The sequence below is a fragment of the Diadema setosum genome, chromosome 2 (genome assembly GCF_964275005.1).
Source record: "Diadema setosum chromosome 2, eeDiaSeto1, whole genome shotgun sequence".
NCBI classification, from domain to species: Eukaryota; Metazoa; Echinodermata; class Echinoidea; order Diadematoida; family Diadematidae; genus Diadema; species Diadema setosum.
This window is the reverse complement of record NC_092686.1, coordinates 6,921,322-6,982,269: the sequence shown is the minus strand read 5'-3', so window position 1 is coordinate 6,982,269 and position 60,948 is coordinate 6,921,322. Positions and strand designations below refer to the sequence as shown.

General features: G+C 39.6%; 2 protein-coding genes across 2 annotated transcripts; one reads left to right on the top strand and one right to left on the bottom strand.

The window, feature by feature from the left end:
- Positions 1–5,824: 5,824 nt before the first annotated feature.
- LOC140239306 (uncharacterized) lies at positions 5,825–13,723 on the top strand. The gene is made up of 4 exons (XM_072319182.1): positions 5,825–6,042; positions 6,709–7,080; positions 9,411–9,609; positions 10,298–13,723. The coding sequence occupies exons 1-4, from the start codon at positions 5,842–5,844 to the stop codon at positions 10,432–10,434; spliced, it is 909 nt and encodes a 302-aa protein (XP_072175283.1). The 5' UTR covers positions 5,825–5,841; the 3' UTR covers positions 10,435–13,723.
- A 6,190-nt stretch (positions 13,724–19,913) lies between these two features.
- Positions 19,914–20,483, bottom strand: LOC140239295 (leucine-rich repeat neuronal protein 3-like). Its single transcript, XM_072319175.1, has one exon. The coding sequence runs from the start codon at positions 20,481–20,483 to the stop codon at positions 19,914–19,916; it is 570 nt and encodes a 189-aa protein (XP_072175276.1).
- Between the last annotated feature and the right edge of the window lie 40,465 nt (positions 20,484–60,948).

Sequence of the window (60,948 nt, the reverse complement as noted above, 5' to 3'; positions counted from 1 at the left end):
CAACATATAGACTCCCATAGAGACTACATTACCTCGGTTGAGGGATGTTCCTAATACGCCCACCTTGTCACACACCCACCCTGGTGTTGTATTGCCCATTCATTCGCAGGTTGAGGGTTGGAGAACAGTGGGACCAACAAAAAGGTGTTCGGTGGTAAATAAACGAGCGGCGTGCAGAACAACCACAACTCAGGTCAAATACAAACTTTCTAAGTTCTAAGACTGGTCATTTGCCCTTGTTCTTGTCCTTGCCGGAGCAAACGCCGCTGCATCTTTGACCAGGAGACACACCAAGTTTCTGAAGACGCCACAACTGAAGGATGAAACTGATTTGAAATCTTGGGAAGACGTCGGATATTGCTTCCGTCAAAACTACCGTCTGCAAAGGATATACCAAGGTACGCGCTTAGCATAATGTTATACATTTTGTCATGTATATTCATCGTTAGAAATCATCGTTGTTCACCTGTGTTTTGGAATAAGTTTGACTTTTAAAAGTATACTCTGTGTAGTATCGATAGATGCTGTCTGTTTGTTGTTGTTTTTTTGTTTCTTAAAATGGGATTGCGTTCGACATCAGTTTACGATTTACTATTATTTCAAACCCAATTCCTAATATATGTAAACTACAATGTAGGTAGTTATAAAAATCAAAGAGTGCATTTATATGATATAATGTAACGCAGTATGACCTACTGCGTAGTTTGGCGTGATTTTTTTTTAAGTTCACAGAATTCAAATGTGATTTGTATTTTTGTTTGTTGTAATCAGAATAGTCTTCTCACCTGGCGACTAATGTTACCTCCAAGTTTGTTTTGTGTCATAGTCAACATAAGCATAATGCAGTCTCGACAGCAAGCCAGGTTGCGCATGGAAAATGTGCTAACAGCAAAGATTATTCAAACTGATAGGGCGAAATTGCTACCTGGCTGGGCAGGATTGCTAGAAGTATGGATATGGTTAAAACGTTCGAGATGAAGTTACATATTATTGATTTGCATAAAGCCTCTCTGATGTCCAAGGGCAGGGAAGAGAGAAATAAATCGGATTGCCCAGAAGATAAAAATAAAGTGAGGGAGGGGGGAGGGGGAGGAGGGGAGAAGAGGAATCTGATATGTCTGACAGTGATTTATATACCCTGAATTCATTACGAATATTTCTATATGTGTATGTTTCGTTTAATGGAACTTGTGGACGTGGTAAGTTATCGATCTGTAATGGATACTAAATATCTTTAATACATTGACAAGATGATTGGCACTGACAACTGCTGCAGTCACACTGTCATTGTCAGTATTCAAATGATTACCTCATGATTGACTGAACGAATCACGATGTTTTCAATAATTCGGTATGTTTTTCATTTCAATTTACCATTTTGAGACTCAGGCGTATGGAGTATTCTGATTCTGTTTGTCCGGAAACATTTGGGTGTTCTCGCATTCTTCACATATGATATCAAGATGTTGATCCATATCGAAGTGTCAACCTAATGTTGAATTGCTTAATTTGTCTACAATTGAAGTATACATGGGCCCTACATGTGGCCTATTTCCGAATTGATTTATATCTCTGCTACCTCGCTCGGCGTATCCAAGGAGCCATGGAAACATCATATCAAAGAAAACTTTTTTTTTTTTTTTTTTGCGTGTTCATGGAAGCAAAACACATAATTCTTTAACACTCCTCAGGCGTGGCGTGTAACTAGCATGCCAAAGTAACACGGACTACACGTCTACTTGCATCGTGTGGAACAAGTAGGGACGACCTGGCACATCCATTTAGAGTCTACAATGTATAGGTCCCGTTTACCTTTGCCTGGCGAAAAAAAGTACAAAACGTACAATGTAATATATTTTGATCATTAATGTTTAAGTATAAGGCGACTCGTTCTAAAGTGCATGGTACTAAACATTGTATGAGAGATTGAATTCATAGCGCGGTGCTGTATTCTTTTGCTTCGGTGAAAGACAGTTTGCGTTGAGTAAAGTGAAATGATATGAAAATGATACATAAAGAAACGGCACAGAAACGTCTACCACATCATTATTATACCCACTCCTCAAACATCAAAACGAATCCCAATAAAGTTCTAGTGGACGTATAAGTGATCCGTTGACTATGAATTAGTGTGCACGAGTATGGTAGTGATGGTGGTGGTAGTGGGGGAGGGGTGATTTGTAGAAGAATTGTCAGTCCATTTCCCAGTTATTCTTCTCAGACAATGCATGAACTATTTGCGTAGCTGTTATCATGTCGTAATTATGTCAGACATGTCAGAGCGAGCAAGTATGTGTGAACGTGAATACAAGTTTGAATTTCTGGAAATGACTCTGCAATGCCCTTGCACTGATTGTTGAATATTTCGGGTCGAAGTCTACGCTTTATTCCCCTATGACTAGCATAGAATATCTGAATGCAGGTCTTGATCTCTGAAAGTCATGCGATAATCGTACGGCTAGAACTGAAATATATACACAACGGTAAACGCAACAATTATCAACATCAGTATTTTGATGCATTATGAATAATGAACATTGTCAGAACTGTTGATTGCCTCCCTGCAAATCTGTGCATGCATGGTCAAAAAGAAGCTGTCGTAGACGATTGCGGCCCAACTGAGGAAATCCGCTTAGCAAAGTGCCTTTCATCCACGAAGGACAAGGGGACAAAATACGTTTGAAGTTCTTTCAGCCGTGAATAGACCTTAATCTCAGCTTCCATTTTAAGTGTTTTGAAGTAATTCTCCACAGACGAGATGATGTATAGGCCTACTCATGCACTCTATTCAGTGACTTATGGAAGCCAAAGCATAATTGTTTTACACCGATATTTTAAATTTGAAATTTGATTAAGGAATGCAAATGTGTCACAGTCCTTAACTATTGCATATCGTATAGCTGTAGGCCTGTAGCGTAATCTGTAACAACTACTACAATGCATGTAATAGTAATTGACCACAATATAGAACCATGGACCAAGCTCCACGACAGCAGTATATTTTCTCTTAGTTTTGACCAACAAAGATTTCGTTGCCGAAATGCAATCAACTAACCGTGTTTACAGAACTCTTGACAGAATGCACACTGCACCAAAGTATACTTATGTTATGCGTTGAGAGGTTTGTTTATATAGTGAAGACAAAGATAGAGGATGAAATCTCAGGATGAACAAGTCGCGTCTTTATTTCATCTGTGTTCGCGCGGAACGAATTTGATGTGATATAACTTTTAACGGAAATTCCAAGCTTGACATTATACTACCGCAGTCATAAACAGTGTATAAAAACGTACAGTTTTGTAATTCTAGAATCATCGGGTTGTTTTTGTTTTTGTTTTTGTTTTTTTTGGTCCTATACGCACATGACCTCAAACTAACTGCTCTCATCCGCACATAATATTTGCGTGTCTTCACCCTTCCCTCCGATGCAGCCATTTGAGGAAGGCTCCAAATCAAGGTTGCCCATCAGGCAATTTAATGAGAATATTGTCGTGCGAGTTTCACCCCAGCCATGGCATCGGTGTCCAGTTTGGCCGCAATAATTAGCTCTTGTAATACTGGAACACTGTAATAATGGCACTGCACTGTGCGTCAGTGTAATATGGTTTCAGCGAATCTGTTTTAGCGACCTCCCATGCATAAAGACGGGTCTCGGTGAGTTCTGTTTGTGTCGGTGGTAGCCATAGCAAAGTGCGATATGTCAATATTTGCGAGCATTTTAGCTTCATAAATATCAAATCGTGGTAGCGTTAACGACGGGGTAGTTGAAGTTGTCATCCATGCAGTATATTCTGGTCTACGTTTACGACTAATGCTATATTGGTCTGCTTATTTCACATCATCTCATTTACTTTGGTGCATTTTTGGTCGTTTTTGTGAGAGAAATGTGGTAAATATGAATATGGCTCAGGATTGCTATATTCAAACTCTGCCAGGTGTGTTCATCCACGGGCAAGGAGTATTATATACTCAAAACGTCTTTTTTACCCAAATGGAAATGTGGGTAACTCGGAACGCTGGGTTAATGATAATGGCATGCCCGAGCCTTGGGTATAAACACCCTGGATAAAGAAGATTATTTTCTATATTATCGGCGTAGTGATTGTCATTGTAATAATATTGTAATGATGTTATGATTTTATTTTCATTCTTACTGTTACTACTATTATCATCATTTTGATCATTGTCAAGATGATGATGATCATCATCCTCGTCGTCATCATCGTCATTGTTTTCATCATCATTACAATTAATTTGCTAAATCCACATGCCTTTGACCGAGAAAAGTTGATTGTGTCGCAGAGTGAAATGAAAGACACGATTCTTTTCAGATATCTTTACAAGTCGGTTTAAGTCTATTACTTTGGAATCAAGAGTGCTATCAAACTAGCGTTGTGGCTCTTTTTCAAACAACAGCTGAAGAATGCTGAAATGAAGCCCTAATATAACTGCTTGGCATCAGAATTTGTTTCTTCACAAACTTTTCGTCCTCACTACTTCTCTTTCTGACTGTATTGATAATGAGTAAATAATTATCTCCTTTTAGAATCACTTGTTACCGTCCGGCCAGTTATTGGATCCACAAGCGACATTTTTCCCAGGCCAAGATAAATCTTGTTTCCCCATGCCAAAATATTGACCGCATTAATGATTAACGAAAATACACCCGTCTTGGGGAACATTCATTATCTGTTTTGTCATGCATTTACTGATAATCAAACACTCTGAGGGATGATACTTATCTATTAGATTGTATTCCAGCGGAGAAAAGATCGATAGACCCGGATGCACTTTATCCAGCTGCGCTTAGTATAGGTGTCGTCAAGCATTGCGTTGCGGAGTGAAATGGATATAGCCATAGTATAGAGCTGGTGCTAAAATGCGACCTACGTGATATTGTACTAACTCTGCCTTCTCTACGTCATAAATGCGGAACTACATGTATACTAAAATCTTTATGTGATATATTATCTGTCAATAGCACATGGGGCAGTTCTCAGGAAATGAATCATATTGTTGAGAGACTAAATAGTAAGGAAGCCAGTGAAGTGTGAATATGAAAAAATATGAAAACATCTGTAGAAAGACATCTAAAGCGACATCTTGTAAGAACCTCAAGATTTTTAATCTTAGCTTCGAAGAAGAAAATGTCACGTATTTGTTTTTGTCTAAAATGACATTGATTTGTCGTGCTGATTAAGTGTCAATTATGGAAATTCGACGTAACGTAAATCGTAATGTATAATATTATAATGATCATCATAATTGTGTTATTGGTAATGATGATTATGATGATAGCAATAATGATGATGACGATAATAAGAACAATATAAATAATCATAATATTGATAATGAAGAAGAAGAAGAAGAAGAAGAAGGAGAAGAAAAATAATCATTATAAAAACTATATCATGGATGCTCTTTACCAGCAGACCCTGCAAGCATTCCCAAGTATTGCTAGGTACTCATTTCACCTGCATGGGTCAAGAGGGACATAATGATACTATATGGAATTTATGTGTGACATCGTATGCATGTGTATTTGCTATAATGTGTGCTGTATGTATACATGAGTAATTAATTCTGTGTATATCTTTGGGTGAGGGTTTTCTGTAAATACAAATTTATTTACTGTATTCTGAAATAGCGTTCATTACATTCTGCTTCGTCATTTCCATCATTAATCGTATAGTTTATTGAATATTCTTTTGTATTGTCTCTTATTTTCAACAATGGCATATTGCAGGAAAAGACGTTAAAGCCCAGTCAATGAAGTATTCAAAACAATTTATTATTTTCGTCGATTTCTCATTCTGACAGAGAGCTAATTCCGAACGCGAGATGGCGTCAAGCCAGAATCCTGACGAAGTGTTGCCGTATGTGGCTCGGGTAAATTCGCAGCTTAGCGACGAGGTCCGAAAGCTTCAAGAAGGAACATGCAAGAAGCTCTACAAACAGACGAGAAGTTTTATCGACGCGCTCATGCGATCGCCCAACGGTCAGAACACAACTTACGGACCCAGCATCTGTACCATATCAGAGGTAAAGTTTCAAAAAGCTCTGAAAAGGTTTACTGAATACGAACACTAGGCAAATATGATTTTTTTTAACACACTAATTAGAGCTCGGTGTCACACAGAAAATGGCTCGGTTTAGTTACTAGCATTTAATGAGTTTTGATCAACATGTAATACAAATCGACAGAAAACTGTTGATGGTCAGTGAATAGATTGTCGTCCCCGAAGTCAAATTAGAGACCTGTAATATTAATGATAATGTTAGGAGCTGAAAAAAAAAAGATAAAACAGATATTCTTAGGACTTTGGTGTTTGCAATGAGATCGAGATACACCTATATGTACACCCGGGATACGACTATTTTTCCTTCCCGCTGTGGAAAGAACAATATGACAACCTTTCATGGCTGTCTTGTGATTCCAAAACATGTTACACGGGCTTCTTGTATATAATTATGCGATCTTAGAGACACAAGGATGATAAAATCATTGAAGTTTGTAACCTTCCAGGCACGCATGCGCCAACGAGAAGAACCTTAGTCGTCTCAGATTCGGTATCTAGTGGCCGGACGTCTTGGTTTTCATAAGATTTATAGTGCAGTTATCTGATACACTTCGCTGAATGATATTCTTGTTTGCGTGACATGAGGAAAAGAAGCCATAATCTAATGCCTTCTCCGTTTTGTTTCTAGGTCCGCGACTGCTTCGAGCACTCGAAGCAGCTCGACGGAGACCGCCCCACCCACTTCACCCACGTGCTGGAGCTCTTTATTACGTCTATCGAGACTCTACAGCGACTGTGCAGCGAGATGCATACCTGCATCGGCGAGACGGTCATGGCCCTGACGCAGCACGAGTGCCAGCGAGCGTCGGCCGAGAAGATCCGAAATGCCCTCGAGTTCTGCCGAGAGCACCTGAATGAGGACACGAACTTCATCGAGCTCTCGGCGAAATCGACAATCGAGAAGTTTCGCGGGCTCAACACGGGGGAGGTGGCCAACTGGGGGGCCGTGCTCAATCTTATACCCGTCATCGTCAACAAGTGTCAGGAAATAGCAGACGCGGTGAGAGAAATTTACTTGGGTTTGTTTTAAAATTATCATGATATCTGTCGCCCATACAGAATCAGGCAGGTATATCGATGTATCTTCTTCAAGCTCTGTCAGTTTTGCTAAGTCTTTTTCTTTGATTTCTATGATTTGCAATGCACGGATTATTTTTTCTCTCTGAAAATTATTGGTTCATCCAAATAAGATTTGGTCTTGCACTGGTTTGCCCCGTGAATTTGGTAATTCGTGCACATGAAGCACGATGTAATGGTATAGGTGGAAATGATACAATGTTTACTGAAGTTTTTGTTTTCATAATCATTAAGATGAAACGATCAATGAACATCAGTTTATTTACTCTGCAAACTGAAGGAAAACTGCTCTACGAATGTCGTCACACCCGGGTCGTCACATTTCTGAGCTGACAGCAAGCCGTTGACAAACGCCCTCTATTGTCTCTTTTCCCTTCCTTTTTCGTGACCGCCGAGTTTAGCGTGCGATTGCGACCCGACGCCTCGGGCAGACGTTGCTATGGCTACCCGTGCCGGCGTCAGTGGAGCGCGCGACCCCAGAGTGAACAATACAAAAGCGTTGCGGACTCGCCCGCTTGTCGTCCCATACACAATGTGTGAAAAGGGTTTGGGTAGAGATTGTGTTGACAAACTCATACTGTTAGTACACAGCAGGCCCGTTGGTTGGCTTTTCTTCTTACAACCTATCATCGGTTGTCATACTGTGGAAAACTGCGTTATCCTTGCCGAAAGCAGAGCCAGTTTTTGGAGTCTGACAGGTAAATTTCTGCCCCTGTGCTCGATGTTTGCGGCGTGCATCTAGCCTTTCCTTACTCAATTTTGTTTGAAGACTTGTTGATTTTGTGTAAGCAGAGTACGATCGACTGCTCACGTAATTTGAATGCACAAAATACTCGTCGTGTCACCTGCTTGAATTAGACTGGTGTTTTGAGCAAACACAATCATTATCATAATTATCACACTGTTGTTATTTGCACGTCACTGCTCTAGCGCCTGCAATACCTGTTCTTGCATGATACGAAAGTTTGGTGCCTTTTCCCAGTTATTTGTACTAATGTTCACATTATGACCATTGATCCTACATGTACTGCGATAGAATGGTTGATAAGCAGACTGTTGAGTTATAAAGGTGGGAATGTTGGAAAAACTCTATTACGTTGTTCTCGTTGGTGATAATGTGTTCGATGACATCAGTAATATATTACTAATAAGTATAATGTTTCGTCAGTCCTGGAACCAGAATTCGTACCTTAGCACAAAATACTTGTCTATTACGCAGGTTCATTCTTTTGCTAATGACAATTACTGTACACCAGTTTGCAAACATAATTATTCAATTTTTATGCATGCATTTGAGGTATGGTTCTCCATGACAACCTAAAGGCATGCCCGACGTTTGCCCGATGTAGCAATGTAAACTGGATTCCAATAATTGAAAAGTGTTTTTGTATTGTTTTGTTTTGTTGTATTATTATCATTTTTAAGCTAGATGTTTACACTTAAATTTACGTCAGAACAGGAAAAGGGCATTAATTCGAATGGGTTACTACCCCAGTCTATTAACGCGGAATGCTTGAGAAAAATTTAATCTTCGACTTAACACAATGAATTATGAAATAAGGTTGACTTTCGTCAAATTGTACGAAAATCTATATGACTGGAGTCATGCTTCATGGTCATCTGTAGGGGGGCATTTCATGAAGGAACTTGTCGGATAAAATGTCCGACAAGTCAATTATATCCGACAAGTTCAGATAAATCAGCCAATCAGACTAAAGAATTTCTCAAAACTTGTCGGATATAATCGACTTGTCAGATATTTTATCCGACAAGTTCCTTCATGAAATGCCCCCTGATCTCGTGTTGAATGATCGCAGTTAGCCTACATGGTATTCCGGTCTCGTGAAAGGAAGCCTCGTGTTATATTTTCGTGTTATTGTCTTTCTCTGGTTTCCTCCTTGTACCAACATACAATGTATCTATGTATATATGTATATATGTATGTATGTAATGTATATGTGTTTTATGTAAATGATATATATATATATATATATATATATATATATATATATATATATATATATATATATATATATATATATTATAGTGAAAACTTTGAGCAAAGAAAATGGGTTTTCATCGGGATGCGAAACCGAGACCTCCGGATTACTATATATACAGTGTATATAATTATATAACTGTCTATATACTTATGTCTGCATGTTTTCGTCTACTTGATGAACTAAAATGTTTGTTTGTTGAGTCAGTCTTCTCTTGTGACGTATTATACAAATTATTGTCTTTCGTGTGCAGACGGCAGATTGGACGTCAGTCACGTTATCACAGAGGAACGTCATTTTCCGCGAATCTAAAAGCAAGGACGCCACCAAGCCAAGAAGCGCCTCCAGACAGAGCGGACGGAATTCAGCCACCGGGATGAACGGGACTCCAACGCAGAGGGCGGGCCAGCAGGCTGGACAGGGTCAGACGCGGAAGCCAAGGAAAACCTACGGTAAGTCCAGTTCTGAGTTCGTCTTAATCCAAGTATGACTCCCTGGTTCGTGCACATCATCACTATTATCATTTATCCTCAACCCCACTCCACGTGAGGTGAGGGCACATAAGTTATTGCTGATCCGATTCCTTGGTGAATCCCAATTTTCAGTGTATTGAATTCCTTTTGTTGAGATAAAACGGTGAATATGTGAATGGTCGAAAGATATCAACGATCATCATGAGTGCGTCATATACGGTTTTAAACAATTAGGCCGCTGACACTACGTTGCGAATATAATCCTATATGAACGTGAAGCTTAATTCGATCTACATTAATCTGGTGTATCAGTGGTTAATATGAATCAGCACTGCTTTTTTTTTTATCTCGGTTGAAATTCATTGAGCACAGAGAGGTCGCAGATTTTGTAGACCTTCAACTCTGAACAGTTAATTTGTGAAAGAGTAAATATGCTGAACGATGATATAATTTATGAAAAAAAAAGTTGAAGAAATGATTCATGTACATGGTATGATCATGAAATTATTGTTACGGTTCACGTTTTTGGACCTAGTGGACTGCCTTTATCAACATAATGATCTCTCGTTTTGTTCTCAAATCAATAGTTTAAAGAGCATAGTAGGCCCAAGGGGCAGTTTACATGTCTTGTCATATATGTCTTGTGTGTGATGTTGTCTCTCTTCAGCTGACAAAGTTGATGAGCGCAACAAGGGACGCATTTCTCTGTTAGAGCGCCCTCCTTGGAAGCCGTCATCCAACCCGCCCCATAATCTCTACCCTCAACTGCACATTCACCTCGGGGATCCAACGCAGCATGTTTAGGAAACGGGGTTGGTGCTTCGAGCGGCGGCAGCAGCGGCTGGCCTATCTCTCGTGTGAGGTGCTCCCCACAGCGGGGGACTCCATAATACACATCGCTCCCACCGCATAGAATTCGGGTCGTCACGGCATAGGAATAACACATCAAACTTTTCATCTAGGGCGTACGGCCCGAAAGCATGTAAATCATTGTACTAATTTCTGGCACACTTTAATTCCGTAGGGTAAAGCGTCCCCAATAATTCATGTTCGAATTCTCTGTTGTGGAGTGTAGGAGATTTTTCAGGTCGCGTTTAACGTTTGTTGATGGAGAATCCGTGCCTTGACGCCTTCCTGCTTTACGGTTTCAGGCACTGTTCCAATAATCAAGTGCTTCTCGTTTGGGGCAAAACTACGCCACTTTCTCTCCGGCAACCTTCGTCAATTGCACACTCATGAAGAGAACTCTGCAAAGCATCGATTTCTCAATCAGCGACAGAGTGATATGCCTGGAATGCTCTCTTGTTAAGTTACTCAGCCTGTCGCCCGGCAGATGTTGACATTCTTGTGAAAACTTTCCGCGCCCCCACTCCGACGATTTGTGTGGGCTTCATAATATAGTTTGTAAAGCTAGATTAAAGAATTGCACCAAAGTTTACAGTCTTTGAATCTCGATTTTCGTTTACACTGGATACAACGTGTATCACAACATCCAACCATGAGACCATCGTCAACATCTGCAGTCGTATATTATGTTGTTATATTATAATTATGTGATGTCATATCTGCTGCTATTTATTGATTCATCATCGGGTGGTTCATAAAATGACATTTTACGTTGGCGTTAGGTAATCAGCCAATAAAGAATGTACTGGATGTTTATATATCGACAAATGAAATGTTTGAAATTGCCACATTTAGCTGAATTCCTTTCGCGTTGTTCATAACAATGTTGTTTCATAATCATCAAATGATATGTCTGTTAGAAATGGTAGACTTCATCAAGCGCATTGAAGGGTAGTTCGATGCTCTGCGTTTTTGGTTGCGATTTAGCTGTGATTAGTGAGAGTTGTCCTTTACAAAGTACGCCTTCTTAGGAGGCTGGACACGCTCTCCTTTAGGATCAATACATTCAGAAAACAAGTGCAGTTGCTGAATGATGAAACCGCACTATGTAGTCTTCTTTTTTAAAGATCTTTGAGCGGAGTTTGAGCAGAAAACCCCCTTCCAAATTTCAAGAGTGACGGAAAACAAGTTGTTTCACTGAGATATCAGTATGAAGCAAGAAAGACATTTTGCTTTTGTTCAGTTTAAAAGAAATACATGTCCTTCCTTTTTTATCTGTACGTTTTAACACGTTTGTCTTTGGAGAGTTTTTGAGGCGTAAGACTTTCACGTCAGCAATGCAACAGCGCCACCTGCGGGTTACTAGTAATTGGTGCTGTCTTTTACAGCCCAGAGAGTCTGTCAAATCCTGAAGGATTTTGCATTTCATCGCTTTATCCCACGGCCCCGCTGTCGGCATTGTTTTTGATCACCTTTTCACAACTGATTCGCCGGGACACAGGTGTCGTGTGTTTGCTTTAATAAAGGGCGAGGCGTAAAGGTGGGATCGATGGAATTGCCATCACATTCAGGTCCAATCAAGGCTATCGGTTATCTCGCTCGGAAAGTGTGCGAGGGAAAATTAATTCTCTGCAGCGCAGGTGGTAATCATTTAATTCCGTGTCTCTCATCTTCACTTGACATGAAAGGTAGAAGACACCTTATGTCTAGCTAATCATATTTGTATTAGTTCAGGCGCTGGATAACTGTATTCTGCCTGGACAATGGATTGGAGAAACAAGACAAAAACGTACATGTATAGTGATGCATATATCGTGTTGACTAATATGGAGTCGACACGGTCTAGAAAATGACATGGTGACATTTAACAGCGTTGTATGCCAGTTTTGAATGACAGGGTGGAGTGTGTTATTCAATGCCTAATCTCATAAGGAATTGATATTAACTCTTAATGTCACGGTGTCATTAAGTTAATTGGAACATGTTTAAGGGAAAATATATTGAATTCGTTCTCATTACGTTGTTATGATGGCTGAGGAGATGCCATTATCAACTGCGTGTTTGCACGACCGAGTTTTTACGACAGAATTGATGTAAGTGTATTAACAACAAACCCGCTTGTGTGACGACAGTTCATGTCGTTCTTTTATTCTTTAACCCAATTTGACTCGCAGGCCGTTGGAGACTAACAAAAAGAACTTGACAAGAATGATTATTCTTGCCTAGCCTACTTTATTCTCTAAGACGGTGATACAGACATAGATTTAAAAGAAAAAATAATTCCTCTTATATTTGCATTTTAATCCCTGCGATCGGAAACACCTAATCGGAAATTCCAGCATATTCCCTAACACAATGAAAAGCGCGTCGAAAAGCTCAGAGGAAATTAATAAATCGATGTACGGCGCAGGTGTAGAGAATTTCCCATCGTGTTGATATCATGAGCCTTTATGGCGTGTTCAGGCTGTGGCGTGAATTTTGTTACCTACCATACCATGGGGCGGAAGTGTAATGGTCTGCACAAGCCACGTAGCTTTGAAAATGTGAAGTTACTTGTATATGCGATGATACACCTAACTCAGAGTAAGGTTGGAAGTATGTACAATCTGTAGCTCGTTAACCCCATGAACGGTACATCACTGACGAAAGTCTCGGAATCACAGAACTTTGTGAACAATGTCCCGGCTTCTGGAATTAAGAAGCGCATGATGTACTCATTCACGAGCGCGTTTACACATTTGACGTGAAAATCGAAATATGGTCCTCTCGGCTGACAAGCTCAAGAATGTTATTGACGTAACGATCTCTCCCTATGACTCATATGTGAAGCATGGCAAGTAGTTTAGCTTGAAACTTAATAGGATAGAGCTTTTTATCACGGAATCATGTACACTGTGTTTTGAAAAATGTTCTTCTCTTGAAGATAGCTGCCGTCTAGAGCCTCGCACGCTTTCTTCTGTCAAAGATTTCCTTCTTTCATTGTCACTTGCAAAATAGAATTGTGACGCTGTTTCAAGAATACTAGCACTTGATATTCTTGTTATCAGTTCAAAGGTTATTGACAACGTGATTGTTCGGAATAATATTCTATATGCTAGTGGAACAGTTTGAATTGTCTGCTTAGAATTTGGTGACATTGTATGCCGCGCTATTCTTTTTTTTATTTTGTTGTACACTGTCATCTTACACTCTTTCGTTATTGATCTTTTATATTGCAATAGTGACTCCTTGGTGCCTTGTGGTATGTCCTATACAGATAATGAAAATATATAAATAAAAAGGAAAAAACATATGAGATTCGAGCATGATGTGATACATGAGTGCTGACGTCTAAATCGAGTATTATGTGTATGTATGGATGTTTGTGTTTACAATTTAATGCGTTTGTTGATATGGTCCCCGCTTTGGTCTCTCTGTTTGTATAGTGGTTTTCCCGCCCATTTTCGTTACCTCTTTATAGTTTATTCTTAATTTTCAAATCATTTTTTTTTCCGGAGAAATTTACAGCGTGCAAATCTTAGGTTTAAGTTTGTCAAATTGCCACTCATAATTTTCGCGTTTTGTAAATCAACTTTAAAAATGAAGCATTCAAAATGTCAAACTCGTCAACTGTCATATATACGTCTCTGCCGCTTGTCTCTACGAATCAGGAACAATGTGGGATCAAATTCGTCTTTTTCTTTTCAAACAAATTCATTATTTTCTCATTTAATTTCGTGAAATGTTATATTATGGGCCTTTATTTTGCGGGAAAACAGATCTTTAACTATTTCTTAGTGTCGGTCAAGTGGCTATAAGTGTAAGTGAGTTCTGTGAAAGGAAATTTGTGTTCTTATGTATATGATTAAACGATGCAAATGTGAGTAAACGAGTCGGGTTGAAGCTATTACAGCATTGTAGGGCATATTTGGGAGACTATTTTCGAATGAAACTTTGACAAAAAGGAATGAATGCCAATAGACCAAATCGATTTTGCTGTATCGTGCTCAGCTACTGTGACCGACGAATTCGACTTGCACTACGAAAACCGGTGACAAAGCACGGAATGGAATGATAATATTTCAAATTGATCGTTAAGGGACGAAAATGAGACCAAGTCTTGGCATATGCCAGAGTGTCCGAGACGAAATTGAAAACGATTCATCAAACACTGCATGAATCAATGACGAAAATGGGAGGGGAAAATTTTATTTTTGAAGGAAGATTCTGACTTCGTTCCCCAAAGCGCGACACAAAACAAAACAAAACACATCAAGCACGCCAACAGTATGAACAAAAGAGAATATACTAGTAAGTCAAACACTTTTCGTATATTTCTCTCGAAAATTAGTGACGCACTTATATGAAAACATGGACACGAGATTGGAATAAAACGAAATTTCATATACGAACGAACAGCTTGATACAAACTCTTTAAATACATGTATATCACGCATTGCTTCCATTACCACGGGTGACACAATGTTTCACAGAGAGATCGCGTGGTGTGAAATTATAATACGATTATACTTCGCCAGTGTGCGTCTGCCAGCCGTAGAATGCAACAGTAATTTTAAGCAAAATTAACAAAGATTATTTAAAAAAATCAGGTTAAAAAGCTAAGAAACTAGACATTTTCAATGCCGATGGATTTATGAAACTGTTACACTTTGTTCATATACGATTATGTGACGATGGTTTTAATGCTTGTTTTCTCTTAAATAAAAAAAAAACAACAACTCTGTTACACGTTTAAACTCCGACATGTCGTGACATATAAGGTCCACGTAATGTATTCATGTTCATGTACATAAAGTTGTATACGCTGAATTGCTCCATTTTTTTTCATGAACGAATTATTTCAAACCTTGACATCAAGACTAGTCTTTGATTACGGTCTCAAGCAAAACATACAATCATGTCTGCTACGAATGTGTAAAAGTATACTGTGAGCGTTCGGCTACGGTGAATTAAACTGAATAGCCAATCACATAATTCACACAGAGTAACGAAACTTCTTCAAATATTTCTGCGAGTCCTAATGTCTTTAAATATTACAATACTTGTTATGAAATTTTAACATTTGCGGATCTCAGGAAAATTCAATTCACATGTGAATGATAATCTGTGGGACGGAAGCGTTCCTTTTCTTCTATTGTAGAAAAGATAACTTCTGTATATACACCGTCAATTCTGATAATGTTACAAGATTATTATGACTGTATTCATTATTTTTCGAAATTCCTGTTCTGGATAACATGATCAGGGAAATTAATTCCTTTACATCTGTATAATAATAGTGTATGAACACATATTGCAATATACACTATACATTTTCGAACGGGACTTAGGACGGACGATCCTGTGTAGCTTGCTTTCAAGCTTCCGTTAATCCTTATACTGCCTGCCATCATGTAAAAATGGAATCATGATTCAAGTGATTCGATTCATTTCAAATCAGCTCAACACAAATCAACATTCGACCAAAAAAAAAAAAAAAAAAATGATCCATGCAACAATGTGCAATGAAGTGCGTGGTATCGCAGGAAATTGGATCTCCAGTTTTTATTTCCGGAGTACATCAAAAGGAGACAAGGGTAATATGAGAAATCGAGATAGGAACTGTGTGAGGGTGCGATTTTTTTTTTTCATGTAAGAGAAATAAGAGATATGAGGAGAGGTTCTTGGTATCGCAAAATTAAAGAAAGAGAGGGAGAGGGAGAAGAGAGAGAGAGAAAGAAAGAAAGAGAGAAAGAATAAGAGAGAGAGGGAGAGGAGAGAGAGATAGATGCTAGGCGGAGAGAAAAGGAGGAGGAAGAGGAGGGTGTAACCACAGGATGAGGGGAAGGAGATATGTTGCTTGGAAGACAGATAAGGAAATGACGATATACCTCTTTCCTACACGTTGTCGTAGATACGGACAAGAAATTAGCATTACTGAAGTTTGTTGGTCTGTGTGTTGCATCGTGTTTTACTTCCGACGAAATAATGCACATTCATGATAATGACAAGCGGGGAAGGCTGAATTTCTTACAACATTAGTACAAAATATCCAAATGAAAAGACCGTGTGTACAGATTGCAGATCGATGCATTATCAAGTCGAGAAATTAGGTTGTGGTGCAAATCGATCTTCGGTGTCACGCTGGCAGTAGGTTGGGATATGACGAATTATGCAATAAAGTAACCTAATCATTATACGGGTACTATTAACCTTTCCGATATAACCTATATCTATGTGAGGAAGTCATCAGTTGTCTGTGCGCTTCACATCATTTTGGTGGCAAGAATTGCTAAACCATACTTCCGGAGTTTTTGGGATGTCTATTTCTTTTAACCGTTCGTCCCACCATTTACATATCCTTCATAAAACATTCAAACATCACATTCATCACTCAGAGTGATCGCACGGTAAAGACAACGTCTTCAACATCTCTACATCTACATAGAGAGCGTTGAATGTTAGAAAAGCCCTTAAAATCTTTGTCATGGTATGCAAAATAAATCTCAACTTCTGAACTAATGTCACAGCTAAGTATACAACCGTTGAGTGAAAAAGCGAGAGAATTCCACTGGTTACACTGTTTTCTGCTCAGAGTATTACATATGCATCACTTCACCATTTCTTCTTATGTGTAACTCATAACTTGGCACAGTGTACGCCGTTCGTTGTAGGGCAAATTCCAATGTGATGCGCCATATCTACACGATCGGTGGTAACATGGAACTTTGTGAACATAAAATTTGCGTTCGTCTCGGATCACTAACGATTATTCCTCTCGCAAAGGAATCATCGGGACTACTCGATTATCAAAGCAAAACCCCATCGAATTTCCATTTTCCTTTTGCCGTCTATATGTGCGTGTGTGTGTGTGTGTATGTTTATCTCTTTTCTCCTCAGGCTTATACCGTTCGTCGACGGGAAGAGAAAACATCTGCCAATGCCTTCATAAGCTTGACAAAAGATCGATAGTCCAAAATAGAGGGAGAAATCAATTTCGAAATAAGCAAACGAAATGAAATTCTGTCGTGCAGTCATAATGTGGTGTGTCCTGAGAAGAGGGCGTGTTGGTGTTGTTGTACCAATTTATTATGATACCTATACGTCCAGAGTGGAACATAAGAGTTATTCCTATCATTTTATCATATCACACGTTCTCTTATTTCCCGCTGGTGATTACACTATCGGGAAACCATGCACACCCTTGTGCAGATGTGGGCTATATGCAGCGTTATCACTGCAGCTGTAAGCATGCCATGTCTCCGTAAGCGCTTACACGTCCCCCATGATTCAACGATCAGTTAATATACCTAATGTGGACGGATATAGTCTCTCTGGCGAGAAATATATCAGTATGCTTCATATTGTATCACATATTTGATATATGTTCCTCATGGTGTATATAACAATCAGTTTATCTTATAAGGTGGATGCGTATGCTTCTCTGGCAAGAAATATATCAATATGTTTATCATCATATCATGAATATATGATTACATTTGAGTCGCATCAGTAGTTTTCACTGACAACATGGGATTTACTTTCCAATTAAAAAAACACCCTTAAGTACATACACTCTGATGGAAGCAAGCATACGAACTACTGAGACATACTTGTAATTTATCAAATGAGATAACAAGGAAAAAAGTAGTTCGTCTACATCTTGTTTCACGTGCGTTTTTACGGGTTACAGGAGTGTCATCATTTTTCTCTTCGATTGTGCTTTTTTGTGCTAATACATAATGACCACTGAAATTGGCGTCAACGTGGATGTGTCTTTGAAAAAAATTTCAAAGCCTTTAGCGATGAGTTTCTCACCACTTCATTTTCAAACAATACCAGAGACACTGGAAGCATGTAGAACCATTTTCCGATTTGAAAACCTTGAAAACATTGCCTGTACAGGACCGGATGTAAGTGAGTGATGTTGGTGGTTCAACTGGCTTATCCGGTGATGTCATAATATGTTATGCGTCTTGATTGTCATAGATGTACCACCTAGAATGCGTTTACTTCGAGAGATACACAGAAGTGAGAAGGCTCTCTCAAGAATATGACAATGTAGAGACATGCACTGCAAAACGATGTCTGGAACTTTTTTACCGTCCTGCTAAAGATGTGTGATTTCGTTATGAATGAACTCGACACATTACACTCTTCAATTGCCATCCTTCTTAATCATGTTAACGCTTGCATTATCCCTTGCTATCCGCGAGTGAAGATGAAAACATATTAATGAAATCACTTTCATTGCCATTTCGTCACAATATTGACAGTGTTCTGCATTTACAGTGACAAAATGTCATATTTTCCGGCTTTGTGTTAGTGAGCATCGACAAAACAATCCTTTGTTTCTTACGTAGCCTTTTACGTTGTTTTCTTTATGCAAAATAAAGTTTACATTGACTTCTTGCCATATTATACTGTATGACTGTACTCTTCTTAGGTGGATTAGTATGCAATACAGCAATGAGCATGCTAACCAAAGTGGCACTATGTGTTCCGGATAAGAGATCTTTGTTCCATCAATCACTATGGACGTCACTATGAAAACAAACTACAAATATTAATTAAACAGACATTAGGCTCCTGTTAAATCAAAACATCGAAACACATACGTGAAACATCTAAAGACATCATATCCACTGATTATTGTGTTCAAATACACCTGAAATGACATCAACCGAATTTTGTTTTCACAAAAAAAAAGAAGAGTAAATGAAAGTGAAGAGACATGATAGAATTCTTTCTTTAGTGGTGGTAATAGTTTGGTGAAGTATACACACAGATGTGACTACAGCTTTATCAATGTTCTTTCCCTCGCTTAGTACTCTTACTTTCGAATAACGAAGTGATAGTATGATCAGATGATCTGGTCAGCATCATTCTTGTTTTCAGACAATCTCGTGCCGGAGGTAAGCTAAGGTCACTGGTTCTGTGGTCATCTCTCTCTCAGTCAAAAGGCGGAGTAGTTGCATACACTTTTCTTTACAATCACTGACAAGGCGCCTTACCGACTGACGAACATATCAATTTCGAATTTGAACTTGTGTACAATCACGGGGTAAATGAGGATGACAGACAACGGAATGTGTTAAGGTACGTCGCTCTCCATAGGAGCTTATATGCGACATACGTGACGATGCACGCATTCTTAGTGCCCAAATTGGCCATTGAGTAATTGACAAATCGTCTGAGTGTAAAAATGTTTGTAGTGCAGCCACCAGATCAATGATAATAAAACCAATGTAAAAAGTCTTGTACTCGTTCTTCACCTTTACATATACACTATAGTAAACTCCGCTCTAGATTGTTAACAAAAACACTTTCGGTCACGTCATGAAAAGTGTTCGGTGTGCTGCGAATATGTTTCAATTAATAATGACTACAGCAAATCGCAGTGTACATCGCTCATTCCCTTGCGGGTATGGCAGCGTTGATCTATTTGAGGATGCGCTCTACGCCAAACATTTGCCTGTGTCGGCTCCGTTCCTCTCCAGTTTCTTGGCCTTGCAGTAGAGCTGCACAACGTAGAGGGCGGTGCTCACAGCGACTGCCGACAAGGACAGCCCGACAATCAATTGTATGGCGAGCGCCGACGCGTATGTTGTGCATATCATCTGAAAATCTTTGACCTTGCTCATTTTCTGCTCCTTGAACGCCCTGGGTGACGTGCAAGTCATTCTATCCTTGGCGTCATACCAGGGGTAAAATTCCTGATCTATGCTTGTAATCGCTTCGCACATGTACCGTATCTTGCAGTCGCAGTGCCAGGGGTTACCGTAAAGTGTGATCTCCTGCAAGAGAGGGGTGTACTTAAAGAACATGCGTGGCAGAGTGGTGAGACTGTTGTTGTCGAGTTGAACGAGTCTCATGTTGGTCCCAGCGAAGGCATCCGTACTGATAAAGCTGATGTCGTTGTTGCTGAACGCGAGAAAGGTGAGCCGCGACATGTTGGTGAATGTCGACTGAATCGTTGTCAACATATTATCGCGGAAATCGATGAGTTGTAGGTAATGGTTGTCCATGAATAGATCCAACACCAAGTCACTTATGGTGTTCCCCCTTATGTATATCTCACGCAAGTAATATACATCTTTAAACGTTTCATTCGTCAATTCGGAAAAATTATTATAATTCAAATACAATACTTGAACACTCGTATACGCGAAGGTCCACATGAAAATCTTCTGCAGTCGATTATAACTTAGCTCAACTTCTATAATTCCTGACGCATTGTAAAAGGACAACTGTTCAATGAGGGATATCTTGTTATAAGTGAGAATCAATTCAAGTGGTGATAACCTGCCGTAGAAACAGTAATTCGTTATGTTTGCAATACCGTTGTAACTTAAATCTAGCCTCTGAAGGCTTGGCATATCTCTTACCGGATCGCAGGGAATACTCCTCAACCCATTGTGCGCAATGAATAGATGCTGCAGATTAGGGTAGAGTACTGATCTTCCCTGGGGTAAGATGTGGGACGATTGAGAGTAGTTCCAGATGGCACGATTCATTTGTAATGTCCACAGACTTTGCAGGTTGTCCATCCAGTGTGGAGACAGTTCCTCAATCTTGTTGTGTGATAGGTACAAGTCTTCCAGTCGCGTCAGGTGTCTGAACGTGCCGTCGTGGATGGCGCTGATGGTATTGTAGCTGAGATTCAACGTCCGTAAATTGACCAGCGTGTCGAAGAAGCCTGGCGGCAGCGTCGAAATGATATTCCGGCTCAGATCCAAATTGCGGAGCTTCGTAAGATTCTTCACATTGACCACCTCCAGAAAACGGATGGCATTGTTGCTCAGAACGAGGTCCTTCAGCAGACTCAACCCGGAGACAGCGCGGGGAATTCGGCTGAGGTAGTTGTCGCTGAAATTGAAGCGCCTCACTTTTGGCGCCATCAGGAAGGCGCTGTCCTCTAACTCGCGGATGTTGCTACGCACGATCTCCACCTTGCGCAGATTGGCCAGGTTTGTGAAGGAGAGGGCACTGATCACAGTGATGTTCTGATCCGCCATGGTGAAGGCCCGGATGTCAGTAGGCAGGCCCATTGGCACGGATGCGTGCGACGCCGTGCCATCCACACACCTCACGGTCTGCTGCCGGGAGTCACAGCTGCACAGGTATGGGCACGGCCAGGAAATGACTGCTCCTGTTGTCTCCATAGAAACAAGGATGGCGATAAAAGCGGCGACGACTGTCTGACACGATCTTGACGCCATTTTCTTTGCAATGGACCACCTGAAAAAAAAAATAGTACAATAACCCTCAGTTATCTTTCAATACGAAATGGATACAATATATTGTAGGTTATCTTTACAATGATAGTTATGTTGACATTTGCATAACTAGATTAGTGAAAGAGATCTATTTCATGGTACACAAAGGAGAATATCAAATGGGTTAGTCAAATACCGGTTAGTGATTGGCTAAATACAGTCACGTGATGGAGGCACATTCGTTATGTTCGCCCATGGGCAGAACATTTATGTAATGTTCTCCCATGGGAAAACATTTTCACGTAACAAATGACAGAAGGCCTAGGACCGCGCGCGCGCAGTGAATTTGGCTCTGCGCGAGCGATCGAGTGCATTGTGCTGGTGGTTGACGTTGACGTATTTGACGTATTTGACTAACCCATATGATATAACAGATGATGACTTTTGTTGTCGGGAACATGTGCCAAACGTTCCACCCTCAGAATTTGAAATGCTATTTCGGGAGGCTATAAGTCCCTCGACTTCGTCTCGGGACTTATAACCTCCTTCAATAGCATTTCAAACCCTTCGGGTGGAACATATTTTGGTATGTTCCCTCCCCCGCCAGTCATCATCTATATAATGAACCATTTTATCCCCTCAGATGTGATACTAAACCCATCATCCTGCGAGTTTTCGTGTGTGCGTTTTAAATCGTGTAGCTTTAAAGCAAAATAACTAGGTAGGTAGCGGATTGAGAGAGAAACTAGACAAGTAGATCGAATTGTAGCTTTTTTTTTGGTGTGTGTTAATTTTGCAAAGCCCATTTGATATCGATTAAACCCTTGACCAAATCTCCATCAAAGCTCCATCAGCGTAAGCACTATATGCTCAATACCCCGCATCCATCGTCCAAAACTCTGCCAAATATTACTACGTCATGGGTCAACAAGGACATTGTTGACAACAACAACAACAACAAAAAATCTTCCCAAGATTGTGCGCTCGGGGTAAGAATCGAACCCTAGACCTGCTGGTGCTGGCGAGTACGAGCATCCTCAACTGAGCCACAAATAGCTGTAACAGTCCATTCATCGGTATCGTCTTAGATACAGCACACCTCAGTTTTCAGATCAATAATGTGCTAATGGGAGAAATGTTGAACTGTTTGATGCAGACTCCCTCAACTTTTCTTTCGAAAGCAATGACAGCTTGAAATCCCCCGGAGAAAACATCAGTATATTACACCTGCCACACATCAATACCCCCTCATGCATCACCTTCTTGTCGCGCTTTCAACTGCTCTTCACATGTCACATTTCCGGCCAGCTGACTGTCTTCCGTGGGATAAATTGTCAAATCTGATGCTCAAAAACTTCAGAGGGAGAGAAAATGCAATTAGGAAAACTCTGCGTTCTCTCCCCGATATCTATCGAGAAATGCGAAGCGAAAAGTAATGCCCATAAGCTGCTCAACTGAGATGTTTGCTGCCCAAAAATGGTATCGGTTTCCCCGCGAGCCGAATGACCAAGATTTGTGTGTCTTGTCGCCGGGCTCTCGGGAATCGAGAGGGGTGCATACTGCGACGTCATGCATACATTGGTACTTTCGTTTCCCTAGAAACATCATACATTGTCATGACAACACGAGATGATCCCCCTTTTTAGCCTGATGTGCTACGATTACCATGTGCATTGAATTCCCGAGAAGCGATCCCTCATGCATGAGAACTCATCAGGCTCGTGTAGCTATTTGTGCGATGTAATCCTGAGTGCCCTTATCTTGCCATCACAACCCGCTGTCCTCAACTAATGCTCGTAAATTCCGGCGAATGATAGTTATGCAGAATGGAATAATGGAACCACGCTCTATCCAGCTAACCGATGTCGCATGACGCCTGCTACATCCATGACATCAGTCAAATGCAAAACTTATTCAGTCTTCTAGCATAACTGCTTATGACAAGAGTAATGTTTATAGAAAAAAAAAATATGAAAGCAAAAAATCCAGCGCATACATTGTTCTCAAAAGTGTTAAAATGCGTTGAAATGAAAAATCGCACAGAATATTTGACAGTATATAAGTTGAAAAGCTTTGTATTTAGATTACGTTTTTTTTTTAATGTGTACACACATAACCCCAAGCCAAAAAGAGAGGTCACAATACAATATTTTAGATATGTTCAGCCCTTCCCTTGTTACCACCACAGAAGTTTAGCAATCAACCGAGTCTACGTATAGACAAACACCTTGGTTGCATATTTTGGATGTCCGCATTCTCTACGAATATCTGATGAGGAACATGTTGTTGCGAAGACTTTTACTGAGAATGATATGGCGTTGTTTTCTTCACCCTTGCCTTCACCTGACATTTAGAGCAGTATTGTTGATACTGAAAGTCGTTGAGATTCACATCCCAGTGTAAATTGTTGATTTAAAGTCGCTGGGGAACAAAAACATAAACAAACAAAAAAAGTCGGGACGTATCAAATCGACCGAATACAACATTGGAAATTGCTATATTCGGCATGTCAAAAGAAGCGTCGCATGCAATATTGCATTTCTGCAGAATCAATGTGAGGTTCTAGATAGAAAGAAAAAAAAATGAACAGTCCGACAATATTATTCGTGATTCTCTGCTTTTTAGTCCTATGAGCTACTGAATCTTCCAGTATCGCTATTTGTACACTTTCTATCGATGTCTCAGAGACGCCTAGCGCGGCGCACATTGTAACCGGCAAATTTAACGAATTCGGTGTGGCAACCGCAATTGAGAAACGCGTCTCATATAAAATTCTTCCTTTCTCCTCGGTCAGATATTATGTGCATGTAAATGTTTTAGTAAAACCACCGTGATAGTCAACTGTAAAGCTTCTTGATGTCGAAAGGCTGGATACCACAGCGCTGATGATGTCATGGTTACATTTTCCCCAAGTAGCCCCCATTATAGTGTAGCTACTATTCAACAAGCTGCCATTATTCTTAGTCCTGTGCCATCCAACTGCAGGTTATCAGTTAGTGGGGTACACATCCCGTTCAAGGGTGGAGGATCTGGTGCAATTTCTACTTTACAAAACTTATCCACTGGTGATTGACATACAATGTATACAATTATGTGAATGTCTGCGTTAATTCTTTAAATTCGTGTCAATAATAGCATTTTTGATGATATGGTAATTGCATGGACTGCGAAAACTAGGTCAAGTTGCAGACATGGCAGCTGGGCATAGGAAATAGTACGTACATTGCTGGAGCTGTGGCGGCGATTTCATGTAACGATTGGGGAGGGGGCGGGAACATCGGAGACGAAATAATTATACCCTCGCAGGGGAAAATAGCGCTAGAAGAAATATGTATACATTTCTGGCCGTACGCAGGATTCTTTTGAATAATATGTTCAATATTGAGAGGGGGGGGGGGGTGTGTCCTGCAAACGATGGATCGCAGCGATCGATGGATGGGAGGGTGTTGGATAGGGTAGCCCCTGCCGCATGAGGGAGCTTTTGCATTTTTGGAAGTAAGGTTCAATGATCTGACGCACACTTTTGATGGAATATTTGGAAATAAAATGATCAAAATGGTAAGAAATATGAATGTTCAGGGAAAATACGAGGGACGAAAATGTGGTATCTGTCACCTTCTGATGTACTAGGGTTACAGAGGTGGTCCGAAGGCGGAAGGGTGTGTCCCTATAGTCTCCAAAAACGAGGGAAGTTTGACATCATCAATTAGTATGAAAGTCAAATTTTCAATAAAAAAAAGTTCTTCATTTGAACATGTTCGCAGATGCAAAAGCATCAATAATTCTAGAACTAGAAAAAAAAAAGGATTATTAATCTAAAAAAAAAATCGAGGAGGAGGGGAGACACGTCCCCCGGTCCCCGCCGGGGTCGCCGCCTATCTGCAGGACACATGAGCCATGGGACCACTCGGCCTAGCGGATCGTCAAATCGTGATGAGTTAGACATTTGACATTCGGAGACAACTCGATCAGAGACAACGAGTCTCGATGCAACGAACACGCCCACGTGATTTCGACAAATATTTCCAGGAGGGTTGTGCTAGATCGATGCAATACCAGCAGCGCCCTGCCCTGCCATGCAAAAACAAACACCACGTGACCTTACAGGAACATAATCATTTTTTGTACCTATCCCCGTGATGTCTAAACGGTTGAATATGTCACGACTGGCTTGCGAAACAAAGGAACCTCATCTAATAAATGCTTCCCACTCGTTTCATTTTCCCTATTGCCCCTTCTCATTTCCTTCGAGAGAAAATGGGATTAGGATTTAATAATTATGTGATATTTGCATGTTCATGAGAGAGTAAACGCGATGTCAAATGTAAGGTTTCTGTTCAACCTGCACAAACCAATGCTGCTCATAACAATGTGTATCTTTCTATATGATAAATATATACGCGTAATATATTTGTAATATGGAGAATGAAATTGGGTATCTCCCTTGCCGGCATACGCTTGATTAGTTTCACCCCCCCCCCCCCCCACACACACACACACACTATTGAACAATTGCACTTGCACTCGAACCTCCGTGTTTGTATTATGTGCATCGCATCTAATTATTAGCAATAACGTCGTCAGGGCATCCTTGTCCAATTTTGTTAGCGTGCCGCATCGTCTCAAATATTAGTCATTGTCATTTCAATGGCATGCATGGTTTGATCCCTGCGGTCTCTTTCAATGTAATCAGAATAAAAGCTGGAAAAAACAAACAAACAAACAAACCTGGCATGTAAAGCCGCCTTCACATGAAATCAGTTTTTACTTTTACGTAACTCTCTACAAGAGTTTTCTTTTTCTTTTCGTTTTGCCAGGAATATGATTATTTTACCTTTCGAACTTACGCGCAAACGCGCACGCAAACATACAGCAAGTGCCGGATAGTTATGTCATTTACTACCAGTGGTAAGTTGGGCTTGATTATCTAAAAAAAAAATGCTCTTCACATCATGTACAATTAGTAGGTTACCAAGGGTGCATCACCCAATGTCAAAACAGTAATGTAAACGAGTATATCCTTTGCAGTTTGTTGAATATATAGTCTTGTTGTCTTCCCTTCAGGAATTTAGCAGCAAGTTCCCTCATGAATAATCTCTTTCTTCCATTTAAATTCACTCTAAGCCAACAACAACAACAACAACAACAACAACAACAACAAAAACAACAACAACAACAACAAAAAACAAAAACAAAAAAACCCAACAAAAACAACAACAACAACAACAACAACAACAACAGCAACAACAGCAACGAACCCAAATCCAATAGCAAAAATATATATGTATGTCTTTTTAAGGATATGAGCGTGTCCCCTATAGACTATCGTATACTCAGCAAAATTTGACAAGAAAGCGACAATTGCAACAAAAGCGGACCTATCATTCATTCGTATGTAGGTTAGTCCCATGCACAGTCACATAGTGGGTCTTGCTGATATTCTACAAAATTATATGTACATTGCAAGCAGCACATTTTCGTCATTCTGTTCACATTACTGGTCGACGTCCTAGATGGTGTTAACATCAATTCCATTGACGTAAGGGCTCTCTCTCTCTCTCTCCTATAGGAATGAAAGGAATATCCAGTTATCATCATCACCAAATCTGTATACCATCCGTCTGAAAATTATGCCAGTTAATACATTGCTTTTTCTATATCAGCGCCAAAACATAGTCAGTGGTGCGCTGTACATTTTGTGTAATGATTAAAAACAGTAGAACATGTCAGCAGGTGCTGTCTCATGGCACATCAAAAAAATAGGTCACATATAACGAAGAGAGAAAAAAAAGATCATCTCAATACAAAAAAAAAAAAAAAAAAAATGAGTATATAGTGGCTTACATACACACAAGTATGGAAAAAAGAAAGTTCGAGCAACCGCACCGCCGCCGCGGCTGACAAAATAATGCTTCCCGTTTAAGCTGCGGTGACATTTACACAAAAAATTCCGCGGCTAATTTCAGATGGGTATTCAACCTTCGTTTTTACGCCGTTTTTGTCACTGAAATGCTTCTTCTTGATTGCGTGTATTATGACGTAGACCAAATGTTGAGACTATTAATAGTATGTGTGTATAAGCTTATGCCTGTGTGCACGTGTGCTCTCGCAAGTATATAAACATTTACTCTGTTAACCATAAAGAGAAAAGACAAATCTATCCTGTCCATAGAGAAGCATCAAAACGCTTCATACGTGTCATAGAAAAATCTGACTGTTAAGGAAAGACTTTCACAAGAATTTTCAATTACATTGCGGTATATCCTAAAACTTTTGAATTACATTGATTGATTGATTTTATTTTCCGTATAAAAACAACAACGGCTGGATGGCCCATATTCAGCGATGCCAACATGGCATCGCTGGTCTTCCATGGGGTCCAGAACATGGAAGTTATACAAATATAATATGAAATTGTGAAATACATAACTTGTAAACATGGAGATATTTGAAATACATAAGTTGAGAGAAAGAAAAACAACAGCAACAACAGCATCGCATACTGATACAGTTGATACAATCAAATAGCAAAAGAAAAGGATACAAAGGAAAGGGAAGGGGAAAAATAATAAATCGTAACTTACAGTAACCTGTACTAATTCAAATAATTCAGTAATAACTCTTTTTCATCAACAAAAAGAAAAAAAAAAACTACTACTAAGTACTTGCTTGCTGTTGTTTGTTTTTGTTTCATTTTCCATCTGAGAATATAGCTGGATAGCCCATATTTAGCTGCATATATATATATATATATATATAGCTGGTATTTCATGGGATCCAGTTGGCTTAGTCCAGTTGACCATTTCACCAGGTTAAACACCCTGCTCTTTGCGATGAATAAATGAAGCGGGATCTTTAATGTGCATGAGGGGATGGCTAGTAACTGATCAGTGGGAATCAGTGGGAATGCTGGGGGATGATTGTTCCAATTCTTGTGGGATTCATTTAAGAGTATATTATATATCTATTGTTGTGTAAAACATATTTGCTTCAGAACGGTCTCATATTCAAGTAATGTGCAGTTTAATGCCCCGTCACTGTACAGGCATGCTAACCTGGAAACATTAATCTGGAATCAGTTACTAGCCATCCCCTTTAATGTCCTATCCGAGGGACAGAGTGTTTTGTATTTCATTAGAGGGGATGGCATGATTACACACAACATTGCTCAGTTAGACTCGGGAATCGAACCAGGTTCCCTTGGACACGTGCTGGATCTGGAGGCAGACGCGCTGCTGACTGAGCTAAAGCACCGCTCCCAATATTTTTTAACTTATCCTTAATCGTCAGTCCTTTCTTCGACTCGTCTTTAAGTGTTTCCAATATCTAATCGCTGACATACATGTAGTTATATTTACACCTGATACCTCTTATCGTACAATACTTTTGATCATTAACACGTGAATCACCTACAATGAGCACTGTGTTTCCAGTCTTTAAGGCATGGTGATTTGACAGTGACGTTATGCATGTATATAATATCTATCTATCTATCTATCTATCTATCTATCTATCTATCTATCTATCTATCTATCTATATCTATATATATCTATATATATATATATATATATATATATATATATATATATATATATATATATATATGTGTGTGTGTGTGTGTGTGTGTGTGTGTGTGTGTGTGTGCGTGTGTGTTTAATAAAACGTGACGCATTAAAAGGAAAGAAAGGAAGAGACCAGGAGCATTAACTTTGGGAAGAAAACGCACATACACTTCAGAAAGATCGACATGTAGACCTACTTCCTTTGCATGCTCAAACTTTTGGAATTAGTCCATCACGGCGAGGTATAACCTCAACGCAAATCAAGTACACGCCCGGCCTATCTATCTGGGTGATCAATACAGCTCACGTATGATTGTGTTTCCTTTCCTTCATTTCTTTGTTGCTGTTGATGTTGTTTCTTTCAATACCTCAAAGCATCCCATCACAAGACAAATATCACGAGCTTAATGACGCCGTTAAGAGGGATGGTTTGCAACCCTCCGGTATTCTTACAATAATGCCATGCCACCCCTGTGGGAAATTGGGTTATATAAACTCCTCTGCATTGGCGTTGCACGGAGACATCCCATGCTTCATATCGATTTCGCGCAAACAATTTAATGTTCCTTTATAGAAAGTCACACTGGTCGACGATCACGTCCACTTTTCCCAAAACAACGCCTGCCCGCAGGGGGAGATTTTATCAAATTGCGATGAAGTTGATCGCCAGCAGTTCTCCGCTCGAAGAACACAAAGACGAAAAAGAAAAAAAAATAGGGAAAAGGCAGCAAGAGAGATGCTTTATAGGCGTGGTAGAAATCTATGAGAGCGTCAAGCTCCTTGTCGTTGCTTCTGAGTGATTTAGCCTCAAGTGTAAGTTATGATACCCAACATTGCTGCTGGAGTTCATCTACCAGTCGCACTGGACTTTAGAGGGAATGCTGTATGTAATCATAAAGTCAACCAATGTCCAAGAAATGTCAGTGAAACAAAGAAATTACAGGAATCTGTCTGAAAACATTGTACTCTATAGAGCCGCGCTTCTCAGCTTTTTTTTTTATTTTTTATTTCAACCCGAGACCCACTTTTGCCTCCTACAAAAGTTTAGAGGACTAGTAAGACTGAATACAAAACTTTTTAAAAATTTTATTTTCGGCCTATATCGCGGCCCACTGTTTGAGAATTGGGGCTTTAGAGCAAGACAGATAAGACAAGCTATTAAGATGCTGTTTTCTTTCACGTCTTTTCTACCCCGACAAAAACCAAACTGAGTCAACACAAATTAGAACCGATAGACAGGCAGGGCTGAAAGTAGAAAAATGACCCCGACCCCAACAATGATGAAGAAAGTACGTTACTGCCAGGATTCCTGGGCAGCGCACTCACTCACACACACACACACACACACACACACACACACACACGCACACACACACACACACACACACACACACACACATACACACACACACACACACACACACACACACACACACACACACACACAGATGCACCCAGACACACAAATCATACTAGCTTTTAATTATCCTGACAGTCACATCTTACAATAGATCGCATACCGAGTTTAGACGGATAATGTTGCTCCCCATGCATGCCATGAATAGGACTTCTTGATTTAATACACTAATGGAAAGTCTCGCTAATGTGCTGAGAGATTCTCCCATGTGGTATTCTCTCACTAAACTCTCAGCTAATGAGAGATGTAAAGAGGAGACGTTGATTCTCCCGTTTGAAAATTGAGCTTCGCGTGGAGAAAAAGCGGGAAAGAGAACTACATTGTACATCGTTGTTGTTGTTTGTTATTTTCTAAACGACAGTTAGCGAACCGTCCCGTCCACTGAAAGGCGCAGGGAACGCGTTGTCGTGCGTCACCATTTAGGTGCCACAAGGTGTAATGAGACCACAAAACGGAAACAGGAAATACTGACATATATATTATATGTTATACATATACATACACACACACACACACACACACACACACACACACACACACACACACACACATATATATATATATATATATACATATATATATATGTATATATATATATATGTATATATATATATGTTATACATATGTATGTATATAATAATAATAATAATAATAATATATATATGTATATATATATATATATATATATATATATACATATATATATATGTATATATATATATGTATATATATATATGTTATACATATGTATGTATATAATAATAATAATAATAATATATATATGTATATATATATATATATATATATATATATATATATACATATATTTATTTATTTATTTATTTATTTATTTATATACGTCAGTATTTCCTTTTGGTTTTTGCTGTTCCTCTCTGGCATTAATTTTTGTTTCCTACAATTTCTACATCGTGCCATTGAAATTCACAATAAAGACGCATTTGCCTAGAAAAAAAAAACACAGCGGAATAGTGAAAGGTCCTCGTAAGTATTGGGAGATATCAGAAGTAATGGTGAAACAAGGCCATTGTGTGGTTTCTGGCACAAGATTAAATTAGAAAGAGAAAATAATAATGGAGATTAAGTCCTATACATTATAACGCTGCCTGCATAAGTTATTTTGCGTATTGACTAAAATGTGTTCCTGTCGGTATTTCGAATGCTACAAGTAATGAACGTAAATACATGGTGAGAAATACCAAAGCCAAATCACACACATTTTATTGCAAATTAATATTCACAGTTCTGTTCTCCTTGCCTTTTACTCTCAAAACCTTCCCAATACACAAGGCAACATTCTTATCCCCTCTCTTTTATTAAATGGTATCATAGCAATTGTCCTTATGATCTTGCAACCTGCAAGTTTGCTACGTCAGATATTACTATACTACTTTGTCCTAACCAAGGTAATCTCAATTCCCTTCTTCTTACTGATGAGCGCCTCGAACAATATCATATTCCTGTCCCATTTCATTGTCATTAAATTTACATGTAGAAAGAATAACGTTTGTAAAGTGTTTTCTTTCTTTTTGATTGTCTCGATGTCTACACATTTGTCGTTATTGTTGTACTTTGCTTCACGTTGTCCTGCTTTGATTTTAAACGCGATTGGCTGTGATGCGTCTTGCAATGGCGCTATATGCTTATTCAGGTTTATGTCGCCAGTTCCCAAGCACCATGCTCGATTAATTACTGGTCCAATGACGCGTACAGTATTATCGTGTAAGAGCAGGATGCGAGCGCCACTGCACCATGCATGCTTCCGTTCTTTCACATCTCTCTTCTCGTCTGTCCATCCCTCACACACACACACACACACACACACACACACACACACACACACACACACACACACACACACACGCACACACACACACACACACACTCCCTTCCCATCTAAATCTTTCTATCTATCTGTTGCTTAAATTCTGTTTTGCTTGTTTTGTTTTGTTTTTTTCGCGTGACCCATGTGGAATTAAATGAATTACATTGCCGTATGATCATTATCCGGCTCAACGCGTGCGCCGTTTTTGTTATCCAACAAACACATTCCTCCTAATTTCGTGCCACGCTTCGACCAGACGATGCAGGACGCTTATTTTGACAGGCAACGTCCCGCGTTATTCCGCCATGTGGCACAACGTCATTGCCAACGCAATCATAACGACGCAGCTGACCTTGTTCGAAGACTGTTGCCATGGCGAACTTGTGTAATGACAAGGTTAATTTGTCTCTGTTTTCTCTAATCGCAGGAAAATTCGTTTTGCTTCTCTTTTTTTTTCTCTCTCCTGCCTTTCAGCGAATAATTGCTACTTTTATAAACGAATCATTTTACATGCTGGCTTGGGTGCACATTTTGGCACTTGCGAAAAAAAAAGAGTGCGATAAAGTTGACTTTAGTATCGAATGTGTTATCTTACCAATATCGCAGAATTCATCACGTGACCGTTACAACCAGGGTAAAAAAAAAATGAGAAGAGATCAGACCTCCCATAACGAGAGAAAAAAAATACAGTAACACTAAATTTCCCACACTGCGGAAGACATTATCGCCTAGCTATATGTATGCAGCAGTCCCCACGATTGGTGCTGTTGAGGTTGATAAACATGGATATCAAAATCCACCATTGTATGACGACTCGACCATGTACCCGAGTACAGTCTCCTAACACTTGATCAATTTCGTCTAGACAATCTCGAAAACATAATGGTATAGTGATTACAGCCGGTATGAAATATTTCGTGAAAACGTTTACTTTGAAATTCAGTACGAGCACACTTACACAGGACAAAGATCTGGTTTACTTGCTTTGCTTTGAGCTAATATGAACAAGAGTGATGTAGGCAGACTCTTCAAAACCGAGTAACCTGCGTTGCGTTGTAGGGGCAAGCAAGCGTGAGTGCTCATCTCGACTATTCAAATGGTTATACTATTTTACTGTTCTCATCACACTCTTAATCACAGTATCTTAAGAAGTCGATTTGTTTGCGAGTTTGATATTGTGACAAACGTATACGTACAAAACAGTATAGGCCTAATTATTGGAAATGTGTGACAGAAAGATACTTCATCATTAAAGTAATACCCACCAGACATCTAAACGTGTACGTTCTTTCTTTACATGCTATTCATATCATCTAATCATAATCTACATACGCATAAGCATTTCTTTGTCTTCCTTCAGATAATTCCTAACAGCACGACAGAAAAAATTAAAAGTCAAGTGTTTAACTGATGTAAGCATCCACGCAATCAACTAATACGCACAAATTACGAGTACCATGAATACTTAGTTGACAAACAAAAACAAAAACAAAGCAAAACAAAAAGAAATATTGAAAATGAATGTTGAATAGCAGTGGAGTTTAAAGATTACCATAGAAATTGCGGTTATTATGTAACATGCTCACGAAGTGCATGCTTTGTCCACGAACGTGAAGGAATTTATGATCACACGCCGGTTTCTCTGTCACTCTTAGTTGGGGGGGGGGGGGGGGATAAACGGAGAGTTTCAGGTGGTACGAGTAAGAAATTTATCTGTGATTGGAAATCTATACTTCATAGATTTGCTAGCTGCATCCTCTACCATTTCAGAGAACTTACTGCATAAAGATGTTATAGTAACGTGGGTTTGACTACCGACTGTTACGCGGGAATTGTTGCATATTATTGTCAGCCTTCACGTTGTGTGATTACATATTTTCAGGTGTATTATTATTCGTCTACGTAAGATATGAAACCATTTCCCTTTGCTCAAGATCGAGAAGTTTAAGATCGCGATCTTTAAGATCTCGAAGTTTTACCAGTGTGACCACAAACCTCTCGCGAAACTTCCCACTCCAACTAGGGATATTTCCCCTACCCCCATAACCAAACTACTCGATCTTCTGCCAGTGTGCCCGCTAGCTACTGAAACTTAGCGATCTTTTTCACCTGACCAGTCCACCACCTGTTTGCATGCTCATGTGTGTCTCCAAAGCGCGAGACCATTGTCATGTACAGATGTGCATTGTTACGTCACAATCGCTAGCCATCAGACGGCGCGCTCTTTCTTCTTTCTTGCGCGCGCACTAATGACCCAAACTTCTCGATCCAAAGATCGAGAAGTTTGGCTGCCAGTGTGACCGCACGACAAAAAATCGCGAAGACTTCGCGATCTTAAACTTCTCGATCTTTTGCCAGACTGACCGCGCCTCAAGACGGTCTTATCATCATTTTCTATCCTAGCCTGGTTTTGCCAAATTTCCATCTTATACACACAAATTTAAAACAAAATATGCATTGTGACGTCAACAACGTTGTCTAACACGTGTGCATCCGCCAGCATTCGAACTCGAGACCTGTCGTGGTTAACACTTTGTGTGTTTTGCGTGCTGAATGACACGTAGAATCAGAGTGCCGTACATACTGTAAAGTGTCCAAAGTGCCTGGCACGGAAATTGTACAAGCATTAGCCTCATTCAGCACGATACCACAATTCTCCTACACGTGTCTGTGTCAATGTTAGTGTACGTGGGCGCGCACGTGAAGGGCGTGACTCCTGCTGAATGAGCAAGACGCTATTCCCAGGATGCACCATGCATGCTGGAAACAATATTAATAACGTGTAAGATATTGTGTGTCTGGAGAACTTGTACGACTGTAACATTGGGTAAATTTGTGCTTCTTTGTTGACGGACAGTATATAAGGGAAACTTTAAACGAAAATTGGAGATAGAATCTATCGATGTCTATCTTACGTAGGAAAAAGGTTACAAAGAAAACAAGAATGGCAACGTGGCAACGAGTATCTACTTACCCGTTGATTAGCGGCTGATTAGTAAGCCAAATGTGATTACCCACAGGCTACAGTTTTTGCTATTATTGTCTTCGCAGAGAAGGAATTAATAAGAAAAGTAAAAAGAAGGTGAGGCAGCATACTCCATGCCAAACATTGTCACAAACAAATCGAACACCTCCCTCTTCAACTCTAGGTCGTTCGTTCACCTCGAGGGATAGGTTGAGTTGCATCTTCCATGGGTGTCTCCTCACGACCATCAAGACCTTTGTCAATTTGTCGAAAATCACACCATTTTGGAAGTGGGATAAAGAGAGACGGGGGGGGGGGGGGGTGGACAGAGATAAAGGAAGAGATAATCACAATCTGTTCCCACTATGACGTCAGCTCATCTTATGTGGACTTTGAATTCGATACATGGCCATGTGCTCGCGAATATTCATGACATGCACGGGGACCCTCTATTCAATGTCAGCGTTATACTTTTTGAATCTTAGCAGGGTCGAATAGTGAATGTCCCTCCAGACCAGTCGAATTTCAATAATCCAATCATCGTTCTTTCCTGTCATGTTGTGTACGTCAGGGGAAAAGGATATGTGAAACTAAGCCGATCGGTTTTCTTCCAGCGAGACTTGCTCTTCTGCCATCGTCACCATTTTCTAGCCAGGGCGGGTTCACACTCTTCTCGCTCGTTAGGAATGATCTATAACCCCAGTAAATTGCTAATCGGGACGCGAGATTATCTGGAACCTCGGAATTCATCAGAACAGTTTGCGGTATGGGTGATGAGCCCTGATCGTAGCCAAACTGAACCTTTCATTACGCTGTGCTATCGGTGATTCTTGTTGGATTGATGTGGAAATTCTTGTCGACACAATCGATACACCATTCACCGTTCGTTGCCCTGTTTCATGCTCGACCTTTAGCATGTTTAAAAGCAGAACATTCTGTTGCCCTTTGCACACCGTGGGCGAACTTGCAATGAAAACTTGCTTTGGTGTGCAAATAAGAGGAAATATGAATATTCTGCGTAAATGCCAAACCAATATCTTGCCATCAAAACAAAACACAAACAAGCCATCAAAACAAAACAAAAACAAACCATCAAAAACAACTACAAAAAAAAAAACCCACAAACAAACAAACACAACTGTTCCACAAATTGAATGTTCCTTTATCGGGTCCCTAATCCTATCTACAGCGACAAATCTTGCCAAGCTTCGTTTAAAGTCCTTAAAATTAAAGGGATAGTATAGTTTTGGTTGAGATAGGTCTTCAGGTTTCCAACATTTCTGTGAGATAATGAAACATGTATAGGCATACAGGAATTCAAATTCATTTGCTGAAAACTGGTTTCGAAATGGCTGAGATATCCATGACAAAGAAGTCCGTCTTTCATTAGGACCACTTTGTTTTACTTTGCTTTGGACATCTCAGCCATTTCAAGGCCGGTTTTCATCAAACAATCCTTAATGTCCTGTTAGAATTGTATACAATTGTATGCCCTTTGATATTTCATACGTGGTTTCTAAATTGCTCAAAAAAGTTAAAATCTGAATTCCCATCTTAACCAGACTACATCATCCCTTTAAGCACTTTCAAAGGAAAGAATGACAATGTGGAAGAGTAAAGGCAGACGAGGAGTGATCACATTGTTAAGCTGATAACCACGGTAAGGTTGTCATTAATTATGTGACACGTATAGCATAAATAATGCGGCGGGGAAAGGTGCTTGTTAGCATTGCTGTTCTATTCTGCGGGTCGTCGATCATGAATGAAATAACGCCTGCTCAGTAAGTTGCTGTAAATCATGCATGCGTTCATTTACTTTCATGTAAAGGCAATTGCCAGAAATTTCCCCAGGGGTATTTGATTTAATTATATTTGATTGTATGGTGTCGGCAGCATCATCCTGGACATATTAGAATACTGCATGTTTTCATGGGCGATCGCTATAGATTTAAAAAAAAAGTTACTGGTCAATGAATACGCTTATTCTAACTGATCTCTTTGAAATTTTGTAAAAAGTTGTTTTTTTTTCGGAAAGTGACATTAAACCGACACAAATCTAATTTCTCAAGCTCCGTATGCGTATCAGATATACACGTAGGTCTCGTGGTAGTCCTGATGTACAAAGGTTTAGCTATGGCGAGGTGAACTATACGGGCCAACGCAGGAAAACACAGCGCCGCTTCTTGGTCCCTCCACAACACATTGAGTTACAATACAATAAAATTTCGTGAACATGGTTCATATTTTTTCAAATAACTTATTCTCGTTGCTACTGCATATTGTGCTTCCCAGAATTGCGTATCTATCTATATTTTCTCAAGGGTCCGGGACTAACTAAATCAACCAGAATCACATTCAGTTTCATTTTCATATATCAGACCTACTTTATTACCCCCTTTTTGTTCGTCGGGGGCATAGCTCCTCATTCGGGTTACCATCGTTGTTGTTCTTGTGTGTGTGTGTGTGTGTGTGTGTGTGTGTGTTTTATTTACCTGGAGATGAACTATTGAGGATGCACTTTTCAAGCATTTTCTCCCCCCCCCTCTCTCTACAGTGTCTATAGGGAATCTGACCTCATTAAGAGTTGGGGAGTTAGAGTCTAATCCGTTTCGAAATGTGTTCCAACGACGCTGATAAGCGCGTTACGTGCGGTAGTAGAACTAATTTGGGCTGTAAATCCCCGTCGCCCCCGCAGTATGTTACTTTGTACATGAGTACGCATTATAGCCAAGACGGATAATGTGGAAAGATAGATAGAAAGATAGAAAGATAGAAAGATAGAAAGATAGAAAGATAGAAAGATAGAAAGATAGAAAGATAGAAAGATAGAAAGACAGAAAGACAGAAAGATAGATAGATAGATAGATAGATAGATAGATAGAGACAGGGAAAGAGAATTTCGGTGGTATCACTTAAATGAATACTGCATATAACCCACAATGAGGAATCCAAAGTGTTATCCTGCAAACGTGAACGAAGGGTGGGTAATTCTTGCGGGAGAATGTGGGGCTTTTTAGTGTACACCAGACGAAAGCTTACATGAATTGTGCTCAACTGAACTCTTGTTTCGTCAACCCAGGACTTAAAAGTTAACAAACGGATTTATATCCGTGTATTAACATTCAAAAACCCACCTCTACAAGCACACACGTATGCACACATCACACAATTTGTATTTTCACCTTCGGTGTATTTTTGGAGAATGCAAAGATAGTGTCTGTCATTCACATTCATGTAAACGACGGACGGAACGTTCTTACCTCTGTTCATTTCTTTCCACTGATACTACCAAATTTGGATAGTGAACCTTTTTATTTTTGTTTTTATACGAAATGCCTTTTCAGTAAAAACAATAAATGTTAATAATCTTGTCATCGAGGAAATTATTTGAGACAGAGGCCTTGCAAGTGGATATAATTTTAGCAAAGTTTTGTCATTCAAAGTATGTGATGGAGGAATATTGTTAACAAAGCGACAACTATTTTTATGTCACCAGAAAAATATGCATATATCATAAAATTCATCATTCTGAATAAGTATTAGATGATTTTTTTTTTTGATGAATTGTGAACATTGTGAGCACACGCAAAAATATCTAACGTTACGTAGGATATTTTACGTAAGATATCTTACGTTATACTTGGTCCTTTGCCCGCGTCTCTTCAAGCATAATGCAAACTTCGTCAGCAAATTACATTTATAAAGGAAAACTGATATTTTCAGGCAAGAACACACTATCTTTACAGTTTGCATTATCATTTTTTTTTCTCAAGCGGGAAAGGGTGTGATTTTATCTATATATAAACACAACGGATCCTCAGACCTTTACTTTAACTGCATTGTGACCTCACGGATGCCCACGCCTCTTTCTTTTTTTTTTCTTTTTCTTCCGCAACCTTTCAGTTCTTTCATGATCAGAGGAGATACCCCTTTTAACCATTCCTCTCTTCTGCCGGCGAATTCAATGCAATTAGGGATAAATCGAGTCTGCGTTGACAAGGGGATGATTTGTCGAACGTCCTTCTGATTTAGCCGTTAAAAAAAAATTGTGCGAAATGATGTTTCGCTAAACCGATCTTGAAGACGCATAATTACACTTTATGATAAATTGCGAATTGTTGGATGTCAGAGGAAGAGAGAAAGAGAGAGAGAGAGAGGGTGGGGTTGGGGAGGGAGAGAGAAAGTGAAAGAGAGATGGAGTGAGGAGACGACATTTTTTATTTGGTGAAGAAATCAAATAAACTACCAGTTGAGATGCTAACTGATTCTTATGCAAAAGCTTTTAAAGATTATTAAGCTACATAATTGTTAAGACGATATTGAATAAAAACGCAATAGGATGCTGCCCGTTCTACCGTTTGCCGAAACTTCGTCTTCTTTTAAACTTAGCGCGTAACAGAGTAAAATCCGACCCGAAGCATCGAGGCAGCATAAACGGTCATGTTAGCATGCAGGCTTAATGCAACTATGAGTGCAAATGTACGTCCTATGATGCCCATGCTGACGCTGTAAGTGTATTAAGCAAACTGGACATATGGCTGAATCTTTAATCCTAAACATGACTCATCATAATCGAGGATAAATGAAGTTTTGCGCCTTCACAAAAACAAGTTTTGATACGAAAATGTTAAGCCTTTTTGTTTCTCAAAGTCTCTAGAAAACCCTTGAAGCAACAATATCTCATACAAGGGACGCCGGGGATGATAAAAAACTTTGCAAATCTAGAATTTCATTATTTCTGGCATTTCATGTCGAGAGGAATCAAAACAACACTCAAGTGGGGGATTCGATAGTCATACACTTAGAGTAAGGTTTGTCTCGCTTAGCCTCAAGGCAGGATTCTACTCCACGAGCAAAACTCCCATAATTTAGATGCCCTCTTATTCAGTTCTTAAAACCAGCGCTTCTCAAAGTAAATCCTTCGCTGAGTATCGTATGCCAAAGCAACTGCTAATTAAAATTTTGCTAATGCAAAATTCAAACTAACTCAAAGCATTTCCAACAGTGACAAAAACCCCCACCCGACCTCATAAGCGTGCCGTGCATTTCAAACGACTATTTAACGTCAAAGGACACCCGTAAAAACTTCAAGGAAAGATAGTATAGTTGTTGTTATACTGACAAGCTAATAACAAGTCAACTGCTGTACTGCTGTCATTTCCCACTCAATACGATAATTGTGATGACATTCTTGCTAGATATCGTGATAATAATGTCTAAAAAAAGATGATGACTATACGATGAGCTGATGAGAGATGTAAACTCGTGATGCGCACATCAAGCATTCAAAGCATTCCCCCTTTGTCTTGTCTCCCCCTTGTCGCCATGACGATATTTGCAATATTAAAGCCTGTATCTCACCAACGGAGACGTCTCCGCGACGTCTCCAACTTATCAGTCGCAGCAGTCGCGGAGACGTCTCCAACATAAAAATGTCCTGTGTCTCACCAAGGAGAGTCTCTGAGACGAGTTATGGCAGGTGTCAAAAAATTTCAAATATCAGGGAGCCGTTGCAGGATCACCTGACTTGATCTAGGCAGGATGTCAGCACGCAGATGAGTCACGTGGTTTCTAAAGTAGGTCAAACAGCGTCAAATAGAGTCGCGGAGACGTTTCCGCGACCTCTCACCAGTTTTTCTGGTCTCCAGCAGGTCTCGGCGACGTCTCGGAGACGTCTCGGAGACATCGCGGAGACATCGCGGGGACGTCTCAGCAGTCGCGGATATGATTAGTCTCCGCGACGTCTCTGCAACTGATGGAGACGTCTCGAAGACGTCGCGGAGAATTCGCGAAAAGTCAAACATGTTTGAATTTCTTGCGACTAATCGGAGACTCTGTAATTTTCAGGAGGCGTCTCGGAGACGTCGCAGAGATACATACAAGCATACCAGTTTCTCCGATCGTGATTTTTTTCTTGTCTTTATAGTGCATGAAATACATTAAGGGATGTACGCGCCGGACGAGATTCGAACCCTTGATCATCTTCTAGTTACAGGTACAATAGCCTTATCCTCGATACCACAGTACTCCTGATTGCCTTTGTAAGACAAACTTACAGAGGGCTCATTTTGAATTCGGAGTGCAGGCAGCATATTATCTTGATGCTTTATGAAATCCATCCTACCCATTAGATGAAATACATACGGAATATTTCTACATGGATACCTTTTCCATTTCAATGCTCTCATAAGTTTGGACCACGCGCGCTGTTGTGCCATTCTATATTCCTTTTATTTTTATTCAGGGTTCTTCAACATCGAAAAGTGCGTGTAAAGTAACATTCTTCGTGATTCCATCAAACTAGAATTTTACCGGTTGATCACACACAAAAGAAACAAACTAACAACACAAAGCTATGCCACTCAGAAAGAACAAAACGAAAATCGATACAGACATGATTTTTTTTTTTAAATCTACAAGCGAATCAATGACAAAATAACATCTCAATTTACGGATTAACAAGCTACAAATACGACGAGAGATATGTAAACTAATACACCATATCTAGTGATTCTTTTTCACTCAAACTCGTTCTTTTCATCTATTGCAGATGGTCTTTGAGTAAATTCGCCTCTGGCCATATTGGTGGATTTATGATCATGTTGTTATAGCCAAGACTCCCGTGTGTGGGTTAGTATGTGCGTTTTGTGTGTGTGTACATGTGTGTGTGCGTTGTGTGTGCGTTGTTTGTGTGTATGTGTGTGTGTGTGAACTTCTATAAATTTCTTTACGTCTGTTTCCTTGAAATCTTGTTCCGCTCAGGGAGTTCGCGAAGCTTTGCGGACGAGGCCGTTAACATGGCGGGAGGGTGTTCAATTTGGGGAGTGATAGCCACATATAGCGGATTGAGTGAATGCAGTAATATTAGTAAAACATTATAAGTGAAGTATGAGGAAAATCCGATAATCCGTTCATGAATCAGGAATTTTCAGAATTTCGGTGCCATCGCTAAATTAGAAGACTCACTGTAGGACAACGATATTTATACTGAAATGTAAAAGAATTCCACAAAATATCATTGTTTTTTATTCAGCATAATGAAAGAGCATTTGACTCTTTCAGAAAGCAGGTAAACAATTATAAGCTTTTAAATATCTTAACAGGTCGAGGAAATGTGCATTTTTCATTAAAAACAAATTACATTTTGAGGAATTCTCTGTACATGTTCTTTTCATCGTTGTCCTGCAGTGACATCACGAACAGTTGTCTTCTCACCAAGCGATGGCGACAGCGAAACTTTAAAAAGTCTTTTGAGTTTTGAGCGAAGAGTCCGGTGTTCCTCAATAATGTCTTTTATGTACTAATACACCGTACTGCTGCATCTACTCAATGCACATAATTTAATGTAATTGGGTGTCATTCCCCATTCAATCTTATTTAATTCTCGCATCAATAACTTTGATATATGACATTACGTGTGATAAGATAAGTAATGTGTCCGAATCCATTGTGTGACGCTGCATTTATTCACAAGAGAAATGTAAAGAAAAGCGATGAAATAAAACATGCCTTATACAGTGGGAGAATAAAGGAGACACCATGTTAAGCAAAGTTTGTTTTAAATGGCGACATCTACCAGGGAGAAAAATGATTCGCTTGTTCCAAACTGCCCAAGACAATAAAAGCATACACATGTTTGTTAAGAAAACGATAGGGAAACGTGATCTATCATATAGAGTGCGTATCAAAACAAGGTAATCCAACTTTAGAGGGCTACTATTTCACAATTGTCAGCTATGGAGAGCACAATGTTAGTTGTGAGGAAAGAGGTATTCTTCCTCTTCCATTGGTATCTAAGTATGTTGACAAATGTCATGCATGACTGAGCACATGAACTTTTAAGACAACAATGACAAAATACCATATTTCCAAGTTTGAGTGTCACATGAAGGAACAATGCATGTTTCACTGGATGGATGAGATATGTCAGTGAAATTGGTCAAATTAACAGGCCAGCCTACATGACTGCAGGCTTTCGTTTAGGGTTTCTTCTAACCTTTTATGGTCCATAACCTTCAACATTGCCATGTTGTTGATAACTTGGTCACTCCCACAAAGGTTAACCCATTATCCATTTTCTCCCTTCATTTTCAAAACATGGTTTGTCGCTACGAGCTATGCGTTGAATATGAACAGAGAAAATGGACTGTGTGGGATGGCCTTGTGAGAGTGACCAAGTTATAGGACAGGTGGCCATGTTGAAGGTTTAATATGGACCATAAAATGTTAGAAGAAACCCTGAGCACAAACCTAAACACAAACGTGCATTCGTACAGGCTAGCCTGTTCATTTGGACACTCTCATTGACAGCTCTCATCCATTCAGTGAGACATGCATTGTTCCTTCATGTGACACTCAAAGTTGGAAAAGGGGCAATTTGTCATTGTTGTCTTTAAAGTTCATGTGCTCAGTCATGCATGACATTAAGGCTTGTCAACATAATTAGGTATCAATGGAAAGAGGAAGAGTGTTTCTTTCCTCACAACCAACATTGTGCTCTCCATAGCTGACAATAAAGAAATGGTAGCCCTCCAAAGCTGGATTACCTTTTTTTTTTTTTTTGATACGCACTGTATTATAGTAGGACTTACATGGCATGGACAAATGTGCCATTCACAACGTCTTCTTTGTGTAAGTTATGTGTGATTTGACTGCAATTCATGTACACGCATTCGCATGATTATCGTCAGTGAATAACGTTGGCATCACTGAGAGAATTAGACACGATTCTTTCATGGATGAATCCACACAGATTCCTCCGCGCTCATACTTATTTCGATTTTATCCTTTTCCTGGTATTTTCCCCGCTTGATATTCGTGTAAGGACTACAAACTGTAGCTAATAAAACCCACGGTAAACGAGCCAAACACATCGCGCGTTCACAGACAAATATCGCTTATTGGTGCACAGCACGAACAATGGGGGCGACTTTCTCATTTCAAACAAAATGAAATACAAAGGGGGAAAAAAATCTACAAAAAACATAACAATTCATTATTTGCATAGTCAAGCGTCTGGTTTCTTTATCGATTTTTCTTTCGCGTGCGCAGGCGAAAACCCGCAAACCCGGAAAACGCATCGCTGGGGCATTGATTTTACAGTATACCTTGCGTCTCAGTAGAATACGAGGTTGTTCGTTGGATGCGAGTTTTCGTCGATTAGCTGAGTAAATTGAGCGAAAATAAGAGGGAACAAGCGATGGTGATGGAGATGAGAAAATTACCAGAGAAGGGAACGTGGTACTTCGAAATGAAATATGTGAATCGAAATGAACGGTGAATATATGAGCAAATTCGACTGACTGCATGTCATGGATCATCTGTTGGGAATTTTACCGAAACGGAATGCACAAAGAACCTTGGCATACGTCTTTTTGAGAGAAAATCAATCTTCTGATTCATGCAGAGAGAAAGCGTATTCGGAGACTGTTTCATAAATTCAAAAGAAGAAATGATATCTCTGAGAATATCGAATCGATTAGGACGAAGAGCGCATGAACACTGGAAAATGCTAACGATATACATATTAATATGAACGATAAAGAGAAACGTACATACACATGGACACTTTCTCACTAAAAGATAATTTCATGTACTTAACTGATGTGAACACATACACAAATTGTCATGCATATTATAATAAAGAAACACCTACACACAAGACACATAAGTGTAGACGCATACAAACAATCATCCATGCAAAGACTTGGTATTCTTTTGCATCAACGAAATAGCGAAATCCCCCCAAAAGTGTCCATTACACGTAACATGCATAAATACCTACACAGGCCTCGACATATAGTGGTAGCCCAGTGTTTCAGGGCCACTAGAAATTGGTGTTGGGTCACCACATTTCGAAAAAAAAATTATCTTACGGTGGCCCGATCAGGAACTACAGATTTAAAATGGATTATGACGTTTCCTCTTGTTTCGGGCAACTATTTTTTTCCCCCAGGCTAGTGAAGTTTCATATTTAAAGGTTTTCATGTTTTATTGACACAAATGGGCCACGAGAGAAAAACAGTCGAGCCCTGACATAATTATATGCATATTCATATCGTTATAGTTGTATTCATTTCTAGATTCTTACCCATAAAAAGTACATAAACGAATATGAACATAAATGATTTAAAATCGTCATTCAGTCGCAGAAAAGACATTGATTGAATCGCAGGAAAATGGAGCATAAAAGATAAATAGTCATGAATATTTTAAGAATTCCCTAATTCATAAAGTAGGAAATCCCTGAAAACGAATCTAATCATGAAATTGTGGTCGATCAATCAGTCTCGTGTATAACCGAGCGCGGTGACACGACATTTGCTCCTGCGACAATGGCTCCACAGTCTTATCTTATCCAAAGACTTGGGGTTGGGTTAGGGTATGTGATAGGGTTTTAGCCTTAGTTTGATGTGAGGGATAGGATTAGAGTTAGGATTATGTTTGTGGGTAGAATTTATGTTTGGCTTAGTTGTGCAGGTATTTCATGGGAGCAATTGTCGCAGGAGCTAATGTCATGGAACCATCCGCGCAACGCTCTCCTGCTATTATAATACCAGAAATTTTGGGTGTCCGCCTGTGTGTAAAGCTGTCTCGTAATTTTGACGACATCCATACAGCTGCAAGGAGTAACTCACCTTAACAACAGCCGGCAAGGATGCAAGTCTAGTCCTAAAGCATGGTTTAAACGTTACAAAATCTGTACGTCCTGTCTTTCATTTTTCACTTTCTTAATTTTTCACTTGGATAATTACTGGTGACGCACAAATAAGCATTTTATAAAACTTTTGTACAGGTTCTAGGCACAGTTTTATAAAAGATTTCAGCTGTGACAAGTTGTCAGACTCTGACAATTACAGTTAAATCCTTGGTTCTGATTGGCTGAGAAGCTCTTGTCACTGACTGTTACTATGGTGATTGTCAGAGATTGATAACTTGTCAGTGCTGACAACTCTATGAAATGGTGCACTGATATTTCATGGCTCAATCTATGAACCTTTTTCTTTTGTTTCGTCTACGGGATTTACATGAGATAATTATGAAATAGGCTAGACACGTGTGATAAAAAAAAAAAAAAAAAATTGGTGTTATGTGTAAGTTAAAGCACTATTTTCCTTCTGCATTCATTGTATTCTACTCTTTTATTGCCCTATATGGGTTATGGAATCCTGGCATGGGGAAACTGCTTTACAACTTTAATTCTTTATTATTGATACAGAAAAGAGTCATACGGATATTTAACTTCGCCGCATTCCTGGAACACACTAATGCCTTTTTTTTTTCCAGTAGAATTCTTAAGATCCAGGATTTATATTATTTCAATATCGGATCATTTATGTATCAGTTAAACTCAAGTGGTCTCCCCGATGTATTTTCTTCGATGTTTGTGAAAAAAATACCGAAGTCCATTTTTACTCTACGAGACAAAAAGATTCTTTTCATCTCTCTCCTGTACGGACCGTATCTGCTTTAAAAACAATAACTACTACAGGACTAAATTTTGGAATGATGCGGATAGAGAATTAATCCAATCCCAGTCTCTTAATTCATTTAAGCATAAACTTAAATTAGTTTTACTGAATTCATACTTATAGCTATTCTTTAATCCTCCTTGATATTCTCTGTTCATACTTCGTATTTCTGTCATTATCGATTATGTAACACGTGCCTCGTTCGCGATATCTTATTTCTCGTGGACCTTCTTTGTGCATATTTTGTATTTTTGCTACTGTACACTGTATCTGACTTGTAACCTCGCTCGGGTGATCACTCAACTCTCTAAATGTTTTGTGCCGCGGACATTGTTTTCTTTGTCTTTTCTCTGTCTTTTTTTATTCTTTATATTTCCCCTATTCACAAATTGTCATTCTTTTCAATTGTAAATATCAAGTAAGCATTAATCTCATATCAGTCATCTGGGAATCTACACCCTACAAGCAATGCTTCTGTGTAGATTCCTCATATTTCATAAATCGTCTTAAATGCTGTATTTGACAACCCATCCATGCTTTTGTATTGTTATGGTTATGGCTTATTTATTTGTTGAAATGTGAAAAATGGAACAATTAAAAAAACAAAAACAAAAGAGGCTTGTTAGGAAGGTTGTTTTGAAAACAATAGCATTTTTCTGGATTTTTTTTCCCCATCATCGCTCTCTATTTCTTTTTATTTTTGTCGACCGACGCACGCATAAAACGAACAAGCAAACAAACCCGGCTATCCTGATGGCTTAGAATTTAATTATGCTACAATATGGGTTGTATGGAGGATGCATATGCGCATTATCATCATTATTATTATATATACGCCCTATATGTTATTCATTCATTTCGGGATTTAAAAAAATTAAAAAAATACATAAATGTTTGAACGCCGAGATTTGTGCTCTCCATTCAGTCACAAAAAAAAAAAAAGATTAAATCGCAGGAAAGTGGGACATAAAAGATGAATCAACATGAATGTTTACAGAATTCCCTTATTCATAAACTATGAAATCCCTGAAAGCAATCCTAATCATGAAATTGTGGTCGATCGCTCAGTCTGAGGTATGTATGAGCACAACGCTTTCCTGCTATTAATCACAGAAGTACTGTGTGTCCCGCCTGTGTGTGTAAAGCTGTCTCGTAATTTTGACGACAGCTATACAGCTGCAGTGAGTAACTCACCTTTATATCAACAGCATGCAAGGATGCAAGTTTAGCCCTCAAGCATGGCTTAAATGTTACAATATCTCTCAGTTATATTGGGCGCCCGCCTTCTATAGTCTATACTCTTTATTTTCCGCTTGGAAAATTACTAGTGATGTGCAAAGAGGCTTTCTTTTTTTGGCGTACTCCTGATTTTACATACAGGTTCTGATATTTCGCGGCTCACTCGATTTATCCTTTAGGCCACTTTTGTTCAGTCTATAAGGGACACGTTTAAGAGACGTGTTAGGATAGATACGAGTGATAAAGAGGCTTGTTAGAAAGGTTAGATGGAAATCGATCGAATTGTTCTCGGGCTTTTTTCTTCGCTCTTTAGGGCTATCATTTTTTTTTTTCGGCCGATGCCCTCTTTAAACAAACAAAACAAACAAACAAACAAAACAAACAACAAACAAATAAACAAACAAACCGCAACAGCAGCAGCAACAACAACAAAAACTCTATTATCTTGATGGTTTATGATTATACTACAATACGGTCGTATAAAAGATCAATCGTTGTGTATTATCCCTCAGCCTGACTTGCGGGCAATGAATATAAGGTGTTTTTTTCTTTCTTTTTTTTTTTTGTTCGACTAGGAACGGTTCAACGGGGAGAGGAAAAATAAAACTAATGACGGCATGAGAATTACAGATCATCAAATTACCGCTTTGACAACGTGGTAATGACACGGCGATTACAAGCCAAGTTTCAATCTCATTAACCTCTCATCGTGAATGTCAGCTTTAGATGACAGTACGAGGGAGCAGGTGGCCCATCGGCTGAGGTGTGGGATACCTCACATGTATATCAAAATAGCCTATAGGTTCGAGACGTGACCGGCCTTCGTTACTATTAATATCTGTAGAGTATTACAACATGACGTATATAATGTGTTTATGTTGTGACGCTATAAGAAGATCGATAATATAAAGAAAGAATGACTTGAATGAAACTTGAAAGAATGACACATTTGCTTCTGGACACTGCATGCATACATCAGTATTGCTGCGACAGTTACTCATTTTTTGTTTATGGCCATTGTGAACAATAAAAACCAAAGCACTGTCTCATCTCCAAATGTTGAATTGCCTTTTGAGTGCCAGTGTTTTTCCTCCAAAAGGTGCCAGTCTGAACAAGGCCCTCTTTCTTTTTTTTTCTCTCTCTTTCTTTTCCTTGCATTACAGATCTTACATATCTGTTCATTTTTGATGACGAAAATTCTAAAGTAGCTGTGAAAACCAACGCTGGATATCATGTTCCTTTCGCTTTAACTGATTTTAATGTCTGGGCGATATTCCTAAAGGATTACACAGCAGGAAAACTATATACACTCGTCTCTCTCTAACATGTTCAGCATATATATATATATTAATTGCGCGAAATGAGATATGATATACAACACTGTAATCGCTTACAACAATATTATATTTCTTAATCAAGAGACACCTGGGAATACATGCATCTGAAACTTATCATATCTATGCAGGGAATAATTACGTATAGACTGAAATCGATGCTGAACTTAGCGTCTGGATCTCATTATAAGTATAGGAAGAAATAAATCCGGAATAAACTCAATGAGCTCCGCCAGCATATATGAAAACTGATGTAATTTTTGACGTGCATGCGTAAGATGCATCTGCAACGAAATGGTTAAGCGCTATATATACCGGCACCTTCATCCGCCATGGGAAGTAACAAGTGGTTCTTTAAAGGGAAGATAAACCCCAAGAGCAATGTGGATTGAGTGAAAGCAGCAACATTAGTAGAACACATCAGTGAAAGTTTGAAGAAAATCGGACAATCAATGCAAAAGTTATGAATTTTTAAAGTTTTGGTGTTGGAACCGCTGGACGAGGAGACTACTAGAGGTTATGACGTATGAGTGGACAACAATACCAAGAAAATATAAAGAAAATTCTACAAAAATCCATTTTTCATGAAAATTACAAATTCCATCAACTTGATATTGACATATGTTAGGGGTAGCAATTATTCCCCCTGCTTTCTGAAAGAGGTTGGTCCATTGCTCTTTCATAATTCTAGAAAAGTGAATTTTTGTTGAATTTCCTTTATATTTTCTTTGTATTGTTGTCCACTCATACGTCATATCCTCTAGTAGTCTCCTCATCCAGCGGTTTCAACACCAAAACTTTAAAAATTCATAACTTTTGCATCGATTGTCCGATTTTCCTCAAACTTTCACTGATGTGTTCTACTAATGTTGCTGCTTTCACTCAATCCACATTGCTTTTTGGGTTTACCTTCCCTCTAAAGCGACCTAAAATACACTTGACTGAAACTCTATCTAAACAGTTGAATAACCTAAGGCAAGACTGAGTTACTGATCGATCGGCAGACTGCTCTATAAATGCAGTCAATGCTTCTCATAGTATAAAGTTTGATAAAAAAAAAACATATAGGGCCTACTGCAGCGAGTACAAACCTCTTTAAAAACAATTGAAGCAATGACAAAATACTGCAAAAGCTAAAAGTAACGGTAGATTAAGTGCAATAGTTTCTTGGCGCTTTACAAGATGGTATATTAAATCGAATACACATCATATATTATCAAATATGATGGAAAATTACACTTAGAAGAATCATTAATACTGAATTACGGTACATTTCAAACTGATTGATGACGTTAATAGATCAAGAACAAATCAATAAGACATAATCACTGTTTGATGATTGGTTGTAGATGGTGATGAAAGCACTATTACCGGAGTTAGTATTGAATCTAGGGATTACGGTAAAGGGACCCTTTTTCAGAAGATGAACGGAAACGTCTTGGGGATTGGGGTGAGATAGTAGAGAAGAGAAGAGAAGTGAAAGTCACGGGCAATCTATCTTAAATCAACATCGTTTATTGGAGTTTCAGTGTCTACATAAGATTAATGATACACTTGATAATCCATTGTATTATGTTTTGATGGGTCTTTCATGCTTCTGTATCTCCAATAAAAAAGGCATTCACATTCGCATGATGGAAAAAAGCTTTTATATTATGTTCATTTGTTTATGTATGTACATGTAAATGCAGGTACAATGTGTATATTATCATTATATACTTTGCACACACACACAAACACGCGACCACACACCTACATAGTGTGTGTTTGTGTGTGTGTGTTGTGCGTTATATCAACTGTGCAAATACATACAGAAAATTCATAGTGGTTAATAACTATAGTCCCTGCACACATACAAATGCATTGCATTCGTCGTGATGAACTCTGTTACCACTGACATATCAGTAGTTAATTCATATCTTGCTGATGGCTAGCCCATAGGTTGAGGATTAGCGAGGCTGCAAAGACATAAATCAAACCTTGGAGTAATGGAACGCATGATTACGTAACCTGACATGTGCCGATAAACAGCTCGGTGATTTGTCCAAACCCCCCGATAGGAATGCTAACAGCTAAAGAGCGCATAGTTTGTAATGGTGATTATACGCCATTACCGCGATCAACAAACCGCGAAGAAATATGTGTGACGTCCCACCTGGTTCATGAGCTTTGAGAACAGGGAAGGGTGAATAAGAGAGATGATGCAAAGATAATATACACGGATAGTTATTGCAAAGCGTGGAGTGTGTGTGTGTGTGTGTGTGTGTGTGTGCGCGTGTGTGTGTTGTTACAGTATAAAATGTGTGTATGTCTGTGTGTGTGAGTGAAAGAGATGTATCTGTGAGTATTACTCCTTGTGTCTCAAAGAGATAGTGTGTGTGCGTGCGTGTGTGTGTGTGCGTGCGTGTGTGTGTGTGTGTGTGTGTGTAAAAAGAGAGAAATGATAAGACTGAGCCTACAGAGATTAGACGCAACTAAAGAACACGCTCTTTGAGTAAGCCCCAGGTTATCGTTAATACTTTCTCCGTATAAATTACAAATACGCGCCAAGACTGAAAGCTTTCGAGTTAAACAATTGCCGTTAATTACTCGAAATGACGGCGACCCCGTTTCACTGAAATTGAGAAGACGTCAAGTGTGAGGAATGATGAATACTAAGTCACATCAAGACTAGCTAGTGTGGTCGGATCTTGAACCCAGAGTAGGCTGAGGAAGGGGGGGGGGGGAAGAGTAACATGCAAGGAAGATCGAAGAAAATGGTAGGGGACAAAGGAAGAGGCGAGGGAAAGAGTGACGGGAGGGTAGAATGCGAGTAGAATGGGGAAGGAATGCACTGGTTGGAGTCTCATAGAGGAGGTTGAGTAAGAAGAGGAGAAAAGGAAGGCGGGGAGAGGGTATGGGGCTATGGCAGACGTCTGGTTGAGGAGGGGCGGGGAAGGGAAAAGGTAAATATCATGACAGGATTATGAGGACAGCAAGGTAACGAGAAGGAGAGGGGAGGGGATGAGAGGGGAGATTGAGGGGTTAGGGTAAGAGATAAGGAGTGTACATGTCAACGTCTAAATTATGTTATCCCTTGTTTTAAACCCACGTTTCTTAAACTCGCAAGTGGGCCGCAATGTCGGCCAAAATAGAATAAAAAAGATTAATATATGATTTAACTGGGCCTCAAAAAATTTGTAGGAGCCAAAGTGGGCCTCGGACTGAAAAAAAGGTTGAGAAGCACGGTTTTTTTGTTTTTTTAACAATGCATCCTTCACGCTAGAGGAAGTAAGGCGTGAATAGACGTGATATACATAGGTCTGAGAGCATGGGCTTACAAGAAAATCGAAACACACAAACAAAACAGCAACGACAACAACGAAAGGTCACCATCCGTTGAAGTACTTTGCTGCCCCGGTCATGCAGATCCAATCAAACGGATCAATATGCTAATAGTGGTAGAACGGCCAAGCAATAATCAAGTTATTTTATGCTGTTGATTGTTAACCATCGGAGCGTGAATGTACTGACCATTTTGCATAATATTCAAATAGGCCATGGAGCTATACTCCATGGATAGACGTAGGGAAGGACTACTACCTGATAGTTGATATATGTCAGGCACTGCACATGCTGAGCCTAATGCCCAACTAGTCCCGTCCGTGAAGCTCCTTGGGAATACCAATAGTATATTGATACAGTGAATTCAATTCCACCCGCAGAATATAGACACACGTGATTCTTTTACAGCAGGCTTCGCTCAGAAGCAAAAGGCCACCCCTGTTGTGCCTGTAACACTATAGGATTCCATAGTTCCGATCAGGGGACTAACAATGCACGTACACCAGGGTGTATCAAGTTCCAGTGTTAGGGGCCTGCGCCCACGAACGCATGGCATGCGTATTTGAAACGTCTGTTTCAAGTCACGGGGGCATTCTTGTAACTTTATACATGATCTGGCCATCGAAGACACGCGTGAGAGAGATATAACACCAGTGTAACATCACTTTACAAAATGCCCTCAGTGTGCATGACTCTGGGTTTACTTGCATAAAGGGAGTATCTCACTGAGTGACGAATTTAATGACGTATATGATGAACGTTGCGAATTCTAGGGTGAAATCTTTGCAAAGGATTCTCAACATGACCAAAGTATCTTTTTTTTCTTCTTCTTCTTCTTCTTCTTCTTCTTCTTCTTCCGATTAAGTCTGCCTCCTTCAATACACTGAAGATTCTTGCAGACTGTTTGTATGCGGGAATATCTATTTCTAACTAATGATTACCTGTAGGGCAATTTCTCGGTGCTTTATGGGGCCTATCCGCCATGCAGTTTGAAAATATAATTTCAATTATAATGATTACCACCAACGAAGAAAAAAGAAAAGTAAAGACCTATGAGGTTCATGAACATGTCTCGATATCACCCTACGTACTATGAAGAGATACATGTTATTGTATTGTATATATAGATGCAGTTGTAAGATAGAGATAGAGATAGAGAGAGATACATGCAAAGAGAGAATAGAAAGAGTAAGAGAAAGAGAGAACATAGACTACTATTCTTCATGGATATTCTATCAGCGATTGACGAGGGATAAACTCCTCGTGCGGCGATGTGCTTACCTTTACATGAGTTTGGATTTGCCGATATTACGTGCGGGAATTTGAGAAAATCGTGGACCGGCGGCAAGATCGCTGAATGGAACAGGCGAGGCGTCTCATTCAGGTAAGAGCTGTGATACAGAAGGGGGAAAAGAGTAAGTTATAAGTTCTAAACAAGCTGATTTATTCGTTGAGGGTGCGGGGATGGAATTTTTCATAGGACTCGGCATATAAACAAGGTATCGAAATGCTCTAGGAAACTAATAAATATTCATATAATCTATTCCAGAACAAAAAGGAAAAAAAAATCCCAGAGCATTGACTTTATGCAAACATTGTCACGTAACCAAAGGGATACATCACCGCTGAAAGGAGGTGACATATTGCAAGCTCTACTTTCAAAGCAATCATGCAAAAGTTGAACGGGTCTGGAGAATATTGTTAGGATACGATTTTTTTTTTTCATATGTACATCATCGAAAAAAAAAAGAACATGATGTTGCGACTTTCCCCGCTATCTGGAGAATATTAAAACATGATTGACAGATACAGATAACTTCCATGAATATAAAATTTTAACTTGGACATTTCGACAGAAAACGTGATATGTGAATTGCGTTTAAGGTATGCACAGCTGTGATGTTTGGCTAAGACAAACTTGTAAAAGTCACGAAGTGAAATTTACACGACATAACAGAAAATCAAGCACTTTGGTTCTTGGTGCATTTCTTTGTTCAGTCCCCCCATTTTTCGACTGGAATAATTCGTAATCAAGTTACGAATAAATAGATTATCCACGCATTCCTCAGTTACGCGATACGCGCAACCCGATACGATGCTGTATTGTGTCACGATGTCGCACGAGATGGGCCGACATGTTGAATAGATTCGTGTTTGCACAAACGAAAGGAAGTCGAACTTCTACATCAGAAATACCGAGAGTAGTCTGCTGCACACCGTTTTCGCCTGATACTAATAGCGTTTTTATTTGGTTGTCCGCCCACAGAAGAACCTCGAAGATTTGCGATATCGTTTCCATCGAACATAGCACACAAAAACAGCAATCGCCACCACCACCGCCACCACCACCAACAACAACACACACACGCACACCCTTGCTCCTGTTGCATAGAGATATCCAATCAAACGTTAGGTAGAAAGTCAGACGTACGTCAGGTACTGGCCAATCAGAACTGAGTACTCCGAGACTTATGTTTGATTTTAAGACTTATGTTTGATCTCAACTTTTACGCAACAGGACCGAAGTTTATAGAAGAGATTTTGTTACCAGATTGGTTCTAGGACTGATTACTTAGGTTGCTATTATCGCTTGTCTTGTCCTAACGTAAATAATTTTGTACTCCAAATACAAAGTAATAGTCTGAGCACCGCAGCATCTGTAAACAGCTAACGAAATAACTTGTTACAGGTGCCCGTAGGTGACAGGAGTCACCACGAGCAAAATCTAACAAGTATACTGAATATCAGAAAACATAAAGAAAGCACATCAACCAGGAAACTCACACAATAAAGGCAGCAAGAGCTGGTTTCAATCCGTACGACCGCCGTCAAGCAGATAGTTAATCCACGGTAGATATGAAACTACTGAGTTCATGCGTATGCCTCGTTTCCAATACAGCCGAAACTCAGACGTCGCAAATCATTCCTCGGGTCGGTGAAGGAGCACCATTTCAAATGATTTACTGCTTGTTAATTGCGAGGCAATCCTTACATTCGTCCCTTCTCGCTGTGCCGACAGGTCACTCTGCTGTATATCCGAAGCAGCCTTTTGTTTGGGAGTTGTACGAATATCCTTTGATTACCACTCGAGCTAAGTAGCATGTGCGCCAGTGAAGATCTGAGATGTATTTGACACAATGTTCGCATCTCGCAGCGGCATGCATTGTGCAGGGCAGTGAAGGGGAGAAAGAGAGAGATGGGGGGGGGGGGGGGGAACCGGAGCAGGTGAAAAAGACAGCGATTCGCTGCCGTCAAAGAGAAAACGGATTCGCGCGCTATTCTATGCGCTTGACGTCACCTGCGAAAAGAGCGAATGACAATAATGGAAGTGGAGAGCCGTTTAAGAGCAAGGTTAGGATGTGGGCGTAAACCTACCCATGTTGTGAAAACAAGGAAATGTGGCATAGGAGCCGAACTTGTGTACGGTGAGCCAATTTCACGCGTCTAACTCTCTAGATTCCCGCACAATAGGTATTTATGGCAAATTATGCATTTACGTATGATCTGCACGGATCGAAATCACAAATTATGGTTTATTTATTCTGATGTCTGATCATAAAGCTCCGTGGTCTGATCAGACACGTTTCATCACTTCTAGCGTGTTGGGTGAGACCTTGAAGCGCGGGGAGCGTAGAAGATACGTTTCCACTTCGCGGTTGAACCCGTACCATCGCGCTCAATTTGCATGCAGATGGCAGCTCTCGCGCTGCGGGACGAGGCGGGGTGAAATATGAAACGAAGTGTGGAGCAGCTTTAAACCAACAGTGCAAAAGTGTTTGTTATTCTACCCGGCCGATTCAATTTGATGACAAAACGGGCGACACAGGTGGCGTACCGGAGTGACAGAGCGGGTGGCGGATGAGTGAAAGTGATGAAAAAGTGTTTCAGAAACAAAGGCAAAGATTCCCTCCAATTTTTGACTATGAAATCTCCTTGGGCACAGTGTTAAACATAGTGAAGTGACTGTGTACTAAGTTCCTCCGTGGTGAGTATGGATGCAGTTGACACACTACCACTGACATTTACACTGTGTAACATGTACAAAATTAGTTCGTTAAAGTAAAAGATGTTTGCGTTTGGTTTTATATTCTGTTATATTTTCAGCAGAGATTTATGCACACACACACACACACACACACACACACACATATATATATATATATATGTATATATATATATATAGTATGTTTGTGTGCAATATTATTCTCTTTTGCACAGAAAAAAAAATATGCTCATTGACAATGTTAATGAATGGTACATTGAGATTACAGGTAGACGAAGGAGTGTATTGTTAACAGAAGTAGCGGCACGCTGGAAAATTGTTAAATGCAGTATGTGAAAGGAGAAAAAAATGATATTATGTGCTCGTTAAAATGTAGCACCTCGAGGTTTGCGCTCAGTCACTGCGAGCCATTAACTTCTGGAACATGGCTAACATTGGCTATATAGGCCACCCTCCCGTGCTCGAATAACATGCTACCTCGATACTGATGGAAAACCACACGGCTTGTTACCATCATATCGTAAGATATTGCTAAAAAGGTATGACAACGGGCATTTAAAACGGTGTCTGTGGACTAGACACATGCAAGATAAACACAATTCTAAGCTACAAACGTTGCTTCATTTTTGTTTAGCTATAAGACAATCACTTCATACCACAGGTAGGCCTACAGCAATATTTTTTTTTTCCCGTTATTGATTGAGTCTAAAAAACTATATAGATACTGGAAGAAAACACTCAAACAACAAACATATACACATACCTACATGGACACAATCATACACCCACACAAAACCGGATCCACTAACATTTTCTGAGTTCCCTCAATAGTGTCGACGCGAGATGCCCTAGAGAGCAAAATCGACAAACACACTGAGATTATATTTTTTTAATTATATTTCAAATGTAGTTATATACACTAAGTTTCACCATTCGAAGTGCATGATATCAACTTTTTTTTTTAATAGAATTTGATCCTTGACTACTGGGAATGCCTCTTGATACGGACAAAAATAGAAGGAAATCATCTGCTGCTGAGTAAGAGAGAGAGAGAGAGAGAAAGGGAGGGAGTTAGAAATAAACTCATTGAAAAGAGAGTGTGAGTTGAATTGATAAATCTATCACGAAAGAATCGCACAATCGCACGAGCGCAAATCAAATTCATTACATATCTTTCGCATGTCATGAAGCCGAGTCAATCAACCTTCAAAACGACTGATTCACACATCTGTTGTATTTTTGTTTTTGAATCACCGGCGTGCCGCTTAATAGTGCTATCACATTGAATTTATTGAGAAAGGTAATTATAATTATGCAGACAATTTCACATATGAATCAATTATTTTTTCTATTCATCTCGCTCTCTACTCATCTTCATCTCGCTCTTTGCAAAAACTATTTCAAGAGCCTTTCATTTCGCATGAAAGACGTACATCCATCTAAATTGCACGTTAGTATCACCATAACTATCCACTCACAGACACTTACGTTATGAGTAAGGATGTAAGCTATACGCGATTGAAACAATAATTTGTACCCACCTTTCTCCTTGAAATGGGGGAAAAAGTTGCAGTGACAATCAGCTATCATTTCACACCGCGTTGTATGTTTGAGTAGCTTGCCTGTAATATACTTCACATTTTCCACTATGGTATGATGTTAACATAATATCACGAAGCTATTGATACCTTCTCATAATGCCGTATGGCCGTAAATCATAATACTATATGCATAAGCTGCTGCTCAGAATCAATTAAAATAAAGGGAGAGAGAGAGAGAGGGGGGGGGGGAGAGAAAGGGAGAACGAGAAGAACATTAACACGCGAAAATACCAAACGGGAAAGATAGAAATAGGGAAAAAAGGTAAGAGAGCTAGAGTTGATCACGATATTCATGAATTTAAAAAGAGAGGGAAGTTTGAGGGAGGAGGAAAGAAATAGAAGCAACACTAATCATATCTATGTGTTGTTAGACAAAAGAGAGAGGGGATTCAGATAATGAAAAAATAAGGAGACCAGCAGATGAGATAAAATGGAGAGAAAGAGATAGAGACATGGGGGGGGGGCGGGAGAGAGAAGAAGGATAGAAGAATCTGTAACATTTAGGTACGCATTGAGACCAACACAACAACAGCAAGGAAGGAAAAAAAAAACGCTAAACAAACTCAAATGAGAACACGATCCTCGTTTCATTTCGGTCCAATTGTCGGGAAAAGTGGTGGCATCGGATATCAGGTTGATAACCGATGGGGAAATTGCATCGCTTTCAGCTACTACCATTTCGAACAGAGATCGAGCTCCAAAGGAAAATACCTCGAAAACAGAACAACAACAAGAACAACCAGCACCTCGATCAAACATGCTATACCATTGCTAATAAAGAGGGTCGTTTATATAGCAGCCGCTCACAAAATCGTGCAAACATTAGCCAATTCCCTCTAAGAGGAGGGAAATAAGTATATAAGAGAGTTTCGCATAAGTTGAATAGCATCGCAAGTGTTCCTATTGAGGCATATCCCTCAAATTCAAACGTTATGTTGAGTAGAATAACGGGGCACCGTAAGCCTCTCGACAAGAGAGACTGAGCAGTGGGCACAGAAAATGTGACACCCTCAAAGCGCTGAAGATCCAGATCTTGTGAAGCGCCATGCCGCAGTTGTAGATAACCTTTAGTAATTCACATGTCCTGACGTGGTCGGAACAGCCAGGTGTCTGCGATCAGCTGCAGGGGTCGATACCCTAGCCACACAGCCGGGGCGATGGCTAGATTCGCCATGCCGCGACACTCGGGTTGCATTATATTACGGTCACCTAACCGTCAAAAGTGCCGTTACCTTAAACCGGCAAAAGGCCACGCCATGGCGCACCCTGGTGAATGCATTCATGAGACAAAAGCGGAGGCAGCTTGTCTCGTAATCATCAAAACGTGTTTCCGACGTGTCTTTTACGAAGCCGAAACTTTGATATCGGTTATACACTCCAGCGTAAAACAGTTGTAATCCGAACCTCTTTTATGTCTTCCCTTGTCATGGATGAAAGTCTACGGATTCCATAAACTGAAAAAAAAAATCCTGGACTCCTGGACCGGGGCTGTAATATCGAGCAGCAATAGCGCTTTCTTTGTCTAGCAGGTTTCCATCAAAAGATGCCGCTGCTCACGTAGCACGCGGATGAAATAAAAAATGATCAGATTTCATGAAGAAATGCAGCAAACAGCAGACCTCCCCCGCAAAAAAAGGGGGGAAACTTGTAGTACACTACAACTTACTTTTTTCAAATACACCGAACATTTTTCATAAACGTATAGGCCTACAGAGGGTCGAACATTCGAACACCAAGATATATACACTCAACACACATGCGCAGGCGTGCACACACACCCGAACAAATCGTATTTGGCTTTGGCCAAAGGGCCCGAGTACTTTTGTCGCTGGAATGACATATTCCCCGGAGAAAAAGGCACATCGCTGATTTCCAGCCTCTATTTCCATGTTTATTGCTTCGCCATCCCCAGCTCTTTAGTATTTTCTGCTGCACACAACCTCTGTTTCTTTCATGTACATCAAACAGGAAAAAGAGATAGGTCAATGGGATCCTGACCTGTTTTAAGAAAGTTTAAAACTTTCGCTCTTACAGAAAAAAAAGGCACCGATATAGAGTTTGTATTCAAACCTTCTGCAGATGGATTAAAGACGTAAACCTCCGTGTGCTGGTCATTAAAAGTGAATACACGATGAAGTAACCAGGTTTGATAGGCAGTATTATAAGCTTGTGCAATGATTAAGTGTGTGTTGATAATGTGCGTGTGCGTGTGTGTGTGTGTGTGTGTGTGTATACCATGTGTGTGTGTGCGTGTGCGTGTGTATTTCTGTATCAAATTGAATGCAACAATAATGAATTGCCCTTGCATTGGGAGTCAATACCCAAGAATGAACAATGACATGTGTGAATGGGAAATACTGTTCTAGCGCTTGCAATTGATTGGCAATAAGCACGTGTCGATAGCAATAATTTTAAACATGATTAATAAGAAACGTCAATTATGACGGCAATGACGACATGATAATAATGATGGTGTTGATAATGATTGTAATAATGATTTACAGCCAGATCCTT

Bases quoted from the DNA above. Each gene is read 5' to 3' on its own strand.
- LOC140239306 (XM_072319182.1), top strand. From the start codon at position 5,842: ATGGCGTCAAGCCAGAATCCTGACGAAGTGTTGCCGTATGTGGCTCGG. The intron at 6,043-6,708 runs GTAAAGTTTCAA...TTTTGTTTCTAG, and splicing joins GCATCTGTACCATATCAGAG to GTCCGCGACTGCTTCGAGCA. The intron at 7,081-9,410 runs GTGAGAGAAATT...TTTCGTGTGCAG, and splicing joins GTCAGGAAATAGCAGACGCG to ACGGCAGATTGGACGTCAGT.
- LOC140239295 (XM_072319175.1), bottom strand. From the start codon at position 20,483: ATGGACAACCATTACCTACAACTCATCGATTTCCGCGATAATATGTTG.